General features: G+C 47.6%; 4 protein-coding genes across 5 annotated transcripts; 1 reads left to right on the forward strand and 3 right to left on the reverse strand.

Annotated features, from left to right (window-relative positions):
* Positions 1-23,431: 23,431 nt before the first annotated feature.
* On the reverse strand, positions 23,432-46,652 carry uri1 (URI1 prefoldin like chaperone). The gene is made up of 11 exons (XM_035418859.1): positions 46,265-46,652; positions 38,349-38,383; positions 37,215-37,293; positions 36,627-36,762; positions 30,179-30,270; positions 29,724-29,787; positions 27,534-27,744; positions 26,518-26,815; positions 25,663-25,817; positions 24,894-25,134; positions 23,432-24,612 (listed from the first exon to the last, which is right to left on the reverse strand). Exons 1-11 carry the CDS (start codon positions 46,334-46,336, stop codon positions 24,424-24,426), a joined length of 1,572 nt encoding a protein of 523 aa, XP_035274750.1. The 5' UTR covers positions 46,337-46,652; the 3' UTR covers positions 23,432-24,423.
* Positions 46,653-49,975: 3,323 nt separating this feature from the next.
* On the reverse strand, positions 49,976-54,692 carry slc7a6os (solute carrier family 7 member 6 opposite strand). The gene is made up of 5 exons (XM_035417688.1): positions 54,419-54,692; positions 53,115-53,444; positions 52,016-52,222; positions 51,209-51,344; positions 49,976-50,451 (listed from the first exon to the last, which is right to left on the reverse strand). Exons 1-5 carry the CDS (start codon positions 54,620-54,622, stop codon positions 50,330-50,332), a joined length of 999 nt encoding a protein of 332 aa, XP_035273579.1. The 5' UTR covers positions 54,623-54,692; the 3' UTR covers positions 49,976-50,329.
* Positions 54,693-54,848: 156 nt separating this feature from the next.
* zpd (zona pellucida glycoprotein d) lies at positions 54,849-58,124 on the forward strand. 2 transcript variants are annotated; one of them, XM_035417686.1, is made up of 9 exons: positions 54,849-55,087; positions 55,228-55,279; positions 55,426-55,533; positions 55,650-55,858; positions 55,992-56,149; positions 56,239-56,481; positions 57,026-57,188; positions 57,348-57,450; positions 57,985-58,124. In XM_035417686.1, exons 1-9 carry the CDS (start codon positions 55,067-55,069, stop codon positions 58,104-58,106), a joined length of 1,179 nt encoding a protein of 392 aa, XP_035273577.1. In that variant the 5' UTR covers positions 54,849-55,066; the 3' UTR covers positions 58,107-58,124. The 2 variants fall into 2 exon arrangements, with proteins under 2 accessions (XP_035273577.1, XP_035273578.1); XM_035417687.1 differs by having other exon boundaries at positions 54,851-55,087; positions 57,351-57,450.
* On the reverse strand, positions 57,737-69,273 carry LOC118227339 (adhesion G protein-coupled receptor G3-like). Its single transcript, XM_035417685.1, has 12 exons — positions 68,866-69,273; positions 67,965-68,016; positions 67,480-67,585; positions 66,531-66,668; positions 66,118-66,231; positions 65,570-65,621; positions 64,910-65,001; positions 63,743-63,861; positions 62,833-63,122; positions 62,534-62,654; positions 60,541-60,827; positions 57,737-59,187 (listed from the first exon to the last, which is right to left on the reverse strand). The coding sequence occupies exons 1-12, from the start codon at positions 68,924-68,926 to the stop codon at positions 59,075-59,077; spliced, it is 1,545 nt and encodes a 514-aa protein (XP_035273576.1). The 5' UTR covers positions 68,927-69,273; the 3' UTR covers positions 57,737-59,074.
* Positions 69,274-70,697: the final 1,424 nt, after the last annotated feature.

Consider the following 70,697-nt stretch of genomic DNA (forward strand, 5'->3'; position numbering starts at 1 on the left):
AGGGAACAATAATGAAATAGTGTCTTTAATAGCTTGCCATTGATGTCAGCATTAAAAAAAAGAGAGTACTCTTGGAATATTGGAAATTGGGTGCACATACACACACACATACGCACACACACACACACACACACACATACATGCAGTCAGGAGCTGTAAATGATTGCATATTTAAATAGAGCTGACTAAGGAAAGGATGATACAGATATTAGTAATAGGCAGAAAAATTATGCTGACCTTACATAATTTGACAACAAAAAAAAAAAGAAAGAAAATGCTGCTTTCAATTTTTTTTGACGTGGGCTGTCCTTAATGAATAATAAGAAGACTGTGTGGCTGCTGTTGTTGTGTGGATTCGGGCTTTTAATAAAAACACATGGGTGGGAAGGTTGTGTGGGGGGGGAGTGAGGGTGTGTGTGTCGGGGGTGGGGGTGGGGGGGTGGGGGGGGTTGTGGTCAGTGGCGTACGACCGGCAAACGAGCAGGAAAGAATCGATGAGTCGTAAAGGAAATACAGAAACACGAGCCGAGCCGTGACACGCGATGCGCGTTTGACCGAGAGCTGGGCGGGGCCTTGCCCTCGCGCTCGCCCTCGCGATTGCCGGTTGGGGCTACACATTCCGGTAACCCCACGGAACACAATACAGCTCTGTTTCAGATATTGTTTTTTTTTTGTTTTAAGGGATGAGTGTGAACGGCACCACATTCACAGGAAATATCTTTCAGGGGTGTCATTTCCTCCGTGAAAGATTGGTGTAACAGCACACTGCAGTATTTCGGATCATGTTAAACCCAATGGTACAGAACGTCTACGACAGGTAGTTTCCCTTACAACAAAGCTGTCGATGACACCTGTTCACCTGTGGAAGGGCTAATGTACCTGTAACCCAGGGAGACCTGACTGGGCCCCACCCATCTCAATGCCAGCAGAGCAAAGACCTTATACGGGGGACACGCAGTAGTAGTACTGTAGTAGTAGTACTGCTGGTTCTCTTCAGCCTGGTAGTCCACAGTCCAATAATGTCACCGAGTGGCCAGAGATTACACTCACCAGGTGTGTTAGTCCGTGATTGGAGGGGAGAAATGGAAACGAGCAGCACTACTGGCCCCCGAGGGCCAGATTTGAGTATCCCTGCCTAACACTTGGCCTTTAATTTTGCTCATGCATCCATCAAAAACTTTTATGGAGACAGCAGTATTGATGTTTTTAAACACAGACTATCGGCATCCGATTGGAATGCGTACAGCAGGAACAATCAGATAAACCATTAAGATGTGTTCTGATAAATGTCACTGGTGTCCAATTGATAAGGTGTCGGGTCAAAGGGGAGGGGCTATGGGTGGAAGCAACCGGGGGCCTAGGTATTGAGAGACAGCTCTCCTGATTGGCTGAGCCAGATATTCCGAGGGGTTCGAGGGTGTTCACTGCACAGCACCTCCTCTCACGGCAACACATTCATTCATCCGTTACTCCATGTCTCACCTGAAACACCTAAACCTTCCCACCCCCATCCCTTCCCACAATGCCTCACTCATGCACTCACAGACAGCAGCTCCCGGGCTGAAAATGGCCCTACAAGGTCATAGACAGGATCAGGAAAAAAAATTTAAAAAAAAAAATCATGGATACACACACGTCACATGGGTCATAAAATCCGTAATTAAACAGGTCCCATTTTTATGTCCACGATAAACCGGGCGAATGCAATTAAGCGAAGGGAGAATATTCTAGAATATTTATGTAAACAACATGGATGCCGGAGCGTGCGCAAAGCTTTTGGGTCACAGTGTACACAGTGGTCATGCCCCAGACCGCCTGGTCCCTCCAAACTGCTTAAGTGTGCCACCACCATGTTCACATTCTTACTGGTCGGAAAATACGCGGCCATCAACTGATTAAGGCCCCCAGACCTGTACCCGCCCCCCTCCCCACACACCCCTGGATCAGAACCTCCACAGCTCACACTTCTGAAGATCCAGAGTTAAAATAACCGTTTTGATTTAAACTTTTTTTTTTTATTTTTTGCTGCTGCTGTTTTTCCCTATTTGCAGCCTAAAGTCTTTGCGCTGTTTGACATTTGCCTTCATCGGGAAAAACCGACTTAAAGACCCGGTAGATTTCAAACGACGGGATTAGCGACGGCTTCGGCGCCCTGTGTGTTTGAGCTCCAAACGAGGAAATGAGAAACAAACCCGAGAAGCTCCTGAGCGAGGACGAGAGTGAGATTACTCCTCCCGCTCTCTCTCCCACTGCAGGCTAAACTTGGAAACGGCAGAAATTAAATTCAAAAAGTTAAAATGGAATCTGAAATAAGCAATTAACGTTATTCCTCCGTTCAGTCTTTGAATGTCAGAAATGACAAAAACAGAGCCACAGAGTCTCGCTAAATATGACAAAGGAAAAGGGGTGACCTCGTTATGCAATTAACATTTTTCTATAATGGTTTTCCCGGCTCAGCTGCAAAGACAGAACCCATTTAAAATGAGCACAAATTAATGCGACCAAAAAAAAAAAAAAAAAGAACAAAAAAAAAAAATCCCTTTTTAATCGTCTGCAAGCGTTAAAAACACACCTGCTTGAGTAAATTGCTCTACCGTAGAAACTCCATACAGACCAGATCCATGGCTGCTCAAAATAACATTAAGTCTGAAGGACATTTGTTTATTTATTTATGAGAGTAAAAAAACTGAAATGATTGTGATTTTATGAGTGTGTGTGTGTGCGGGCATGTGAGCGTGTGTCTGCAAATGAAAATATTCCACATATCTATGAATATGCTTATAATTTAGCATAACTGCCCACCAATTATGAACCAATGTTGTTATCACAAAGGAAATTTTAATCTCCATTTAGTTTTGTCTCATTGCAGGCAGTATTATTGGTCCGTTGTGTTGACGAGCCAAATGCAAATCATTCCAGTCAAGGGTTGGGAGTGCCCGGCAGACAAAAACAATAAAAGATATTTTGAATTTTAGTTCTTCCTGAAGAGTTCCTGTCTGTGTATCAGTTTCAAAAAATAAAAGTAGCTTTTTGTCCTGGCACTTTAGATTCACTCACCGTGGAATCGTTTATTAATTTTGACCAGTCTGGCTCAGAGGCTGCCAAATCTGAGCTGTGCCTCAGAACTTCCACAACTCACCCTATCACACACCTGTCAAGCCTCAGAACCAGCCACCTGAGCTCAGGCACTGAGAATCAGGAATCTCCCACCGCTGGAGCCAACCTGTGGTTCTGAAGGCCCGGCCCAGAGCAGTCACAGTGCCAAAAAATAAATAAAACATCCAAGCAACCAGGTCAATGAATCCACGGCAGTTAGGCTGCGTCATAAAATTTACTTCGGCCTCCGTTTTGACACGGATGTTGATTGGGGAGTTCAGTAATGAGTTAAAAATAACGAGAACACAACCATTGACGCTTAACAAAACTGAACGGAAGGGAAACTATTTAAAGATGACTCACCAGATAGTCCTCGTTTTACAGACCATTGCATTGTAGGCTTAGCAGATACACACACAAAAAAAAAAACCTGACTCAGAGAAATAACTTGTGTGTATTTCATTACTTTTATATGACTGGGGACCTACTCATGCAAACACGTTGCAGAAGGGGAGAAAAGCTGTGGCAAAGCCAGGATTCAAACCTGTAATCTGCAAGTTTTTGAATCTACCTCTTAGAATCCACACGTTTCCCAGTTAACAGCAGGGCCCACCAGACAGTAATGGTGCTGAAGAGGGAGCTTCTATCAGCGAGCCTCTACTCTCCATTCCGACGCAAGAAAGTATATTCTTGTATCGTCTAAACACACACAGATACACACACACACACACACACACGCATGCACGCACGCACGCATACACACACACACACACACACACACACACACACGCAAACACACACACGCATACACACATGCACGCACACACACACACACACACACATACACACACGCACGCACGCACGCATACTCACACACACACACACGCACGCACACATGCACGCACACACACATGCACACAGACACACACTAGAGCAATGGAAGGAAATGGATGAAAAAAAACACTCCGCATTTCCTGGAGCTGGTCCGACAGACAGTGCTTGATCCAGCTGCAGTTACGTGCCTGATTGGGGGTTAAAATGAAATTGAATCTGAAGTGTAAGAGACCTACGGTGCACGTGCAAAAAAGGTCTAATGCAAAGACGCAGCACAAACGATTCCCCCTGTGATAAGAAAACACTGGCCATGTCTCTTTTCCTTGTTTCTTTTTTTTTTGTTGTGGTTCTTTTCTTTTTTTTTTTTTGCTACACCATCTGGCCAGTTCATCCTCCTGAAAAAAAAAGAATACTAATTTAAGTTCTGAATCATCGGCTTGATAAACAGAGGCGATCCAGGTGCAATGAGTTAAAGAGAGAGAGAGAGAGAGGGGGGGGGGGGGGAGGGAGAGAGGGGGAGAGAGAGAGAGAGGGGGGAGAGGGAGAGAGAGAGAGACAAATAAACAAGGCTTGCTTTTAAAACTCTCTCAGTGACAAGTTCCCCATCCTTTCACAATCCCCATCCTTCACAGCATTGATAATTACATATTTAATTAGGCATTCAAAGCCTCCTCTGACGTAAAAGAGGGGATATAAATAGAGGAGGAGGAGAGATGGAAATGAAGGAGGGAAGGGAAGGGGGGGGAAACGGCTGCCTTTTTTTGTATCGTATGAAGGTCACGGTGCCGTGAGACTGTTCGGTTGAGCGATGGTGAATTACGGTGCCCGGCTTTAAAAGGCACAGCCTCCAGCCTCCAGCCTACAGCCCACAGCCTACAGTCACCAGCCTACAGCCTCCAGCCTACAGCCGACAGCCTACAGCCTACAGCCTCCAGCTTACAGCCCACAGCCTACAGCCACCAGCCTCCAGCCTACAGCCTACAGCCCACAGCCCACAGCCTCCAGCCTCCAGCCTCCAACCTACTGCCTCCAGCCTACAGCCTCCAGCCCACAGCCACCAGCCACCAGCCACCAGCCTCCAGCCTCCAGCCTCCAGCCTATAGCCTACTGCCTCCAGCCTACAGCCTCCAGCCTACAGCCACCAGCCACCAGCCTCCAGCCTACAGCCTACAGCCTACAGCCCACAGCCCACAGCCTCCAGCCCACAGCCCACAGCACACAGCCTCCAGCCTACAGCCTACAGCCTACAGTCTACAGCCTCCAGCCTACAGCCCACAGCCCACAGCCCACAGCCCATAGCCTCCAGCCTCCAGCTTCCAGCCTACAGCCTACAGCCTACAGCCCACAGCCTCCAGCCTACAGCCCACAGCCAATAGGAGGGTCACCGTGTGGAGAGATCGGCGTCGCTCTCTTTAAACCAGCTCTCCACTGAAGAGGATTCAATCACCCTAATGAATCAGAGGCCAGGGTGGCAATCCCCTTCAGAGTCTGAATTCCTGCAAAGGTTATGGAATTTGTAAAATGAACGGGGTTTGGGAAAGAAAGGGTGTGCGTGTATGCACGCGTGTGTGTGTGTGCGCATGTGTGTGTGTGCGTGTGTGTGTGTCTGTGTGCGTGTGTGTGTGTGCGTGTGGCAGGGGAAACAATTATCCCCAGACACACAGCAGTTGTAATATTCAGTGAATATTCAGTGCACACTGTCCACCATCTTCAGGTGGAGGATGCTGGGAAATGTTTGTTTTTGTTTTGTCGCCAACAACAGATGAAGAAGAAGGCAGGGGAAGTGGGGTTTGGTGTATGGGGAGGTTCTTCCTACTACTGCATGTACATGTAGTGTGTGTGTGTGTGTGTGTGCGTGTGTGTGTCAGTGTGTGCATAAGCCTGCTTGTGTGTGTGTGTGTGAGAGAGACAGACTACATGTGTGTGTCTGCGTGTGCAAGGGTGTCCTTGTGTGAGTGTGTGTATGTGTGTGTGTGACAGACTGTGTGTGTGTGTGTGTCTGTGTGTGCGTGCTTGTGTGAGTGTGCGCGTGTCTGTGTGAGTGTGTGCGTGTCTGTGTGTGGGAGTGCATGCTCGTGTGAGTGGTGTGTGTATGTGACAGACTGCGTGTGTGTGTGTGTGTGTGTCTCTGTGTGTGTACATGCACACTTCAGTGAGAGAAAACAACAGTGTGAAAGCAAGACAGGGAGAGAGAGAATTAAACGACAATTTAAAATATCATGGGTGATTAGGTCCAATGCCTCAAAACCCAATAATATCATGCACCATCTCTCCCAAGAAACAGCCCAGCCCTCATCAAATATTAGCTCAGTGTATTTCACACACAGTCAGCACGCACAGTTTTCCAGCCCCCGTTTAGAGGAGGCAGCTCTGGTGAATTGGGTTGGATTCACCACACCGAACAAGTGACGGTAAAGCGTTAGCCAGGAGTGTGTTAGTGACACACCCCCCCCCCCCACCCCCCCACCTCCCCACCTCCACTGTACCTCAGACAAAAAACATCAGCTCCCTCTGCACTTCTCAACGCCAGAATCCATTAGACCCGGATCCTATCAATGTTGTTTGTTTTTTTTTTTTCTCCTACGCGGATCTGATTTCACTTGTTTTGGGTGGGGAGCGGTACAGGAGAAGCGGATAAAAACGCAGCATCCACAAGCGGCTCAGTCCGTAAAGGCCCCCCTGTCCCAGCGCGGGCCGAACCCTGCAGCTCAATCGCTGTCAGAGTTAGCGGAAGTTAGCGGGAGTTAGCAGGACCACGCAGTTAGCCGCGGCCACCGCTGCAAGGCACAACTTGCATCATGGCTCGGGGATGCTGGGATAAGGGTACGGCCAGCCTGAGAGATCCAGGGCACCTTTACATAAGCATCGCCTAGCTAGTCAACCAGTGTCCACAGGTCTGCTGCTGTCTGTCTGTCTGTCTGTCTGTCTGAGAGAGATCGGCCCCCCTCCCCCCCCCCCCCAAACCCAGGCCCCCCACCCCGTCCCCCACCTCCAACCCCCAAACTCATCTGCAGTGACTCTACTGTGTAGCAATCGCCATGGTGACCTGCTGGGCTCCCAGTCACTGCATTGGCTTGCCAGACCTTAGCTAGCGTGGTCGTCAACTGCAAACATGGAAGAAACAGAAAAATGAATTAATTAATTCATATATATAAATGAAATGAAAAAAATGAAATATATATATATATATATATATTTGGTTAATATAATAAATTAATGAATAGGTCTCACAATATTCCCATTTCCGCTTAATAAACCACCAACAACATCAGTCTGGCATCTGCTTAATTATTCAAGAGGACGGCTGACCTCCATTTTCAATGACAATCACCCACAGGCCTGGTTAAAATATGGATCGTGTGATATTCTCGACACACAGATGCGCTCCACTTACTACAGTGCTTCCAGGAAGGGTGAAACTAAAAAAGAGCACAAAAAACACACAAACAGGCGGGTAAATATGACTGCATCAGCACTGTGCATTGGGCCTGGGTATTAAGAGATTAGCCAGCCTAAGTCCATCAGCAATCATCATTTGAATTTTTGATCATTAATTTACCCCGTTAAGTTGATTGCGCGGCTTTGTGGGGAGGTGTGCGGAGGTGTGGGGAGGTGTGCGGAGGTGTGCGGAGGTGTGCGGACGTGTGTTTCATGTGTGGTGTGGAGGAGGGCGGGGTGGGGGCGGACTGGGTGGTGCAAAAGGGGGGTGCCCCTATTGCACCTCATTCCTTCTCACGCTGTGCTAGCCCCAACCTAGCTCCACCAGACTGTCCCACCAGAGGAGGGGGGGGGGGGGCGGCTCAAAGTCTGTTGTGAGTCCTATCCTACTTCTAATCCAATCAGATGCGATTGGGGCATTTCGACAGAGCTGTCATCTGTCCACGGCTGGTGGACCAACCTTCAGCCTCGAAATCAGTTCAAATCAGGAGGAGTAGGAGGGACACCCCCCCCCTCCACCTCCACCCCCACATCCCCCAACCAACCCCTCCCCCCACCCCCACGGCCCACAAGCAGACTGCTTGTGACCGCTTCATAAGAAAGAGGACAGGTTGCTTACATGGCCTTGCGACTCTTCTCTCTTTTCCAGTTCAAAAATGTAGCATTTCTTTAAAAAAACTATTTTAGCGACTTCTTAAAAAAAACACACACACGCACACAATTAAACTACACAACACCAGCTTAAAATAGAGCTTGCAGCTCCAAGGTGCACATGTCATGGAACTAACCTGTAAATGGGGACTGCTGTTTCCTTCTATTTATTTTCCCTGTGTGATGGGATGATGACAGGGGTGTGGCTGATATGGCAGATCAAAAACCCTAGACGTGCGCGGTGGAGAAGTGCGCGTCTCTCTCTCCCCCTCTCTCCTGTGAAAGTAGATTTTTATTTTCAGGCTGATGTGCAGAAAAGTTCTGTAAAAAGAAAAAAAAAAAAAAAAAGTCAGTCAAGAGTATAAGCAGCCCGAAATAGTGCATAAGTACAGCAGAACAATTCAGAGCTGCTACAACAGCAGTCATACTTCAGACTGACTGAGTGACTGACCAACCATCTAACTGACTGACAAACCGTCTGACTGACTGACTAACTGACTGACTGACAAACCGTCTGACTGACTGACTGACTAACTGACTGACTGACAAACCGTCTGACTGACTGACTGACAAACCGTCTGACTGACTGACTGACTAACTGACTGACTGACAAACCGTCTGACTGACTGACTGACCAACTGTTATACCTGATTACGAACCCACAGGTGTCGCGGTAGACGCCCTTTCCATAAGGCACGGATCCACTGGCCCTGCGTCATTCAAGCCACCCGTCAATCACCGTTGCCCAGGACGACGAGCCCAAGCGTTCCCATTCGCGGCTGTTTTAGGGCTGTACCGTGAGCACATCGGTCGTTCGTGAGCTCTGTGAAAATAAGACCTAAGACAAGCGAGACAAATCTGTGCGCACTCGCTGCGTGAATAACACCGATGGCGTCAGCATCCAGGTGATGGGAGTGTTGATCTGATAATGGCTCATTCATGCACTGGAAACAGAGGACACGGGCCTTCTCCAAGAGCTTCAGTAGCACAGGAGCGGCTCCCTGAGCTCATTTTTTATTTGTTTTCTTTTTTTTTTTTTGTCCAGGTGTCGCTCCGCACAGAGCCTCTGGCCAGATTAGCAGGGCTCTGTCGCTAATCTCAGCTTTTACAAACGCGCGGAAACTCGAGCAATCGCCATCGCTGCTCCTCCCCCCACGTGCGTGCGTACATTATTAAAGGCCTTTTCTTTATTATTATTGTTATTTTCAAAATGCCAGGCTTGCCACTCTGCGCGACAGGGCCGGTAAACAGATCCATTATTCCTGATGAATCGCGTAATAACAGCGCTGTAATAATGCATCACCTTCCCAGAATGCTCGGAGGTGCTGAACTGGAGAAAGAGAAAAAAACAGTGTGTGTGTGTGTGTGTGTGTGTGTGTGTGTGCGTGCGTGCGTGCGTGTGTGTGTTTGTGTGTGTGTGAGCTTTGAATAATAAAATTAATAAATAAGCAGAATCGCGGGTGGGAGAAAATAATCAGCACCCTATAATCAGTGCGTTCTGCCTGGGGACCAACAAAAGAGCGACATTTAGCCGCTCGGCTAACGAAACCCTTCCTCAGCGTATCCAACCGCCTCGGGAGCTGTTGCTAGGTGGACTCCTCACCTGTTTGCAGACTCCTCACCTGTTTGTGGACTCCTCACCTGTTTGCAGACTCCTCACCTGTTTGCAGACTCCTCACCTGTTTGCGGACTCCTCACCTGTTTGGGGAGTCCTCACCTGTTTGCAGACTCCTCACCTGTTTGCGGACTCCTCACCTGTTTGGGGAGTCCTCACCTGTTTGCGGACTCCTCACCTGTTTGGGGAGTCCTCACCTGTTTGAATGCGCCCCACCGGCTGGAGGTTTTCTTCTCAGCTCGCCTGTGAACGGACGCACTCTGTGTCACTGCATCTCTCTCTCTCTCGCTCTCTCTCTCTCCCATCTTACCGTGGCCTCTGGAGTAGAACTGAGCCCTGTATAAAAATTAAAAAAAACATTTAAAAAAAAAAAACATCCAAAACAAATTTATTCGGTAATGAAGAGGCAATAACATTAATAGGAGTTACATCACTCGTAAGAGCATGTTCCACTATATGCTGTAGCGCGCGAAACGTCTCTGCTGCTGAGGTGAAGTGCGTGAGTCTTATCTGCAATATGTTCGCTGTTGATGTTCACACGTCAAGTGTGTTGTTGAGATGGTGGAAAAATATGCAGGAGAGTGCGTTTGAAAGCATGCCCTCTCGAGACCTTGCGTTAAAAAAATGCATTTAATTCTGGCGAATTAACCACCAAATTGGCAGGTTGGGATTGCCAAATCATTTCAAGTACATGAACACGGACTCTCGCACATGTACGCACTGAGAAAGACACGTTATCAGTGTACACACACGCACATAGATGCGTACACACACTCAAAATGTCTACACACACGCACATAGATGCGTACACACACTCAAAATGTCACCGCATATGAGCGATGAGTGTTAGATTCCCCACACTGCAGAGCAGCAGTATAACTCTAGTGTAGTAAAACAGTGTAGCGTGTAACTCCAGTGTACAGTAGCAGTGTAGTGTGTAACTCCAGGGGTAGAGTAGCAGTGCAGTGTGTAACTCCAGTGTACAATAGCCGTGTAGTGTGTAACTCCAGAGGTAGAGTAGCAGTGTAATTTAAAACTCCAGTGTTGTGTAGCAGTGTAGTGTGTAACTCTAGTGTAGTCTAGCAGTGTAGTTTATAACTCCAGGGGTAGAGCACCAGCGTAGTGTGTAACTCCAGTGTAGTGTAGCAGCGCAGTGTGTAATTCCAATGTAGTGTAACAGTGTAGTATGTGGCTCCGTAGAGCAACAGTGTAGTGTGTACCTCCGGGGTAGTACAGTAGTGTAGTGTATAACTCCAGTGTAGTGTAGATGTGTAAACATCAATGCAGCTTCTCCAGCTGACAAGCACAACAATCATTACACCTGCAGGAGTCCTGCTTCAAACACAACAGCTCGCACCCCATTGGCCCTCATTCTCACTGACACAACAGCTCACACCCCATTGGCCCTCATTCTCACTGACACAACAGCTCACACCCCATTGGCCCTCATTCTCACTGACACACCAGCTCACACCCCATTGGCCCTCATTCTCACTGACACAGCTCACACCCCATTGGCCCTCATTCTCACTGACACACCAGCTCACACCCCATTGGCCCTCATTCTCACTGACACAGCTCACACCCCATTGGCCCTCATTCTCACTGACACACCAGCTCACACCCCATTGGCCCTCATTTTCACTGACACAACAGCTCACACCCCATTGGCCCTCATTCTCACTGACACACGGCTTGACAGACGTTACATCTTTGATACGGTAACGGAACCAATCACGTGCGAGAATCGGGGATAGTCACTGAACAGTGTCAGATATCGTCACACCCTACATCGTTTCCCTCCGTGGTGGTTTGGGCCCAAGGGCAGGGGGTCTGCGGGTGTGATTTTCCACCCTTGGAGCCTGAAAACCCCCTTTCCTTTATAACTTGTCGCAGCCAATATCGTCTGATGCCGGTAATTAAAATTAATTTGAGGTTGCCCGTGTGCTCGAGCGCCCAGACGTGCGGGAAATGAAAACGCCAATATTCGGATTTTAAATACGCGTGCCACCTTCCCGGAAAAGGGCAAAGCGGCTGTGATTTATGGGTCGGAGGGGAACGCGTCGCCAAACGTCTCAGACATCTGGCTCCCTTCCCCTTCCGTCTTTTTGTTGCCTCCAGAATCATTTCGCCCGTAAGAAATAATGAATAAGAGCAATTATGGCAGCCGGAGGATCGGCAGGACGGCGCGGCGCTCCCCGCCTAAGTTTCCCTCTCCTCCGCGACGCAGGATATAGTATTTAATCACGCCGCGTAAATTATGTAGGTTATCAAAATTCCGAGAGCCTCGTTTTATGTACATTGCGCAAATTGCTTTTTTTTCCCCCTCCTTTTTCCTGGAAGAAGAAGAAGAAGAAGGAGGAGAAGGAGGAGAAGAAGGACTCGTTCTTTGCGGGCACGTACGCGGAGATATTGAGCCCACCCCGCAAATGTGAAATGAGCAAACAGACCGGATGTCTTCTTCAATGGCCTAAATGAGATCTGCACAGAATAATTTAAAAATCGCAATTGGACCATCTATCACGATGGGAAGGGGAAAAAAATAGAACCACGCACGCCCTTTGGCGGTGGCGAGGGATTCGCCATGATGTCACGACGTCGAGCGGCCACGAAGCTCAGGGTTTTTTTTGCCGGCTGGCGGTCATCCTGAAGCAGGGGCGTACGCTTAGCACACCTGCGTAAAAATTACGTATTTGCTTTGAATTCAAACGGTTTTCTGTGCTCCATTGATCTTGCCTGGAGCAACCGAGCATGGCAATAGCACCAGAAGGTGAGGTTTTGGAGTATTTTGTAGGTCTCAATACACCAGACAAACTCAGTAAAGCACAGGAAAGTATTTGAATCCTAAAACGGATGTGTATTTGACCCAGGTCTGAAGCACAGGTGTGGTGCTGTAGGTGTCCGAGCGATCGCCATCTGCAGCATTCCCATCCTGAGCGGAACATTCCAGCACACTTGAGTCACTCATTTCGGGCTAACTGCTAGTCTTTCCACCGTAAGACTTCCCTTAAAATCCAGTGCAGAAACATGTTAGACAACGGCATAGTTATAAAGTATTAACAACATATTAATAGCTGTATTATACATTGTTAAATAAATTTTTTGCCGATAGTCCCTCCAACAGTATTACCTTTTAATAAATGTGTTACTTAAAAGGTTGCCAGGGTGGCGATGAAATCCCGTAGTATTCCAGATTATATCCATACAGGGTGGCCTTGCCTCCTGAATGTCACGTTCACTAACATTAATCAATGTTGAGCTAAAAAAATCAACGCAGTGTTTTTTAAAGGAAGCGTAATGCAGTTATTCATAATTTATTGAGTTGCGACCGGGAGGGACTCTTAAAATATCGCCATCAATTCTTTCTGCCTCCCAGGCACTTTATTCTCTCGGCGTAAGGGATTCACAACTTGAGGCTGCTCTTTAAATTGCCCACATTGCTTCTGTTAGCTTTGCAATGGAGAGGAACTCCAGCAGCACCCCGTTCAGCTGTCTCCATGCCGATACTGGCAACCCATATCCCCCCCATTTTCTGCGGATTCTTCAGTATGACTTAATGGCAAACTGAACGCAGATGTAACCTTCACAACAGTGTCCTCCTACATGCACACTGGGTCTTAAAGGACCACGAGCAACTGGTCTTAATGTTTCGATAAAAAACTTAAAGGACAGTTCCGGTTCACTCGTATATCCCACTCTTACTGTATATTTCTTTTCCTCTGGGGTGGATGATCTTGTCTCCACTCTCCCCCTCAACTGCAGTGCCTTTCCCGCCACAGCCCACACCAGCTGCTCCACATGTAATGCATTACATTACATATATCACATTACACATCCATTACATTATGGCCATTTAGACGATGCTCTTATGCAGTGCGACTTCCACAACCTTTGCTTTTTTTTCCCTTTTAACATAGAATCCATGTATACAGCTGGATACATGCTGAAGCAATTCAGGCTAAGTGCCATCCTCAAAGGGTACAATGGCAGTGACCTACTAAAGTGTGCAGCCTTTTAGTACCAAGCCCAGCTCCCTACTCAACACTGCTGCCTATCCATCCAGAGGTAAGATTAACTTGCTGAGCTAAGGACAGGGTTCATTCATTACATTGAAAATTACGCACAGAAACATCTTAGCAAGCCACATACAGAAGTCAATTTTACACTTTCATCTTACAGCTGCACTAGATGGAGGATTTAAATCAGGGATGCATGAAGGACTACTGTCTAGTTCACCTTGATCCCAGAGCAGAAAGGCATTATGGGAGCTATCGTACGATCACTGATGTCAATCAATTGAATTGTAAGGACGTGGAAAGCAGATTATATAAGATTATATAAGCACAAAAGGTCTGTGATTGGCTGAGATTTCTCAGCGTAGCTCCGCCCACAAAGAGGTTTATAAAACTGGCAAAAGTTGTCAGTGACGTCAGCGAGCATCTGAAGAAGTACTCCCTGCAGTCTTTGCTCACGGGCGCTATTCGCTGCTTCATCACTTCTGTCATCTCGTCCTTTAGCGGGTTAGCGGGGTCCCGTCAGACGGTAAAGTTGTAGCCCACGCGCTGCTATCGCCGCCTTCCCCACCTGTCAATCACCTCTCCCACTACATTAGCTCATACGCTTCTCAGGGTGCTTCTGAAAGGCACCGTCGGATGAGAAAGTTCACTTCGCGTTCCTCACGTTCGAACATCCTACCAAGGAAAAAAGACTGCGCGTTCTGACACGGAAACACTGCCAATTAAAAAATTTTCTTTTTTTTTCTTTTTGCTCCGAGCATCCCATTTTATTTTAAGTGTATGGTGTAGACACCTCTGCTAAATTAAGCCGAATCCTTAAGCGTCTCTTTTACTTTTCTGTCAGGAGCCTCGCAAATCGGGAAGCGCATGTCAGAACAGCACCGCGTGCTATCTAGCGGCGGTGTCCTGGCGGAGGTTAAAATCCTTTACCTTGATTTATAAAGCCGTCGCTCGCCGAATAAAAGCGTTCCCGCGGAGGCCAAGCGCCAGGCCGGCCTGACAGCGCCGGTGTGATGCGAGAGAGCCGTTTCCTGGACCGCTTTCTTTTTCCAAAAAAAAACGAAAAAAAAACCACCTTTCTTTCTGGCCCCGGAGCAGAGCACGAATTCCACAGGTCTGTGATAAAACCCCAAGTCTCATTCCATCACCCGTCCTGCCCTGCAGCAAGACAAAGACATCGTTCAGCAGACGCTGATTAATATTTGAAAAACGCATCAAGTTTTGGTCACAGTTCATCAAAGGACATAAAATTCTCAGTAGCTTAAAAAAAAAAAACACACAGGAAAGGTGACAGGCCCACTCCAGATCTGATGACGAGCAGGGTTGGGAACTGTTTTTTTTTTTTTAATTATTATTCAAAACCGCCCTTGAATTAAAAAAACTGTCAAATATTTTTGACTGGAATCTTCCGGGGGTTTATGCATGTGTGTCAATGTTTATTAATGGAACCAAACAACATTGCAGGAAGTAATATTTGAATTTAATATGAAGCCGCAGAAGTTGCACATGAATGACAGAAAAACATAATTAGGTTGCAGATATTATGTGCATAATTATTTTCCTTTTTGTCCTTTTCAAAGTAAAATATATACAGGAATTTAATACTTTAAATCGTGGTATGTTTTTTTATTTTTATTTTTTGGCAACATTTTCCACTCAAAAGTTTCTCCTTTTAAAATATTAATGGTCTTCCAATCATCTCTCACATTTATTTTTCAGATAAGTTGATACTGGTTTTGCGCAGACAGTCTGCAGTTGGTGGAGTAAGCTTTCTGCAGTAAATGGATATTTGAGATGAGTTCTCTGGGCTGGAAACACATGTCATTTTCCCATTTTGCTCGTATCGATTTTGCTTCCAGACCCTCTTGTCCTTACCAGTCTCAACTCTTTCCCGTTTCTGTTTGTGTCAACCGCCGTTCTCCACTTCTGAAGTTCTCTGTTTGTCTCTCTCTCTCTCTCTCTCTCCATTTCTCTCTCACTCCGTCTCTCTGTCTCTCTCTCGACTTCCCCCATAAGAGCTGTTCACAGTCGCACCTAATTACTAATCAATAGTGAAGGGAACCAATTAGAGAACCACTCATCTCGCCTGTGTCTACCCCCTGCACGCCCCTTACCCATCTATTGTACACACACCGTACACACACACACACACAAACACACACACAGATACACACACACAAACTCACTCAACACACCAAGACCAACAGCAAACAGGCACACATATCCTTACCAATGAAGTCCCGACTGTACACTCACACACCACACACCTGCACACATACACACTCACTCTCACAAACACTTACAAACCACACACATGCACACATACACACTCACTCTCTCACACACACACACACACACACACAGACGCCCTATAGCGATCCTCTAGGGCAGACCGTGTTCAGTGACTGAGCACTGTCTGGGCAGCAGCCCTGGGGGTTAAGCGTCTGCTTAGCTCTCTGGCCCACGCAGGTGTCATATTTTCCTTCTCTACTGCTGCATTTCACGGAATTTGCTAAATGACTGCCCACAAGCCTTCCTTTCTGATGTGTCAGAATTAAACATCCCCACCGTCCCCCGTCCCCCGTCCCCCCCCCCCTTCAGGCCGTCGAAACAACACAGCCTTCTCAGACGCGTGTCCTTTACGCCACTCTCAAAGCTGACAGAAGCGTTTCTGTCTCAGGACGTGTTCTTTCATTACATCTGCACCCCTCCAAAAACCTTCCCACAGTCGCCTGAGCCTAACCCTCAAATTTAGACAACAGTCATTGTGGATGTGACAGACACATTTTTTTCAACCTCAGGGCCCCCCCCCCCCCCAAAACCGTCCCCATCGGACTCTGCCCAATCGGTGCTTCATTTTCATGTGGCGGCCGCATTTCAGATAACAGCTTGTCAATATTTAATGGATGCACCCCAGCGAGAAAAGAATGGTGACGGGGGGGGGGGGGCGAGTGATATTTTACTGTCAGGCAGCCTCTTTTCTCTGCGTTTTATTTTCTCTTTTCATAAAGCTTCTCTGATTCGCCCTCGGTGATTGCTGGGTGAGGACGGGCCGCAGTAATTCTGCCGGAGGCCGGATTCGCTCTCTTTGACGCGGGCGGATACGGAGCTAATGAAAACGAATGGGTTTGTCAGCCGTCAGGCGAACACGTCCAGGCGCTCGTCTGCTGCGCTCTCAGATCTGCGGACGCCTGTCCGTCTCCCCTCAGACAGCCAATCACTGGGGCCCCCACGAAGCCAAAATTGACTGACCTGACAGAACATAACGCTCACTGGGGCCCCCACGGAGCCAAAATGGCCGACCTAACAGAACATAATGCTCACTGGGGCCCCCAAGGAGCCAAAATGGCCGACCTGACAGAACATAACAGTGACGGATGGACGAGTCGTAGAGTGAATACATGCACGACTGAATGACTGAAAGACTGAATGAATGAATGAATGAATGAACGAACGAATGACTGAATGAATGAATGACTACATGAATGAATGAATAAATGAAGGAATGAGGGAGTGAGGGAGTGACTGAATGAGTGGGCACACAGACAGACAGACAGATGTAGATAGATCTATAAAAATGCTCACGGTCATAGATGAGGGGGACATATCTGTGATAAAGAGCGGTTGCAGTGAAACAGGTGCGGATCATTATGCAAAAGGCATAAACAACTCCCCGCTGGGTCTGGTGCTGGATGTCAGTCATGTGCGACTTTTTCCTTTTTTTTTTCTCGTTTTTAGTTTTTAACATAATGTGTTCGGAGGATGAGCCTGGAAATGTCACCAGATGGCTAATGAGAAAGCTCGTTTTAAACGCCGGCCCATCCCACGTACAGCCGTGACATTTCATACAGACCAAGGGCCCAATCGGGTCGCAGAGGGGACTGTGGGAGGCGGGTGTGTGGGAGGGGCTTTCCGTCTGATGTCATCGCATGGTGTCCATCCTGATCAGAGCGGTGGTGTCAGGCGCTGGGCGGTCAGGCAATCGGACCTGACGGCTACAGCGTCTCTGTCGGCGATCGGCATGGCAACGGCAGGAACGCCAGGCAGCTGACGGCGATGGGACAAGGCAGCCGTGATACACAGGTGGGCAGGAGAGACGCACCAGGTACGAAACGCTCATCAGGCAACAACACACACACACACACACACACACAGAAACACGCACACACACACACGCACACACATATACGCACACACACGCACACATACACGCACACGCACGCACACACACACACACACACACACACACACACACACAAACACGCACACACACGCACACACACACAAACACACACACAGAAACACACACACGCACACACAGAAACACGCACACACAGAAACACGCACACACATAGAAACACACGCACACGCACACGCACACGCACACGCACACGCACACGCACACGCACACGCACACACACACACAGAAACACGCACACACATACACACACACACCCACACACACACACAGAAACACACACACACGCACACATACACACGCACACACACACACACACAGAAACACACGCACACACACACACACATACACACACACACATCCAGATAGAGAGGAGAAGAGGAAGGAGAGGAGGCAAGGAGAGAAACAAGAAGCTGAGATGGCAGGAGTCTTACAGGACGGAACTGCAGGTGGATGAACAGAGCAGGAGAGGAGAGAAACTGAGGGGAAAGGAGAGATCAGACCAAACTAGATGAGCAGAACAAGAGAGGAAGAGAAGTGATGAGCATGGAAGAGAAAAAGAAGGAAAGAATTGGAGAGAACAGCAGGAAAAGAAGAGTAAAGCAAGAGGAAGCAGAGTAACAGAAGAGTAAAGGGAGAGCAGAGAGCGGGAACAGCCTTCACATCCGCCTCCTGCACGAGTCAGCGCGCTCCCTCACCCCAAAAACTCCCCGAGGTCCTCCACCTCAAACCACACCCATCCCACATCTCTCTCTGGCGTGAGGTAGCTCCCCACACACACCAAAGCCCCCGAGGCACCCCACCAAAACCCAGACTCCCCGTGCGGCCCAATTCAGAGACAGCAGGTAACCAGCTGAGCGTCCACAACAGAATGTGTGACATCACCCCCAGAGAAGCGAAGAGAAGTGAGGTCATTTCCCTTAGCCGGGACCTTGGTCTTCAGCTCAACAGGCTAATCACATCTCCTGTTATGCACAAAAGCTGACCGCGTTCGGAAACCGTAGCAGAAGACCTACACCTGCTACGCCGGCAGCCAGAACCCTGTCACGCAGGGAAGCGCTGGAGCGCGCCTGCGCACAGACACCATTTCACAGGTGGAGGAGCCGCCTCACCTCTCCGTCACTTCTCTGCCTCCAGCGAGACGTGGCGAAGGAACCGCAGTCTAGACTGACCCCTCCCCGTGTCCCAGTGCCGTTTCTCAAATCCCTCTCATAGCGGGTTACAGACCGCAGCTTTCTGAGGACACGACCACAGCCTCAGGAACAAACTGCAGGCTTAATGACGCCACTTAAAGGCCTCAAATGCATTCATATTAAAAGCCCAACACAGATTTATTTTTAAATAACGCAAAATTCGAAAACAGCAACTAAATCTCAATCTTCAGTGCAACTCTAATCGAGCTTATGTGAATCTACGATGAATGAGAGGTACCCTTTTGGTGTAAAACCTACTCAAAGCATTTCTCATTTATGAGTCAAAGTGGCTGTTTTTGGGTTTTCGCTCAGTCGTTTGTCTCCGCGTGATGACACCGGGATGTTAGCGGCGCTGGCGGGCAGTTCATCACGCCGTTACTGCGGCAACGCCGAAACGTTATAAATCTGAGAGACCTCCTGCCTCGGATGCATCAAGTTTGTACAGATTAATGACAGTGCCCACCGCCCCCACCTCGCTCTTAAAGGGCCAGCGCCCCCCCCCACAAACAAACAAAACCTCCGATGGGGGGGAGGGGAGGGGAGGGTACGGGCGTGTCCCCGCCGGTCACGACATGAGAAGCAGATGGCGTGGTGGAGACGGAGGGAGAGAGGGAGAGAGAGGGAGAGGGAGAGGGAGAGAGGGAGGAAGAGAGGGAGGCAGGGAGATGGGGCCTGCTGGCCCAGGGGGGAGGCCAGACGACAGATGACTGTTTAATTAGAGAGGGGGCACTCCATAATTTCGAGAGAGCGAGCGAAGGAGAGATGGAGCTGGACACAGGACGCTTAAAGGTCGATTCAGGTCGGCAAATTTGGATACAGGACTAAAACACGCACAAACACACACACACACACAAATATGCACACACACAATCACACACACACACAAATATGCACACACACAAACACACACACACAAATATGCACACACACAAACACACACACACAAATATGCACACACACAAACACACACACACAAATATGCACACACACAGACACACACACACAAATATGCACACACACAGACACAAACGCCGCGGTGGTCGTGCGTCAGCACCCGTTTGCTTGCATCCATCTTTGCCACCCCCCCCCGGTGACGGATCAACCAGAAACGTGTCGATCGCTAATCCCGCCCGTGCTAATTGCGCCATGGAGACGGACGGGCGGGCGGGCGGACGGGCGGCCCGATCCCCCAGCTAGCCCCTCGCTCGCTGCTTCCAAATTCCATTGCCAGGGACAGAAACGACGGCAGCCAATGGGAAGGGAAGGAGTTTGGGCGAGACCGCACTCTACTCCTGATCCGTGTGGCGGGCGCCAGGTAGCGGCTGGAGTCGCGCGCGGGCCGCTAGGAGCCCGGCCGGGCCGGTCCGGTCCGCTATTGGTAGATCACGACCGGTTACCACGGCAGCTCGCCGTCGCTTCGCGTGCTGGAGCCTGCGCTTGGGGGGCGAGGCGGAGACGGAAGGAAAGGAGGATCGGAACTCTAGAGTCTTTCCTCTCCTCTGTTTCAAATCTCTCCATTTATTAGCCTCTGAGAGGGAGAAGTAAAGGACGCTCGAGTGCAGGCGGGCTTAGCCTAATGTGCACACTATAGTGCGTTTACCCACAATGCAGCTATTCTTCTTCCCCAAGGTGGAAGCTGGACTGCTGCACTATAAAAAAACAGCGCAGCCCAAAAACCGCTTAAAAGGTGCAAGGCCCCCACACAGAGGCCAGCCTGCTGCCCAGGGGAATTGTGGGAATGTTTCACGGACAGGCGCACAACCCGTCATCACTACGGAACGTTCTACCGATCACGGGGATCCCAGTTCAAACATTCCCTCATCACCCCACCGTCCAATTCCCGCCCTTCCAATAAGCAACAGAGACGAAGCCTCGCGAACCCGAACAACCCTTCGACTGCGATAGAGACGCCATTCAGCACCATTAGGATTTTATTTAAATGGCCGTATCATTGTCAAAAATGATCTATTGGTATAAAGCGGCAGTGCTTTATTAATATCATTATCGTTATCATCAGAGTCAAAAAAAACAAGAAGGGGATAATATACCAGAAAAAAGAAGTCAGAGAAGCCAAAGACGACGAAGAAGAAGAAGGAGCAGAGCGAGATGATGAAGTAGAAGAAGAGATTATTTGTTTTATCTAAATGATGTATAAAAGTTAAAGCGGCGGGGGGTTAAGCCGGAGGGGGGTGGGGGGGCGATGGAGGGGTCAATTGATAAAAGGCTGGGTATGCTTTCATCACAGCTTGCGCCCTCTCCGCATGAGCAGGCCCCATAAAGCCGCGGCTAACCTCGAACCCGGGGCCGCGCGGCAGCCAGCGATGCCAGCGGGGGGGGGGGGGGGGGGGGGGGCGCGGCTCTCGCTATCCAGCGATGTCATGCGTTACAACCCGCTCGCAACGGGGAAGGGGAAGGGGAGGGGGAGGCGGGGGCACTGTTGCCTAGGAAACACTTCATTCCTGATAATTATTACTGCAACTATCTCTGCACTCCCCCCCCCCCCTCATAACAGAAATGGATCATAAATTCTAATCACTGACTGGCAGCTTTCCGTCGGAGCTGCTCCCTGCTGCCATCTTCTGGGCACCTGGACAATTGCAGGCTCTTTTGATTTCTGGCTGTATTTAGTGGCCTTAGCGGACACTTCTCCATCCACTCACTCAATCTCTGACCCAATCCCACTGGGAAAACGTGAGCACATGTTCTCCAAACACATAATAATAATTATTATTGCAGTTGGTTATTATTATGATAAAAATAGGAAGTCCCTTTTAAGTAATAAAATACATATACTTTTTTTTTTTTTAATCACTCGGGGGACAACGTTTTACCGTTCAGTTTATTATGATGGTCCGAAATGTTACCTGCACTTTATTGATTGGAGTAGCCTAGTAAATCATCTGCAAATATCACTGGGCACTAGAACCCCTTGGAGGTAGTAGCCATCACTGAGAAGGGTAGCAGCCCCGTTAAGTTGCTGAATTCTCCACTCGGTGAGAGCTTTAGACCTGTATTACATACTGGCTGCAGACCTACAACCAAAGGCTAGTGGACTTTTACCTCTTTTAACCTTTGAGAAGAAAGGGGTCTTATGAGCGTTTGTGTGTCTTAAGATACCTTTCCACCTATCTTAAGACACACAAGCGCACATAAGCCAACACAGGATGGAATCCATTCACACTGAACCGTTACTTTGCAGGCCGACTTTTTTTTTTTTCTTTCCTTTTGTTTCCCCCCCCCAGATAAAACGTATTTTTGGCTCATTCCGCAAGGTCAAGTAAGGACAAGACAGACTGCGCAGGGAGGTCCAACCCGCCACCGAAAATGTCATTTCCCCTACCTGCGACAAGGCGCTCCTCTCCCCCCGCCTCTTTCCCCCCCTCCTCCTCCTCCTGTCGCCGGATGAACTCCACGGCAGCGTCAGCGTGGCGCGCCGAGCCCTGCCATTGGCTGCGGAGCGGACCCGCGGAGCCCCGACAGGGCCGGTCTCTAACGCAGCGGCGAGACGGAGCCGGCGGAGGTAACCAGCGGCAACCAACCGCGGGGTTTTAGCGGCCGGGCGGGTTCGTCTCCAGCGGAGCGCGGCGGCGCCCAGTCAGGCGAGCGAACGCCGGGTCGTCGGGCGAGCGAACGCCAGGTCGTCGGGCGAGTCGGCGGCGACGGGGACAGGGTCGGAACGGAGTCTGTCTCCGCCGTGTTCTCTCTCAGCCACGTCCGGTGATGACAGCGGGTTTTTCCACAGTCAGCGTGCGTGTCTGTCGGTGACGGTTCGTGTATTAAAGGGTACGCGCAGGGCGATGCTGAGAAATGCGTCTGCAGTTTGCCTAAGAAACTGCTACATTCAAACCGGTGCATCTCAAGGGATTCGTTTTACATTTGAGGCATTTAGCAGACACTCTTATCCAGAGCGACTTACACAACTTTTACGTAGCATTTTACATTGTATCCATTTATACAGCTGGATATATACTGAAGCAATTCCGGTTAAGTACCTTGCTCAAGGGTACAACGGCAGGGTCCTTACCCGGGAATCGAACCTGTGACCTTTCGGTTACAAGCCCAGTTCCTTACCCACTGTGCTACACTCCGTCCTCAATGTCGTTTCCTCAATCGTTTAGTTGTTGAACGCGGTGGAAAATGAACCTCCAAAGCGTTTAGCGGGTTTTATAAAGCACACACTAAATGCTTTTTTACAAGGCTGATATGAGCCCGTTCTATGTCCAATAAACACGTTCGTACGGACTCCCTGTCTGTAAACAAGACAGCAGTTTCTCCAAAAAAAAAAGGTTATTTTGCAACTCACAGAATGTAGGCTAAACAGGCCCTACTTACTAAAGCACGCGACCCAGAAGTGTCGATAGAAAAAAAAGACCAGACGTGCCACGAAAAGTCTTCACAAAAAAAACGTTTATTTTTCTTCCCATTTCAAGTTCACAGCACTTTTTTAAGCACAATATCTTTGCTTGAAACAGGCACATCACTGAAGCAGACACACATCAAAGGAAAAAGCAAGGAAAAGTGGCGAAAGCAAAGATTTTTTTTTTCCCCCCCTTCAAACCGGGGGCTCGGTTAGACTTACCGCGTCCTTAACTTCTTCCCCTCTGACTTACCAAGAGGAAACTGAAACCCAGCATGTGAAGGCATATGCTTGTCTATAGAGCCTAGCGTTCCTCACCCGTTTAAGGATCACCGAGCAGCCAGTCTTTGTAATTAGCAGCGCCCCCCTTATGCTAGTCCGGTGTGCGAAAGGGTGAGGCGAGTGTGGTCAAGCCGACCACAAGCCGACCACAAGCCTACACTTGGGAGGGTTACCAGTAGTCCTGGGCAAAAAAAAAAGGATTCAACACTACAACGAAATGATCACTTTTTGAATACACCAAGGAGGCCTGACCCTGGATCTGCCGGTCATGCTGCAGAAACGGGCGCGGCCAGTAGCGGGCGTGGCTCCTAAGGTAGACTGGCCACCTGTAAAGTAGACCCCTCCCACCTGCTGGCAGACTGGCACAGGTAAAGCTTCTACAGCAAGCGCACCTCCGCAGTGGGATCGCTGAAGATGGATTAGCCCCTATGTTACTGCAGGTGATGTCACCTAACGCCGCTGTCATGACTCCCCTTACCACGGGGGGGGGGGGGGAGAACCGCGAACGACGGGCAGCTAGCTACGGAGCCACAGAGAAACACAAAGCTCGCTGCTACAAGACCACTTAAAAGAAAAGGGTTCGAGTGATGATGAAAGGGAGGAGGAGGGGAAAAAAGAGAGGAGCTAGAGAGAAGAAGGATGGCACCTGCTTAGTGTAAAGTGTATCAGTACAAAATAAAGCTAAAAAGGGTTTGAACCCGGGGGAGGGGGGAGGGGTTTGGGGGGGGCGGGGTTTGAGGGAGTCACATGATCACTTTGGCCCTGGAGGCCTTGAACTTGGAGACCCTTTTGGGGGGCCCCTGGGGGCCCTCCGGGGCCAGGTCCTCACACTTCCTCTCTGGGATGGTGGGCAGCGCGGGCGGGGAGATGGTCAGGTGAGGAATGGACGACGGCAGCCCGGGGTCCTTCTCAACCACCGTCCCTGAAAATGCCTGTTTGAAACGCACGGAAAATAAGACAAGACATTGTATTTATTTTGGGACCCTCTTTTGTCCTTATTGCAGTGAAGGTCAGAGGGAAGCCATTGCTGACCCTGGGTTTCAGCTATACAGGCTGCCATCACTAATAAATGCAAAAGTAGCTTTACCTAAAAGTGGGTGGGTAAGTGAAAGGGGGCGGGGTCAGTAACCTCAAAGTGGGCGGGTAAGTGAAAGGGGGCAGGGTCAGTCACCTCAAAGTGGGCGGGTAAGTGAAAGGGGGCGGGGTCAGTCACCTCAAAGTGGGCAAGTAAGTGCGGGGCCCGGCCCGTGGGACTGTCCTGCTCCGAGACGCCCTCGCTGGTGTCGCTGTGGGCGCCCTCGTCGTGGCTGAGGGCGCGCCCGAACCCGCGGCGCTCCTCGAAGTCGGCGGCGCTGCTCTCGCTGGTGTCGCTGCACACGCTGTTCTCCCGGCTGCGCGACTTCAGGATGGACTTCCGCGGGACCAGCTCGCCGTTCACCACGTCCACGAACACCCTGCGGCCAACAGAGCGGGGGGCGTTAGCGTGCGTGTGCTAGCGCCCCCAGGGGCTAAACTCAGCCGCAGCACCGACACCAGAGGACGAGCAGCAGCATTTAAAACCAGGGGTACCCCCATCTGACCCGAAAAAGGGCCTTTGCAGGTTTTTGTTTTAGCCCAGCGCTAACACAGCTGATTCAACTCCTACACCCTTTTTGGATAAGATTAGACACCCCCTGTTTAAAGCTACCGCCCCAACTGTGAGGGGAGTGGCCTGTTGAGTGAGTGACAGGTGCAAATCACCTGTAGATATCAGCAGGTGATTTGATCTTGGGGAGCTCATGGTGGGAGTGGCCTATATCATGAGTGACAGGTGTGAATCACCTGTAGATGTCAGCCGGTGATTTGATCTTGGGGAGCTCATGGTGGGAGTGGCCTATATCATGAGTGACAGGTGTGAATCACCTGTAGATATCAGCAGGCGATTTGATCTCGGGGAGCTTATGAGGGAGTGGCCTGTAGGATGAGTGACAGGTGTAAATCACCTGTAGATGTCAGCCGGTGATTTGATCCTGGAGAGCTCGTGGTGGGAGTGGCCGTGGCCGTTGCCGTGGTTGCTGCCGTTCTTCTTCTTGCGTTTTGCCTCCTCCTTCCTCTCGCTGAACTTCAGCATGGTGTTCTTCCCCGTGTTGATCCTGACCTGGGGAGGGAGGGAGGGAGAGAGGGAGGAAAAGAGGGGGGGAGGGCCAGGAGGAGAGGAGACAGGGGAAGAGAGGGAGAGAACGAGAGGGGGGAGAGCCAGGAGGAGAGGCAACAGGGGGAGAGAGGGAGGGAGAGAAAGAGAGACAGAGAGAGAAAGAGGGGGAAAGAGCCAGGAGGAGAGGCGATGAGGGGTCAGAGGGAGAGACAGAGAGAAAGAGAGAGAGGGGGCAGACGGGAGGAGAGGCGACAGGGGGAGAGAGTCAGAAAGAGGGTCAGCGGAGAGAAGAACTCGGTCTTTTTTTAGGCCAGATCACACGCCAGGCTTCTCACACCGCATCACTGAATGCACACCGGGGAAGTGAAGTGCTCAGGTTTTAATGATTTCGCCTAATTATCTGGCAACCCTCCTAAGGTAAGCGCTAATTTATTTAAACTGCAACCCTCAGGCAGAGAAGCCTTTTTTCAGAATTAATTCGCTTTTCTTCCCATTTTTCTTCCTTTTCTCCCGCTGAAATTAAACTGAGCTCGATGTCCGCAGGTCAGGTGACTTCTGCACCTGGTTTAGTGCGCTTCCCAGCATGCTCGTGGGTGATGTCAAAAACGGCCCTTAAAACGAATGGAACCTCAGTAGAGGGGGGCGGAGCGGGGATACGGTGAGCGGCCCAGCGGGATTGGCGGTCTGGGGGGGGAGGGCTCACCTTCTTGGGCTCCTTGGTGTGACAGAAGTAGATGGTCGGCACGCCTCCCTCCTCGCCCTCTTCCTCGCCGTCTTCATCCTCCCCCTCCTCCTCCTCTCCCTCCCCGTCCGTGCGCGGCTGACCCGTCCCGTTGCTCTGGGGGGGCAGGGGCCCGGGGTCACCCCGATCCTCCGGGGGCCAGCCCTCGTCGCCGTGGAGCCCGTTGGTCAGGCGCCCCCCTTCGCCGTCCTTCTCTTCCTCGGAGGAAGAGGAGGAGGACGTCGTGTCCTCCCCGTTCATGTCGGCGGTGTCGAACGTTCTGCGGTTTGAGGGAGGAGGAGGAAAAAAAAAAACATTTAAAAACGGTAAAATAACACAGGTGTTTCCAAGCAGAGCGAGGGAGACGGAAATAAAGGGTTAAACAATGATGCAGAGGAGCGGGACAATGACAGAGGAAGAGCTTCCGTAAACACCGACGAGCGGACGGAGCCGGGCTCCGGCATCAAAGAGCAGGCGGGCGAGCTGTAGCCGCGTCGTCCGCGGGCTCGCGGCCTGGGAAACGAACGCGCGGCTCGGCCTGGGAGCGCTAGCACAGAGCCAGGCTTATTTTAGCACAGATTTCCAGCCATTGTTCATCTCTCAGGCAGCCCAACACGGGAGGCGCGCGCGTTCTCCACCGGGCCGAATGAAAAACATGCCTGCTCCATTCCTACCTTCTGCATTCGACGGTCTCGTTACTTAAGGCCTGTGACATCCTCACTGCGTGTGTGTGTGTGTGCGTGCATGTGTGTGTGCGCGTGTGTGTGTGTGTGTGTATGGGTGAGTGTGTGTGCGTGTATGTATATGGATGTGTGGGTGTGTGTATGGGTGAGTGTGCGTGGATGTGTGTGTGTGCATGCGTGGATGTGTATGTGAGTGTGTTCGTACGTGCGTGCCTGCGTGCATGCTTGTATGTTTGTGTGTGCGTGTGTGCGTGCGTGTGTGCGTGCGTGCGTGCATGGATGTGTGTGTGTGTGTGTGTGTGCGTCTCTCTGTACCTGTCCTCCTCATCCAGCTGCTCCTCCTGCGCCTCCAGCTCGTCCAGCCGGGCCCACAGCTCCTCCTCAGACAGAACTCCCCGCCGGCCCCCAGCACCTCCCCCCTGCTCCTGCATCTCCTCCTGCTCCTCCTCCTCCTCCTCCTCCGGCAGCTCCAGCACGTCCTCCACCTTGGGCTTAGAGAAGGGCTTATGGGCCAGCCGCCTCTTCCCTGCAAAGCACACACACAGTGAGTGTTTCCTAGCCACTGTTGTTTTAGGCTTGCTCCTGTGGGGGTCTAGGCCGGGGCTGTCTGTGAAGCGTATTGTGACAATTGCTGTGAAAAACGCTAAATAAATCTAATTTGATTGATTGACTGATTGATTGATTGATACAGTGGGGTCCCCGATCACTGAAACACACATTCTCCGATGCTGTGATCAGTGTTTTGAGTACGAATCAGCCAGAATATACAGGAACCAGCAGGAAATGAAGACAGAAACAGGTCTCTAGACTGGGTATGTGTCTGCATGTGTTTACAGAACAGTCACAGACACACGCACAATCATGCACACACACACACACACACAGAGACACACACACACACAGACAGAGACACACACACACACACACACACACACACAGACAGACAGACAGACAGACAGACACAGAGACACACCCACAAACAGACACGCACACACGCACACGCACACGCACACGCACACGCACACGCACACGCACACGCACACGCACACGCACACGCACACGCACACGCACACGCACACGCACAGACACAGACACAGACACAGACACAGACACAGACACAGACACAGACACAGACACAGACACAGTCTGCTGGGCTCTATGTGTAGAGGGCACTCCAGGGGTGACACGCCTTGTGTGAAAGTCAAGGGTGAGTCCTTGTGAGAGAGGCTCCCTCCCGTTTCTGCGCAGGAAAGGCTGCACTGAGCAGGGCGGCGCGTACGAGAACACAGCGCTGTAAGAGAACACGCCGTGACCGAGCACTTCCTATCGCGTCCACAAATTACGCAAAGATTTATGGGAAATGATTTCATCTTCCTGCTTACACCAGGGCGCACGGCTCAGATTAATTATTGATTAATCGCTTTCGAATTTAAGTTTTACGTTCAATAAAAATATAAAAATTAAACAGCAGACCAGCAATAGTGAACTGTTTGAAAGTTAAATTAATAAAAACATCCAACTACTTTATAAGGGCCACTCATTATCGTGGTATTGGCAACACCCCCTGAGCAATCAGTCCGCCAATGAAAAGGGAGGGGAGGGGGCGGGTCAGAATTTTTCAACCACCAATCACATTGAATCAGAATATCGAGCTGCTGAGTGGAAGGGTGAAGCCACTTCCTCTACACGTCCCTTTTAAACATGATTGACAGCAGAAACAAATCATCTGATCTGACAGGCACAGTGTCACAGGACAGAGCCTTACCAGGGCCCTCCAGCACCCCTCCACTGCATCCCACATCTCATTCTGAATAAACACCTGAACGTTTCGGGAAAAGCTGCACGCATCAGTCCCTCTGAAAACAACACCGTGAGCCGTCCAGGTGAGGATGGGCTCCCCCCAGAGAGACTGGCTGGTTCGTCCTGAGGTTGTGCTCCATTTGCCCACCTACAGAGTTTGGCCACTGTCACCCTAGATTAGCTTAAGGTGGGGGGGGTTAGGCCAGAGCCTTGCTGTAAATTGACAAATGATAGTCGTGAAATGTGCTGTACAAACACGTCGTATTTTATTCTGATTTGACTGCTCAGCTGTGGGTGGCTACCATCAAAGTCACATAAAGGCTGTGGTAAAAATCTGAGAGCTCTGCACTGTTCCCTCTTCAGACTGACTGTAAGGCAACGCTAAATAGTTACAGGTAAAGCTATAGTACAACGTGCTATAGTGTCTGAAAAAAACGATCATGCCGCAACGTTTAATAAAGCGCTTAGCACACTTGCGTGGATATTGAAAACTGACACGCAGAGTTTGAAATCACACAGGACCCGAAGGTAATTAACTCAAATCCGCGCTCTCGGCTTTTACGCTGTTATAAATTTGCGAATCGACTTTTGTCCGTTAATTTCATTTCTGGGCTGGTTATCTGAGCAGCAGTGGGGGGGACGCTGCTGGGGGGGGGGAAGGGGGTGGTTGGGGGGGCAGGCGGGCAGGATGGCGTGCAGCGATACCTTTTGTGAGGGATTCTTCTCCATCTTTCATCTCTTCTCTGATGTCCACATAGTCTCCCTTGTCCTGAAGGAGAGGAACCGCATTATACTCAAGAGAGGTGACATCATACAACTCACTGAAAACATCACACCACTGACTTCAACCTGTAATACATTCAAATGACTAATTATTCACATGTAATTATTCACATAAATCCTTTTCAGACTGGATGGAAGCTGCTCAATTGCTCCTAGCCATAGAAATATTATTATTATTATTATTTATTGAGCAGCCTGCTCTTTCTTCCTACCCTACATAGCAGGAATATAAAGGCTGAGCAGAAAATCCAGCCATTAGCAGAAGATTAGCAGACATGAACAGTGGGGACAGACAGAGGGAGCAGCAGTTAGCTCGAATGGGGGGGGGGGGGGTCAGGGTTGAACATCATTACGGAATTACTGCAGGTGTAACTTACGCCACTTAATTTTTGTAGATCTTCAGTGAATCCAGCACGGGTTTCAAAGTTCTTCACCACTTTGCTCAGGTCATCGAGGGTCTTCCTTACGTCTGCGAGCAGAGAACAGAAAGACACAAAGTGGAGTGAGAGACTGAGAGAGAGAGCAACAGAGATGCACTGACGGAGAGAGAGAGAGAGAGAGAGAGAGAGAGAGAGAGAGAGAGAGAGAGAGAGCAACAGAGAGGCACTGACGGAGAGAGAGAGACAGAGAGAGAGAGAGAGAGACAGAAAGAAATTCTGAGAGAGAAAGGAGAGGAGGGTGTGAGTGACGTAGTCGGGACAGATGGAATTCAGAGGAAATTCATTCTCAAGATCCGGAGGGCAAAAAAGTTAGCCTAAACACACACACACACACACATCTTTACCATCAACCATCAACCTCCCACCACCTCGCTCCCATTCAGCCATGTCAAACACGGCCACGAGGGGGTAAAAGAAATACAAAAATATTCCAAAGTTTGTGGCCTCAAACCGCACAGAGCATTTAGTCTCCCTCTCGCATCGCCTCAGCTGCATCTGTTGCCGGGCAGATTTCGGCTGGACGTGTAATTACAGGCCAGGTACGTGTTCTGCTGACAGGCATAATTTTATTTAAAGATCACTTCACCACCCGCCAACGTGTAGGACGGGACTTCACCTTAAACCGTACGTCACTCCATTCAGGGGTGCCTGTGAGAAACGCTTAAATGCGTTCACAGTCATTTGGTGCACAGCTAACGAATCGTTTGTGCGAGCAGCTGCCGAATCAAAGGCAAAACAAAAATGGACGGTCCGTTCTGCTGAATCTAACTAACAGAGAGAGTCGCACATTCGTACAGATCGATTCGCCTCCGCGGCAGGGACACAACGTCCCCTGGAAACGAAGAATACGTTGCCATGACGTTTGGTAAACACAGCGACGCGGGAAAAGACGGAAGCACCCTTTTACGTTTAAAAAGTTCGCCTCGTCTTCCTTTGAATAATGTTTAAGCTCCAACGGAAATATTTGTTCTGAGATTTTAAGTCTGGCATATGATACTGGGAAATGTTTCATTAGTTCTCACAAACTACATTTTCATAACGAATAAAAAAAATGTATAAAGCAGCTACAAAAAAAAAAAAAAAAAACTAGCAGTTCATTCCAGAATAAAAAATTTCACGTAAACAGACTGAGAATACTAAGAACAGAAAAAACTGTTGGTTCGTATTTGTGAGCGAGCACGTGTAAGTGTGTGTGTGTGCGAGCATGTGCGAGTGTGTGTGTGTGTGTGTGTATGCGTGTGTGTGTGTGTGTGTGTGTGTGTGTGTGTGTGCGCGCGCACGCCCGTGTGTGAGAGCGTGCGTGTTGATATATAAACATAAAAGCTAATTTGTTTTAAATATTTAAATAGAGGCCCAGGGGTGAATCTAATGAATCATGGAGGGAGGAGAAGGGAAGAAAAAAAAACCTAAAAGAAAAATGAAAAAGGAAGCTTGGCTATTCATCATTATAATCTGCGAGAATTCCACTGCCGTCCTGCCAGCATTATGAACAGGCGTACCTACAGCGCTCCACCTACACCTGGGGTACCACACCTCCCCCAATTACACACGGGTACCACACCTTCCCCTTATTACACCCGGGGTACCACACTTCCCCCAATTACAACCGGGGTACCACACCTTCCCCTTATTACACCCGGGGTACCACACCTCCCCCAATTACACCGGGGTACCACACCTCCCCCAATTACACCAGGGTACCACACCTTCCCCTTATTACACCTGGGTACCACACCTCCCCCAATTACACACGGGTACCACACCTTCCCCTTATTACACCTGGGTACCACACCTCCCCCAATTACACACGGGTACCACACCTCCCCTAATTACACCAGGGTACCACACCTCCCCCAATTACACACGGGTACCACACCTCCCCTAATTACACCTGGGTACCACACCTCCCCTAATTACACCTGGGTACCACACCTCCCCTAATTACACCAGGGTACCACACCTTCCCCTTATTACACCCGGGTACCACACCTCCCCTAATTACACACGGGTACCACACCTTCCCCTTATTACACCCGGGTACCACACCTCCCCCAATTACACTCCGGTACCACACCTCCCCCAATTACACTCCGGTACCACACCTCCCCCAATTACACACGGGTACCACACCTTCCCCTTATTACACCCGGGTACCACACCTCCCCCAATTACACCCGGGTACCACACCTTCCCCTTATTACACCTGGGTACCACACCTCCCCTAATTACACTCCGGTACCACACATCCCCCAATTACACACGGGTACCACACCTTCCCCTTATTACAACTGGGTACCTACCACACCTCCCCTAATTACACTCCGGTACCACACCTCCCCCTTATTACACCCAGGGTACCACACCTCCCCCTTATTACACCAGGGTACCACACCTTCCCCTTATTACACCTGGGTACCACACCTCCCCTAATTACACCAGGCTACCACACCTTCCCCTTATTACACCTGGGTACCACACCTTCCCTAATTACACCAGGCTACCACACCTTCCCCTAATTACACCAGGGTACCACACCTTCCCTAATTACACACTGCCAAAGAGCCCAAACCAGCTTCGCTTCTTCAGAAATGTAACAGGACTGTGGGACTGAGGATTCCGAGATCAGCCCGGCCGGCGCTGAAGGGGTTAAGCCCGAGCCGCGTTACAGGAAGAAAAATGACAGCATAAACAGTTCATAAAAACCTGGCAGCCCCCGATGTCTCTCCAGATCATTAAATTTCAGCAACAATTAGACCTTTTTCCCTCACCACGGCGACGGCGGCGAGTCAGGGCCCCCGTTGCCATGGAGAATCTGAGCCCTTAAGTCATACATCTTTGATTGGGGAAAAGGTCATCTGCAGACAGCCTAATAACTGAAGGAGCTGTTTGACAGATCTCATCCGAGCGTGAGCGCGTAACAGGGGGGGAAGAACTAGGGCTGTTTAAAAAGCTGGGGCGTACGTGTGAGCGTGCGTGAGCGTGTGAGTGTGTGTGTGTCAGCATGTGTGTGTGCATGTGTGCGTGTGCAAGTGTGAGCGTCAGCGTGTGTGTGTGTGTGAGCATGTGTGAGTGTGTGTGTGCGTGTGTGCGAGTGTGAGCGCGAGTGTGTGCGAGCGTGTGTGTGCGTGAGCGTGTGTGAGTGTGTGCGTGAGCATGCGTGCATGTGTGAATGTGCGTGAGCGTGTGTGCGAGCGTGTGTGTGTGTGAGCGTGCGTGTGTGCATGTGTGAATACATGTATGAGTGTGTGTGTGCGTCTGCGTGCGCTCTCTTGCGTGCGTCTGCGTGTCAGTGAGAAGGCGAAGGTTAAGGACTGTTTGTGCTGCAGCAGACCCAGGCTGATACAGCCTCCAACCGAGACGACAGCGAAGGGAACATCACTTCACACAAATAATTCCAGCTTTCATCAATGGAGGTTTTTTAAAGAGAAGGTCAAAGTCAAACAAAACAAAACTCAAATTAAAAATACATTCTGGGGAGGGGATGCGGGGGTGGGTGGGGGTGCCATTGTCAATGCAAATGAAGTGTGGAAGAACAGTGGGAGTTTTGCCCATCTCCCGAGACATTTCCCTGGTATTTACACCGAGTTATGACAGCCTTTTGAGCCGAAAATTACATGTAGGCTTTTAAAGAAATTGCCGTTTCAAAAAAATTACAGACGCGCAAGCACTATTCCCCCTAATCGCCAGCGCGTGCTGCGGGAATCCTTTTAAACCGCGCCTCAGCGCGCGAAGCGGACCGCGAAAGGCCGTCAAGCCAGACCCCGCCGCCAAAAAAAACCGCCAAAGAGGAGGGCGGAAATCCTCTCACACTCGACCTACAAGTGACCTTGACCGTCGAGACTCGGGGGGGGGGGGGGGGGCGAGAAGCGGCACCCCGTCTCTCCTCCCAGCCGCGTTTACCCAGAAGCGCCGGCGGCGGCAACGTTATCTCGCCGCGGGGGCTCCTCGGACCGCTCCGCCCGCCATTTCTGTCGCCGTGGTTATTTATTTGTTTGTTTGTTTGCCGGCGGACCCTTATCCGGAGATTCCAGAGCTCGGCATTAGCATATCCTTTCAGCGCCGCTGGATAAATGCCCCAGCGATTCAGGTTGAGCACTCCAGCTCACTGACACTGCTCCACCGGGGGGTTTAACTGCATAAACTTTGGTGGGGGAAAGGGGGGGGGCGGGGGAGGACTCACTAGAGGGCGCTGTAGGCCAGCATCCAGCCTGAAGGTCATTTTTATGATTGACCCAGACCCTGGCGCTGACCTATTGCAGAGATACTTAAACGAAGGATTCGTGAACAGGAGCAGATAAAATGGATGACGGTGCAAAGCCTAGCCTAGTGGCGCTAGCTTAGCATTTTACAATATTCGTAGCACTTCGTGGCATTGCGGCCTAACTCAGATAAAAACGAGATACCGTTTTTTTAGCTGAATAAATATTAGTTGTCGCACCTCACGATTCACCACACATCAAGGAAGACAAGTCCCGGGGGCAGCCTGCAGAGAGCACACAGGACCCGCGCGCTAGGAGGGCCGCCCCAAGGCCTTCCCAAGCCATTATCACAGCGGAGCCCTAACGCTGCGTTTAGTGGCAGACACGGGGCCAGCCTAATACACATACAGAGAACTGGAAACTGACCCCACGGCCCACACCCCCCCCCTCCCACAGACCCCCCCCCCCCCCCCAGTGCGAAGCAGCAGCAGGAGGTTTTGATAAGCAGCTCATCAAACATCTGCGAGGAGAGGGGCAGAGAGGAGAGGAGAGGAGGAGCGTTTCCGCTGAATATTAATGGCGCCCGAGACTTCGATACCCCCCGCTGCTCCATAGCGCTCCCGGCTCTCAGGCCTGATAATTCACTGACGCGGCGTCGCGGCGCCTTTTATAATTAGCGCGCGAGGCTGAGTCATGATCACCTGTCTGCGCCGCGCAGGTCGCTAGCCGCCGTCGCCATTAAGAGGGGTGTGAACCTAAACCCCGTTAAACAGCCTGACACAGCTGCAAGGGGGAGAAAGGGGGAGCCCATCATCTCTCACACACACACACACACACACACACACACACTACGACCCGCGCAGAGGTTATCAAAATAGGGCAAGGGTGTGCAGCAACAGCCCTGGAGGAGGGCCACTGTTTATAGGACTCTGTGCTGAAAGGTGTGTTGTGAGGACTCTGTGCTGAAAGGTGTGTTGTGAGGACTCTGTGCTGAGCTGGAGGTGTGTTGTGAGGACTGTGCTGAGCTGGAGGTGTGTTGTGAGGACAGTGCTGAGCTGGAGGTGTGTTGTGAGGACTCTGAGCTGGAGGCGTGTTGTGAGGACTGTGCTGAGCTGGAGGTGTGTTGTGAGGACTGTGCTGTGCTGGAGGTGTGTTGTGAGGAGTCTGTGCTGGAGGTGTGTTGTGAGGACTCTGTGCAGGAGGTGTGTTGTGAGGACTCTGTGCAGGAGGTGTGTTGTGAGGACTCTGTGCTGGAGATGTGTTGTGAGGACTCTGTGCTGAAAGGTGTGTTGTGAGGACTCTGTGCTGAAAGGTGTGTTGTGATGACTGTGCTGAGCTGGAGGTGTGTTGTGAGAGGTGTGTTGTGCGGGAGGTGTGTTGTGAGGACTCTGTGCTGGTGGTGTGTTGTGAGGACTCTGTGCAGGAGGTGTGTTGTGAGGACTCTGTGCAGGAGGTGTGTTGTGAGGACTCTGTGCTGGAGATGTGTTGTGAGGACTCTGTGCTGAAAGGTGTGTTGTGAGGACTCTGTGCTGAAAGGTGTGTTGTGATGACTGTGCTGAGCTGGAGGTGTGTTGTGAGAGGTGTGTTGTGCGGGAGGTGTGTTGTGAGGACTCTGTGCTGGTGGTGTGTTGTGAGGACTCTGTGCAGGAGGTGTGTTGTGAGGACTGTGCTGAGCTGGAGGTGTGTTGTGATGACTGTGCTGAGCTGGAGGTGTGTTGTGAGGACTGTGCTGAGCTGGAGGTGTGTTGTGAGGACTGTGCTGAGCTGGAGGTGTGTTGTGAGGACTGTGCTGAGCTGGAGGTGTGTTGTGATGACTGTGCTGAGCTGGAGGCGTGTTGTGAGGACTGTGCTGAGCTGGAGGTGTGTTGTGAGGACTGTGCTGAGCTGGAGGTGTGTTGTGATGACTGTGCTGAGCTGGAGGTGTGTTGTGAGGACTCTGTGCTGGAGGTGTGTTGTGATGACTGTGCTGAGCTGGAGGTGTGTTGTGAGGACTGTGCTGAGCTGGAGGCGTGTTGTGAGGACTGTGCTGAGCTGGAGGTGTGTTGTGAGGACTGTGCTGAGCTGGAGGCGTGTTGTGAGGACTGTGCTGAGCTGGAGGTGTGTTGTGAGGACTGTGCTGAGCTGGAGGTGTGTTGTGATGACTGTGCTGAGCTGCAGGTGTGTTCAGGAGGTACGGCAGAACTCACGGCTCTTCCGGTGCTCAGCCAGGTCCGCCGCCTGCTTGGCCGAGCACTTGGCGAACCAGTTATCTCCCAGCAGCACCGTCACCTCGTTGGTGTGGACCAGCTTCCCCGGCATGAAGGCAAGAGGTCCGAAGGGTACCTGACACACGGAGGAGGGAAGAACAGACGAAGAGAGAGAGAGAGAAATGCAGGGAGAAGAGAGGGGGTCACCAGCATGAAATGGGGAAGAGAAAGAGTAAAAAGATGGGTAGCAGAAGGCAGGAAGTGGATGAGAAAAAAGAGGAAAGGGAGAAGGAAAAAGAAGATGGATGATGAAAGATGACGTGGAAAGGAAAAGGGGTGGGGGAAAGCAGAGAAAGAGACAGAGAGAGAGAGACGGAAACAGCAAGAGAGAGAGAACGATTCATTAAGAGCGAAGTACCCATCACAGCTCTTCACACATGGGTCAGTTCTAATGGGGAATGCTCGCAATGTCCTCTCATTTAAAACACACCGCACACTCAAAGGACCCGTGCGCACTCCACACAGGCACGGGGGCGGGACCGTTACCACTCACCACCACGACTCCAATCAGGCGGGGGCGGAACGTACCATGATGTCATAGGACAGCCTATCCGGAAGCGTACCGAGCCTCTCCTGCAGGGAGCTGTAATCCGCCTCCACCTTTTTCCTGCAACCATCGCAGACACAAAGCTGAGCCAAGCAGCGGCCGCACGAAGGGTTTTACACGCAACTCTCACGCAGCATCCGGGTACCATCTCTATAAACGGAGTTTATGTAAAACAAATAAGGCTGGCTAAGATGCTCTGGATAACAGCATCAGATACATGGCAAAAACGCAAATGCACACAAGGGGAAAAACCGTCTAAGCACACTAGATAGCACTACGCTTACGACCAGTTGACCTTTGTCAAAGTTTTTTTTCCCCCCCTTTGTTGCACCAGGACCAATATTTGACTATCGGAGGTGTGAGGTGCTAATTTTTGCTAAAATGCAAATGTAAAAATATACAACTGGGCTAATAACACCTGCCCATGCAAAGCGGCTAAGAGCAACCAAATTTATTTTTCTAGCGAATACGGGGTCAATTTCAGATTTGAACGCAGGGCCACAGGTTATCTAAAGCAAAAAGCAAATGAAGCAGTCACATTGCTCGGTGCTTCACATCCCCGTTAAACGCGAATAAATCCCTTGGTAAATCCCTACGGAACAAAGGCCTAGTCATCAAAACATGCGCGCTGCACACAAACGCAGGCCCTTTTCATAGACCCTTTGTGACGGCTCCACTCGCTAGAGACAATAGTGAAGAGCGTCAATACGACACACCGCGCAGGCCTGCGATACCACCTGCCGAAGCCTGCAAGGCCATCGCTGACAGAAGAGCGCTCAGGCACAGCGAACGCGCTTCCGCTCCACCTCTGATCTCACGAGCTCTTCGCTGAATGAGAGAGGAGGAGCTGAGACCGTTACAGAACCAAGAGAAAGTGCAAGCAGGTAGGCCGCTCTTTTCACCGCCTCCATCCCGGTCTCGTCAAAGCCTTTTCAGCCACCGTTAGTCCGACGCGGTCAGGTTTCGACCTTTAAAGGCATTCGCCATGAGAACAGCTGCTAAGAAAAAGCCGCCTTTTATTGATTTTTTTTTTTTTGGGGGGAAATTGAGACGCCAATCAGATCATCTAAGCCAATCGGATAACGGGAAAGGAGAATGAGGTGGGCGGTACTCACCAGTGTTGGATCTGCTCCTCACAGCCAGTGACCACCTGTCATTGAGATATCGAAACAAACAGCTGTTAATAAGTCGTTCACACGCACAGGGCATGCCCGAATACAGACTCCGTCCTTCGGAATGTCCCGGAACAATCACCGAACCGTCCCATCATGCTGCACTTCCGAACTGCAGGCTGGGCGGAACCACTGCAGCCTCGCATTAAAACGCAAGCGCTTCCTGACATTAAAATTCCACAACTGCGAAAATTATAACTTCCTAATATCCGCTAAATGTGGGAACCCAGCACAATAACCAATGACATCCCTCGAGCCATTTTCTGAGACATTCAAGGCCAAACTCATTTTCCATCATTATTTTCCGCTCGCAAACTGTGTTTGTTTGGCGTAATTGTATTTACCACTGGGGGTAACGTCATTAGGGTAACAGCATCTCAAATTTAAAAGAGAAGGAATAAAGGAATGCAGCCAATGGCCTGAGAGCTCACGCCCGAGGTGCTCATGAGATCACAAGGTGTTCGGCTGACTGAAGAAGACTGCTAATCCATCAGATGTAATCGAATCAGAGCAGCATTTGGGAGCGTTACTGGGCTTCTTAAATGGCTTGTGCGTGCCTGCCTGATACCCAGGCAACGTAGAAGCTTCTGGAAACACCTATGGACTCCATCACGCAGACCAGGACACTCTAAAGGAGCTCACAGGTCAGCGGAACCTGCCAGACATGCAACTTCATGCAAACTAGAGGTGCAGCACAATGCACTGGTGGTGGCAGCTAAAAGCATTAACAATTACAATATTTTTACTCAGCAATAATAATTGGCTATATTGAGATGCGTCGTGTCCTCTGGTTGACACCCTTTCCAAGTTGATCCTCTGCCATCCGTTCCTGGAATTTCCAACCTTTTGTGATGTCACGGGCCAAAAAATGAAAAGGAACAGCTCAAAAAAAAAAAAAAAAGTGCTCAAATCAGGAAAATAGGAGGAAAATGCTGAAGAGCCACAACCTCTCTATCCAGATTATAACAGTCCCTGTGTTGTTATCTTTTTATTTTCTTTTTTGGTTTTTACAGATAGGCCCCCCCCTTGCCAACCCCCCGTGTAGTCTACTTTATAGTGTAGCGGTTGTTTGCCCTCTCTCAAGATCTGTCAAAAGACAATGCTGAGAGAGAGACAGAGGATCACTCTTGGCGTGGAAATTTCCATAATTCCACACAGCACCCACCCTCTCCTGTTTGACAGGCCTATTTCTCAGCATTAATAATTTACAGCACATTACACGAGTCATTCACAATATATCAGAATGGCAGCCTGTGTACAATTAAAAAGGCACACAGACACACGGGGGGACAGGCAGCATTAGTCAGTCAGTGGGCTACAGGACACCTTGAAGTGCGGTGGCAGAGGAAAAAAATAAAACAAAGAGAAAAGTAGATGTGTAATAAAGCTGAAAATAAACTTCTCGCATTGTCAAGAAGCCCAGGCTTTTCCACACGTTTAAAGCCATACATCAACAGTGACAAAATGTCTCATACATAAAAGACAGACACACACACACACACACACACACGCACGCACACCCAAACACATACACATGCACACACACACACGCGCACGCGCACACACGCACACCCAAACACATACACATGCACCCACCCACACACATACACACATACACACAAACACACACAGCACCACATGACACTGCAAAGACTGGGGGGGGACGTGAGGATCATCTCATCCATAACTGGGGGTAAGCCGTGGGTTTCCTGCGATCGTCAGAGCAGCTAACGATACTTTGTTTGCCGCCTTTTTTTTTTTTTTTAGCCGTGCGATCTAAATGCCGCAGCGATATGATCCTGGCTGTCTGCCTTTGAGAAGAAGAAAAAAATGGAATTGATTAAAAATCCAAAGAAGCGATAAGCCTTTCTGCAGGGCTCCTCGTCATTAGAAAACATGGTTACTGACAGCACGCCCAAATCAATCCACTGAAATAAAAAAACCCGTCAGAGAGTCGATCTTCGGAACGGCGATGAGGCACGTCGGTCGGTGGCTGGAAGGTGCTGAGATTTAGGAATACGCATCACACATGTCAATAGGGATTATGCGTCAGCTTTTTATCTTTCTGCTGCACACATACCTTCTACTGCAAAAGAATAATAGTTCACTTATTTAATAATGTTTTTTTTTTTTAAATCACACTACACCGAATGCACTCGTATTGGCACCTACTCAGATCACCTGAGTAGCCAATCGGCAGCAGTGATTGGCCCGTTTAAAAGGGTCCCGCCCGTGAGCCCTCACGTGGGGACTTGTATTCGGCCTTGGCGTCACCGCGAAATGAGGGCTACGGTCGCCAGGATATTTCCCGCTCCCGTCACCTAGGCGACCCTGCAGGTGAACCGCGCACCAGCAGTCCGCCTATGCCAGGTGCGTACGAGGTGCGGAGAGTCCTCCCGCACACCACAGAGGAAGAGAGGCAGCGGGGGATGCCTCACAGGACGGGCACGCTACCCCGCACCTGCCCAACACTGCCCGAGGCAGCGAAGGCACATTCAACATTTACCGATAGAGAAAAATAAATGGCTGTATACAAGCAGCCCGTGGAATGAAAGACACCTACATACACATCTCTAAAACTGCACACACCAGTACATGGGTGAACAGAATGGTGAATAAAGTGTAGGGTCTTGTGACCTACCGTTTGCAGGTTTGATTCTCAGGTAGGACACTACAGTTGTGCCACTGAGCAAGGTACTTAACCTGAATTGCTTCAGTATGCTGGTGTACGGACGGATACTATGTATAAAAAGCAAAAGTTGTCTAGCTTAGATCACTCTGGAAGAGAGTGTCTGCTAAATGCCAGTAATGCAAATGCAACGTAAATGACCAGAACCCCAGTCCAAAAGAAGCATCACTTGCAGGCACAGTTTTTTTTTTTTTGAAACAGGGGCAGTTGAATTGATATAAATGCAGGCAGCAAGCTGTCACTGTCAACGGGCCTGCATTGAAATCAATGATTAATACATTCAGAACACCGCAACAACAAACTCCGAGGGGCTACAAAGGCCGTGCTTCGCTTCCTTGACAACAGCCAATAAGCAGGGTCCTCGTGCCAGCGAGGCGGCCGGCTCAGATGCCTGGTGGAAAGTGGCCGACTCCAGCTGCGTGCCCGTGAATAAAACCGCTTTAATTAAAGGAATTATAACTGGGGGAGGGGAGGGGGATTTGGCGGAGAAACGCGACAGGAAACAGGCCCTGGCGTTTGACACTCGCGCCTTCAAAAAACAAAAGCCATATAGGAACAAAACGCTAATACAGCCCCTTAGCACCAGCTTTCTTCCCCCAACACATGTTTTTTTAAAAATAATAATAAATAAATAAAACAGAGTTGGAACTCTTTCCCGTTTAAATCACAGCTTTGACATTTCAGACCTTTCGAGCACCACTCTTTACATTCAGCAGATGAACAAGCAGCCAGATGTTTCAAACAAAAGGACAACTGGAGCCATATATTATCTATGAAAATATTAGATTCAAATATGCAATTTTATATACAATGCTGCACACGGAACATAATTGTGCGACGCATTTATGCGATCTAAATTAGAGGAAATTCGGCTTGCCATTACAGTATTACCAAGGGCACACAGATGTGTCATCTGAATGCTTTCCTTTTCATTAGTGTTTGTAGTCAGAAGGCATTCTGCCGGTTTGTTTCAATCACACCGTTTAAAGAGACGCACCTTCTAAAATGCATCTGGGAAGAAAAAAAACACACAGCAAATCGATTAAGTGCCACTTGTGAAAGAGACGTTTCAATATTGTAGGTTTGCAGCATTTCCCTCCGACGCGATTAATTCCAGCTGCAATGGCAAAGCCTTCACTTCTTGAATCGTCATTTTAACTTCGACATTATGTTTTAAACAATATTTTCTTTTAAAAACGTCTGCTTTTGGTGTGCAGTGGCGGGCTCTTGAAGGGGAAAAAACGTATCCATCGGCAGTCTATAATCAACCCCGGTGAGAAATCACGAAAACGCAAGCAATTAACCAGCGCATTAATAAGGGTTTACGTCCATTTGTTCGATCGATGCACGAGGTGGGAAAAACTGGCACTTACTCAAAGCGTGAGAAACAGCTCGGGAAACAAAGTGAGCCATGCTATTCCCTCTGCTTACCACAAGAGGGAACCAAGTGCGCAATTATGTAGCGTTACACGCTGCCCTACATGTACTTTTGACCTCCAACCAAGGAGTTGGAGTTCAACTTCAACTTTCCTTACGTTACATGTTGGTTATACGTTTTCGTGTGATATATGGCCATTAAATACTTCATTAAATCAAACCAAAATATCTAACATTTCAACAATGAATGAGCATTCCACTTTTGGCACTGCAGTTAGAACTAGGTTACTGATATACAAAATAACTTCCAGATACCACACTTGACAAAGTGTAAATAGACCTCAGTATGTGGTTGAACAGAGTTATTTTGGCTATAAAGATGTCCAATCTTATCCGAAATGGGCCGGTGTGGGTTCATGCTTTTGTTTTACCCCTGCACTACAACACCCGATTCATCAGATTAACTAATCTGGGTTTCGTTACTCGCGCTGAGCTTTAGAGTACTCATTATCCTTGCCATCTGGGACACTTCAGCAATAGAGGCACCCGAGTCAGATTTTAAGAGTCCACCTGGAACAAAATAGCGTGGAGCTCATAGGAAGCAGGTATCTAATTTCCACTGGCAGTGTGAACTTCCTATATTGCGCTCGCAAAAAAAATACATTACGAGGTAGATATCGCTAACGCACACAGGACGTACTGCCAGACCTAAAGTTGGATGCAACTCCTGGTTGCAGGCAATAGGGGGAGACAAAATAAGCATTCGTCATGGGGAAATTATCATGTGACTTAATGCCAGTTTAGACTGCCCTCTTTAACGCCTTCCTTTTTCAATTATGGGATTATCGCGACTAAAACACGGCTGAAACAAAAACACAAGGACACGGAACAATTGTGTTTTCTCTCAAAATAAATACATTTTTAACAACTACAGTTTTTTTGACTGACACGTTACCGCAGCTAACTTAAGTACTGAGTAAGAGGGGTACTATCCGTTATATTTTAGTAGATTTGGTATATAGGGCGTTATTGTGAACACAGCTTTTCGCAAAATACAAGGCATAAAATAAAACCGAAACTATGCTTCACAGGGGTTCTGCAGCAACCGTTTCTGAGAACCGAGTACTAATCTCATCCAACGGGGGAATAACACGGCTGTCGCCACAATAAACAACATGACGCAAACAAGCTCCCGAGACCGGGGCCAAAGCAGGAGATTAATGCACACTGTTAATGAAGGCCAACTGAACCTCACGTCTCCAGGGAGTTGGGGGGTGGGGGGTGGGGGGTGGGGGGGGACCCAGGGGACATGTTTGGTTGGATATGTGAAGGTTACTTCCATGGGGAGTGTGTGAAGCAATACTGTAATAACATCCCAGGCATAAATTCTCATCTACAGTACTGGTATGGTTTTTGGTGATAAAGAACTTCAAGCACCCTGTAACTACAAAACTGCCCACATTACTATAACTGGGGCCCTGAGCTGTGTCCACTTCAGATCCCCTCTGTAAGCGCTGGCCACACATGGCACAGGGGTAAATGATGCAAAGGGGTATGACATAACTGCAGTCTATACTACTGAGGGTAGGCGAGGGATTACTACACAATACTGGATTGATAGGATTACCCCGTGGCCTAGTTTTGAGTCTTTAACCAATGTGACTGAATTCATAAAATATGGAGAAAAAAAATAACAAGACTGGGTCTAGTTAACTTGCCAATTAAAACATTTTCTGTGCAATGTAGTATGTAGAGAAATTCGCTAGTTTTTTTTTTTTGTTTGTTTTTTTTAAATTTCACTGAAATGTTTAGCAAAGTTGGGGATAAGAAGATTTTTTTAATTATTATTATTTAAAAGTTAACCTAAACCCAGCTACATTTTTAGCACTATGTGCCTGTTATATCTCCACAACAATGCGTGCCCTGGCACAGTATCCAGGATTAATGCTGCCCGGTCTCTCCAGTGACAGCAGTGGCACAGTTTAGCCGTTGGATGAATCACTCTGGATAAGAGCATCCGCCAAACCCCTAAAATGTAAATTAAATGGGAACCGGAGAGCTTAGAACCAGCCTGCAGAGGTAACTCGACACACAAGCCTCTCACTAGAGGTCATGACCTAGACATTAGTCACGTTGAGGTCTGGCCTTCACCCCATGACCCTGTGACCCTGTGCTGACAGGACAGGTCCCATCTGTTTCAATGCCTCAACACTCGACAGAGAGAGAATTAAGAAAACAAGCCCCACGTCTCCTGCCACTGATCAAATCTGATTTGTCAGTGGATGTCAGATTTCAATACATTTCCATATCTGCCTCAGACTCCAAACTATGTTTAAGGTAAATCGTGGTGGGAAATCCCGATATGACAGCATGACTTACTTAAGCCCTTGAACTTCAGAAAAACAGCATTTACAAGATCGCAATATTGGAAGATGGTGATTTATAATAAATATTAAATGCATTAATTTCAGTGCTGAGCAGATTCCATTTTGTGCATACTACACAGACCAACTGAGACGTTGGGATTAGGGAAAGAATGAGCTAACTGGATGATTTATCGTTTAGGGAATCTGTGTGGAATTTGCCGAGCACCGTTCAGGAAAATTAGACTTGAGACTCCAGTATACATCCAAACAAAAGTAGTCTCAGTCCAGCGATAGGTAGGTATAGACCTAGTTACTGTTTTGTGAAACTTCCTCTTCGAACTCACGCTAAATTACGCGACAATTGGAGGGTCCTGAAATAAAACTACGATTTATTTTTTCTCAGTAAACTGAAAAAAAGAAAAATCCGTTCACAAAATTGAGCCAACTCTTCCTGCAGAGTTCCCAAACCATGTTGCGACACTTCAAAACGAACCATACTGTTTGTCCAGGAAATATCTGCGCAGGCTATTTGGTTTTTGAGGCCTATATCATGTTACAAGAGGCCAAAAAACGATGGACCACAAACACTTAGGCTCAGGAAAACACTCTCTATTCTCAATCTCCTATTCGATTATATTACATTCTCGAGTTCTATTGGTTGAAAAATCTCGTTTGAAGTTCTGCCAGCTAACTCCTACGATTCGCAAATGAATCCACTAGCCAACTTGCTATCTACTTGGACGTCCGTGAACGAGCACCTGTGCTAGCTATGCTGTCATAATGCGAGAAGTTTTTTGTCATAACTTATGAAAGTCTTCACGTTGACATGGTAATTTATGAAATGCTAATGTGGTTATAAACAAAGAGTCGTCATGACGACCGACCAGTTTAGGAAAAACATGTTTAGCAAACACACTTCTTGCACAAGCTGCCTGACGTTGTAGATACGTAGCCCGAGAAACAGGAGAGGGCACAAACGAAAGCGTGCACGCTGGCTGCCATTGCAAATCAGCTAACTAGCTTAGCTTCAATCCAGTGCATGAAAATGCATATGTACGCAAACACTGCACGGAACCAGACTTCATTCGACTAGCTTCAGTTAGGCAGTTGATACAGGGCAGTAAAACAATGTCCACTGCAATAAACAGATGCAACACGTGATAAGGAAGTTTCTAGAAATACTAGCTAGCAAGCAAACTTTCGTTTCTGCTATTCCTGCAGACACTGCTTCAATCCAATACCCTGTGCATACCTATATTGTTCAGAATACCAGATTGATAGTTTTTCAAGCAGTACACCCAATGCAGACCCTGGCAGTAAATTATGTTTGCATGAAGTAGGTCACGTCGTTTCCTGGGTCCGCGTGGACGTGCAGAATTAAAAACCCAACGGACTGACGTTCTTTAGGGCTTTTTCCGTCTTTTTACCTTTTTGTGTTCTTCGCGAAGTCGACGAACCCCATGCGGGAATTCGTCTTTCCGCACATGTCTTTCGGACATTCTCCCACGTGTTTATAAAATGAAACCTGTGAGTTTTATGAACCACAAAATGAAAACTCAGGGGTTGTGAGTCCTAAAGAAATGTTTATGGATGCAATTGCAAGAATTTTCCAGGTCGTCCGGTCTCCTTTTACTCATCAATGGAGCAGCGGCAATTATCCAAGACTTCGGGAGTGAGACCATTTCACACTCGCATTTTAGGGCTTCAACGTTTTCCAAAAATTTCCTCTTGAATATCGTTTCCCCTGGAGTCTCAGCGTCGCCTCTCAGTCTGCGCCATGTTCCTCTGTCTTTTTCGCAATGTACTCTGGGTAAATCCTCGGAATCATAACAAAGCCGGAATCCTTGCAGATGACGTAGGGAGCATTTTATACAGGAAAAAGTGCATTTGACTGTCCATACCATCGTATTGACCCCCCACAAATAATCTAAATTAGGGGTTTAGGTATTTTTATTTCTAAATTGGTAACCAGTGCAACTTTAAAAAGCTATAATGCTGTTTTTAGATTGATTGCAGATTCATTCAGCATCCAAAAATACCAGATAACACAGTTCGCAGAATACTTTTTAAATTGGGTAAGAAAAAGATGTGTTTGTCTTGCAAAATAGAGCTTTTTCCCCGTAAAATATGTTTTCTAAGACAGCAATACAATAAACTGCAAGCAGGATATGGCTCGGCTCGTGCTTTCTTTCAGTTGTGCCAGCAAGAGCACTCATATATTAATATTTATTTAACTGCGGTCAGTGAAATGCCACAAGGAGAGAGACAAATTCAAATAATGACGTGCAGTTTACTTAAAGGTTGCGTGGAGAACGAGAATAGTCGATTGGGGGGGGGGGGGGGGGGGGGTTGAACATTCCTTGTTTGACAATACTAAAGTGTTGGTTGGCACTGATGTTGGACTTTTATATTTGGCCGTTGTCGTAGGCTCCAGCTTAAGCTACGATGCCCAAGTGCCCAGAGAGTTTCTGTCATTCCATGAAGGGCAGGGTGGATTTAAGTCAGCCAGTGTTCTATTGGGTTGCCACGAGAAATCTGCCAAAAAGTGCGAGGCACCCCACAGGCTATCGGTTGCCATGAGTTCGAGACACACCTCCCCCTCTAATTGGCCCGCCAGCTCTCCTGCACTAATCAGCTGACCGTAGTGAGAAATAGGGTGTGTCCCAATTGTTTTAAAAATCCATGCGCACTTGGGCACTTAATATACACTTGGGCACTATGTGTATAATTTACGTCCCACATCACAATGCTTCACCAAGGCATGTAAGCCAAATGCAGAGAAATAGGACAGTCCAGTAGTCGCTGACAAGAGTTAGGGTGGAGAGGAGGAGTGCACATGCTTCAGATACGGTGCTCCTCACAGCTAGCCGCGATGCTACGGGCAATTCGACTGTGGGAGGAGCAAATTGGATTTGGGGAGCAGGGTGAATCGAAACAATAACTGTACTGAGAAGCCAAAACAGAATGTGAAAGTATACAATGTCATAAACATACTTGCTCACAAATAACTATATAGAACAATATATAACTGCAGCTGCAGTGAAGTGTCCAATCAGCAGGTTTTCGCTACTTTCTGGAGGAGGACAGGAGACCCAGCATGCCCACTGGACTCATCTACCTACTGAAAACCACTGAAACAAACATTTACATCCAGAGAGGGAGACAAAAGTAAGAGACAGTGTGTCAGGATTCTCCTCCCCACCTGAAGGTACCTATACCTGGGTTCCAGAATGCTCAGTTCTACCCTGATCAGGAACAGGTGCAGCTGGCGACAAGAATTTTTGAAAAGTTTATCATCACGAAAGAAACAAAATTCCCACCTCACCCCCCATACAATGGCAGTAGATCAATGTGGAAGAAACAGACATGAGTGCAAAGGAATAGCCTGGGAAAGATAATGATTTTCAGCAGAAGAGGCAACCTTGATTAGCCTTCTTTGCTGCAGGAAGCAAAGTGGATCCATACGTTATGCAAGGCCTCTGCATGGGCTCAATCAAAGAACCAGACCTGCCCAGTTTCCTTTAAACTCTACTGTTGTGATGGCAGATGGGTAGTTTTTTCTCACATGGTACATGCACTACACACTCCTATCCATGTGATCAACCTGCTGGGATCTCCCTCTGTACCTCAAGCATCTGTACATGTACAACACTACCCCTAGTGCTGTAATACACCACAGCGCTTCCATCGCACATTTCTGTTAACTCCCTGTCAGAATTCCGTCACTGCTTGGCAAGTGTAGCTCACTTCCTTTGCCAGGTCACACACTGTCTTTGCATGGCCTTCTAGATGCTAAATGAAATGTTGCATGCCGTCTTGTGCACCCACAGTTAGTTTTCAAGCCAAATGATATGTATTTCGCACAACGTTGAGCATTCCACAGTTGGTTTTATGGCAGCAAGTGTACATTAAGCAATGTATGGCATTCATGGCTGCAGAAGGAAAGCTTAATTCATTTTGTCTTTTGACTTTAGTCTGCTCATTTTTTTTAAAATTCTGAGGTCATTACATAATTTTGCATACAGTATCCTAATCTTCACAATTAAATGTTATGCGTTTATTCTGCTTCTTGTTCATGCGTGCCCTTGTAAACTGATGACTAAAATATTGCTCAGATTGCAAACTACTCCTTTGGATTTTTTCAATGGTTTTACACATTTTAAATTTTGGGTTATTACACGGAAAAGCTTTTCAATCGTGTGTACGTATTTGTATTAATTATTAGTTTTAGTCAAGTTAGTTACAGTTTAGTTTAGTTTTTACTGTCGCCGTGGTAACTGATAAGGAAGAGGGCGCATCGAAGAGGTCGTTAAATTTTTCCTGCGCGTATCTTTTCCATTCGTCGCTTAAAGTCCGCCGCTTTCCACCAGTCTTCCAACACACAGCCTGGTGCAGTTAGGAAACGAGCTCAAGTGGGCGTGAAAAACGGCAATGTCGTTCCCCTTGCGGTCACGTGTGTAAACACTGTCACGCTGCCTTTTAACCACGTGAACTACACCGATGGGAACGCGAGCCCTCTACCGGTAAAAATATAGAATTAGGTATTCATTTTAAGACTAATCACGATTTTACGTCTGATTTTGTCGAACAATTAGAATTGTTTTGCATCACAATTACTTGAAATTTTCACAGTTCATGTATTTCTAAAAAAAAAAAAAAAATACAAAAACAAAATACTTACAGCTATTCATATTAACAATGCTACTACCGTGCAATAATAGCAATAACCATAACTAACCATAATACTATCATTATTACATTATGTAATACTACATTTAAAGTTAACCAAACAATTAGTATTGTTTAAAAAACATTTTAACACCACAATACAGCCAACCTCTTAGCACAACTATACGTACAGTATACAAACACAATTTTCCAAAAAGCAAATCAAAAAAGATGGCTATGATGTCTGTGCAGCCTACAAGATAAGCAGGGTTTCTGCCGTTCTGACTGCAGTGGGAGGCTCATACCAACATAGAACCTTCTAGCACACCAACAAAACTTTCCAAGAGGCCTAGGGTTCCCTGAAGTGGCCTGCCCTTAAAATGCAGCTTGTCTAAACTCATAATTATTACACAATTAACTAATCCTGCCGCCACAGTATTGTTCTTGACATCAGACAATGAGGACAAAAATTCAGTTGCAGAGTACGCTTTTAATTGAAAGCTTTATGTACACATATATATATTTACAGTTTTTAATTTTCCCCTCATCATATCCACCATCATCCACCACACAGCCAATCAGAGCACTTCCCAGGCAGCCTAGCTTTTACGTTTGCATTCAACACGTGACACACACGCACACCAAACGACTCAACTACTACACATACACACACCGAGTCCAACTCACTCCACACAAATGCACGTAACACTTAAGATATACACACACATACAGTCGACACACACTGTAAAATAACCTCACTCCACGCACACACACAGGGGGGCAGGAGTGGTCTGCCGTCGGCATGCCGGCGTCGGCCCGGTCCGTCAGTCCAAATCGGACCCCCCGGTGTCCTCGTCCTCGTCGTCGTAGCCGTACCCGCGCAGGGCTTCCCTCTGGTACCTCTCCCATGTCCTCCGCCCAACCCCCTCTTCGTCTTCCCCGAATCCTGCAACGCAAATCCACTCAGGGGTCAGGGGGGGGCAAGAGCGCGGGAGAGGGGAAACAAGAACATCTGCATCTCCCAGAGTTCATGCTGAATCTGTCCGCTGCTGGCTTGATTGGGCCCATTAGGTGATTAGCCACGCAAGCATGCGGCGCGCACACACACACACACACACACTCCAAAGACGGTGCAGCATCTCAATGCAACAAAAACACTGCTTTTCACCACAACACAAGAGTGCTATTTGATTTACATCATTTACAAATTCTTTAAAGCTTAAAATGTCAAGGCTGAAGCACAAATCCTCAAATTGACATGTTAAACATTAAAGAAGATAAAGCATCAAGTACAGGGGCACAGCAGCAATGACCCTCCAGGGAACTGAACCTGCAACCTCAGAGTTGCTAGCCCAGCTCGCTAACCATCATTGTATGCTGCCAGTCACAGTGTAAGAATGTTAGGAGGCCGAATCACAGAAGGGAATGAGAGTAAACAGCACACCCATGTCCCCAGTAACAAAGACCAACATTAGCACAACACGTGACTGCACTGACACACACAGGCACCACTGGAAAACCTCCACCGATCACACACCGTGCGGTAACGACAAGGGATTATATCAATTTAACATGCGAGGAGTCATCGAGATGACATTCCATGGCAACAAACGCAAGCGAATAGGAAAGGGGCATCGCACGAAGGACTCCGGCGACAGCGCATGCGTAACCCAGGTTACCACGCCGGCCCCCGGCACACGTACCCGCGTAGCGTTCCTCGAAGTCGCTGCCGTCCTCGCTGCCCTCCTCGTCCGGGTAGTCGTTCCGCCAGTTCCCTTCCTCGTTCTCATCATCCTCATCCTCATACTCCTCTTGCTCTCGGGGGTCCTCCTCTGGAACCTGAAAACACGGCCCCGCCCCCCCCAGGTGAGCTCGCCTCACAGGTCAGCGTCGTCACACACACGCCTTGCGTATCGGAAGGTCGTCCTGGCAACGCTCCTACCACACGTACAGCATCGGTGATCAGGACTAGAAGGTTCTCTGTTCCAAAAGCCGACCAAAAAATGCCGCTGGCGTGTCATTAAAGCAGAAATCTTTACTCCACAGGGTGCGGTGGTTTCTCTTCTCTTCTTACTCAGCACTTAATTCAATTAAAAAAATGTTAATTCAATTCCCTGACCTGGTTTATACTAGGTCTAAATTTGTTGCCGATTTTCAAGGTCAATATAAAACCCCAGCAGACCCTACAGTTCTTACAAGACCAGGGCTGCAGACCCCTGTGGTAACGTGCAGGCGAGAGGGAGAGCAATACCAATGCTATGTTGTGTGCTACACACTGGCAGAGAACAATCTCCTGCAAAAGATGACTTTTTAACCCTTTACAGTGTAAGATCACAAATGTGTGATCAGAATGTTCTTAACTGAACATTCTAATGCTGATGTAACAATCACTGCTGGTGACTGAAATCAACGGAGTTCTAGAACACACCTAGAATTGGAAAAATAATCTTTTTTTTTTTTAGCTTCCCCACATAGAGAGCCGGCAACGCTAAGTAGCGTGCTACGCTCACCAGCTCGTTCTCCTGCAGGTAGGGGCGGACGGACAGGATGTCCTGAATCCACCCTGGGGCAAGCGTCTCCTGGTAGTACAGGTCGTACACGTAGTCGTCCTCCTTCTCCCGGTGCTCAGAGCCCACGCCATCCCCCGACACGCTCAGCCTCTCTCTGATCATCTTCACAGAGTTACACAGGATCGTTTCCGGGTCAGAGGTCGCAGGCTGAGCAACACAGAAGAACAGAAGCACACTGAAAAATATGATCCTATAAAATAAGGGCTTCCTTCCAAGACAGATTAAGGTGCAATTATAACACTTTTTTACATGTCACAATTTTGAATACAAGTAGTCCACAGAATAAAATTGTAACAGTCAAGAATCTTGATAAAAATAGAAAAACCAGCTGGTATCACGGTACTAAACCAGTTGCAGCTGGCTTGTGACTGGCAAGACATTACTGCTGAAGAGGGAACTGCAGCTGATTTAAGGACACAGGGGTATACACTATGAGGACACAAATCGGCTCCCAAAAGAAAAGGGAATCAGGTTTTGTTCTGTGAAGCTACACACAGCGAGATACATTGAGCAAACTGTAGGTGATGTACAGTAAGGAGAATCTACACGTGCTTTTGTGGAGATGGGACTGTTGCCCTGTGCAGTAACACACAGTGCCATGGCGTGAACCCTGCAGCAGGAAATACAAACATGCGGCACTGCACACCAACAGCACACCCTGTGTCCCAACTGACCTGGAAGCACGCGAGCAATGTGCACCACATCCGAGGGGCTGGCGGGGTATTTAACGAAGCAGGATTACAGAGTCAGCTGGATAACTGCGCCGAATAAAACCCGAAACGGCTCTTTTTACTTCAGTCCATGTTCCAGATTCAGGAGTCTTCGGGCCTTTTAAACATGGCAAAGTTATCCAGCTTAACAGTAACCCCTGCTTTGTGAAACAGCGCTCTGATTGGACGCCACCGGTGAGGAAAGAGAGGCCATTCCGGAATGTGGCGGACCGAGCAGAATCACAAATTTCACGAGGCAGGACCCCCCAAAATACCCGCGTCCAGCTCTGGACGCAAGTTGGGGTGAGGATGGCGGTCAGTCGATTTACCCGAGCGGGGCCTTTCTCCTCCTCCTCTTCCTGCACGATGTCGAACACCTGCACGTCACAGCGGCCCCATTGGGTGGCGGCGTCTGGCCGTCCGTCCTCCCGGGCCTCGCCCCTCTCTCCGCCCTCCCGCCCCGCGGGCGGAGCGGGGTCGGCGGGGAGTCCCGCCCGGTGGGCGGAGAGGACGCGGTAACGTTCCTCCCGCCGGGTGGCCCACTTGGCGCTGCGCAGATCCCCCACAATCCTCTGGGTGCTGCCGGAGGACGGGCGCAGGGCGTGGACCACCCGTGGACGGGCCAGAGCCGCGCGGACGTGTGCCTGGACCGGAGCATCCTACGCGGAGAGAGACAGGAACGTCAGGACCATGAAGGACTTCCCAGGACCACGAAGGACTTCCGCAACAAAATAAGAGTGCAAACAAATGTGACTGGACAGAGCCATACTAGACGGACGGCCTACAAATTACTATAACATTACCTGAAAATTATTAGCCTATTTTGTAATGGAGAAAGAGCACTGCAAAATAAATAAATAAATAAATAAATAAATAAATAAATAAATAAAAACGATTTCTGGCTTCAGCAACTACCCCCAAATCCGTCTAGAGTTATCAATTAACTGGCCATACTGTAGATGTAGCAAAGTCACTTATTACATAGCAACCATTTCAGACTAGCTTATCCAGAGCATCAGTACATCAGTGTTCCATATCTGAGCAAACAAAAAAGGGATACTCCAGAATAGGAAGGATAACTAACGCCCAGTTGTCTAATTTAACGTCTCGCTGGGGAAAAGAAGCGAAGGTTTGGGGGTTAAGATGCATAAGAAGTGTTCAAACCAGACGACCGTGCTAACTTAACTTGGCTAACAAGAAAGCTACAGTATCGTTATTAAACGCGCCTTAAGTGCTCAATTTTCTGTGGGCTATCTATCGCTAATATTAGTTAATGGAATAAAACACCACTCAAGGGACACTATCCCCAGCGTTAGATAACTTGCTATGCAGCTAACTAACTCGACAACAAGCGTTTATTGTGTAAGCAAATAAAGCAGCGAGCTTGCTAACGTTAGCCAGCTAACAAATTACAATTACGTTTCTAGATTCTAGTGCAAGCGGTTATGTGCAGTAAATGTTACAGTTACTCATTCAGAAACTGCTATAAAGGACTGTTGTCGTTAGACTAAGTACTTATAGTATTTTAGTTCTGCAAACGTTCCCGCGAATATTCCATATCTTCAGTGAATACAATGCTGTCAAGGACGACAACAATACTCAGGCAACACCGAGGCCTGAACGTGGCCCTTACCTGCGATGCCACGGTCGCGACGAGTTTGAAGACAGAATTCTCGATCTCTCCTTCTCCAGGTTCAGGCACCGGATCCCCAGCGGGCTGTACTGTCGGCTCCGGTCGGATCCGCTTACACGCCAGCAAGAGAGCATCGGCAGGGTCCGTACCTCGCTTCCTTTTCACGCGGAGAATAGTAGAGCTCGGCTCCACGCTTCTTTCCATTTTGCCGTGCTGTTGCCAGTCCACTAGCCACTAGCCAGCCAGCTAACTATTCCAGATGGAGGCGGCGCGTCACAATGAGGTGCAAGAAGTTTCTCATCGGACACAACGCGCCTTCTCACCTGATTGGATAAATTACTAAATTCTGTAAACCCATTGGTGTAGACGGAGTGCGCTTACGCTGTTAATAAACCCATGTTGTCTCAATTTAAGTCCAACAGCTGTTTTTCATACAAATTAATCGGCAGACGCACACCTATTTTACCGAGTATTTAATCTAATTACGTGTCTTTTCATACTTAGAACTTGTTGCTATTTGAAGAATACAAAGTAGTTTCAAATCAAATTACAATAAGTTAAAATAAAATTACAATAAAAAATCAATTACTATAAAAACAAATATTACAAGGAAATTTGATAGTGAATTTGAATAAATACGAGGCAAGAATGGTTTCCCAGACCTCTAAGGTGTGTATGAAGATTGTGTAGTTTACCAATGATTTTTTCATTGTAATTTTTAAAGGTTAGTGTAAGGTTCCCTGTAGGTGAGCCAAACTCACGTAATGATGCCATACAATCTGGTCGTGTTTATCTTTTGTAATTTCTAGGCATGCTTGGTCCTGCTACTTGGTCTTTTGTGCGCTTGTGAACGCGCTCGGGGTAAGTAGCTAATTGTGTTCTTACTGTTTTTTTTGTTTTTGTTTTTTTTTGTTTGTCATTTTTACTGAAATTGCAGTTCTGTTATTTGGATAGTGGTTCTCGTTCGTTTGTACTGAATTAATGACGTTGGCCGCGTTTTATTTTAGGAGCTTGCAATATTACTCAGTGTACCGACCCAGACAGGTGTCGGCTGTCCGCTGATAATATCACGTGCAGGTGCACTGCCGAGTACTATGGCGATTTCTGTGACAAAGGTAATGATGTAATCTCAAACTGGTATTTGACAATTCGTTTGATGTTTACTTTTGTACGTTTCTAGTCTCATTTTAAAAGACCCCTATTATAATTTCGCCCTTTCTCCTCTTTGCAGTTGCAACGTTCCAGGTGCTGTGCAGCAAAGATTTCATCACCGTTATGGTAATCGAAGATTTCTTTAATTATTATAATGTGAAGCTGGAGTCCCTGCACCTTGAGAACAAGACCTGTCGCGCACGGCAGGAGACAATAGATGGCGTCTCTTACTACATTGTGCGCACGTCAAAGGAGCAATATGCTAATTGCGGCGGGAACCCTCTTCAAGTAAGTATGACCTCATCGTCGTGGTTACCGGTTGCTATGGTGTGAATGAGTGACACTTCCCCATAACATAAATGCATACGTATATGTAGGTTAGTGTTAAAATTCAATGAATAACTTAATCTCCCACCCCCAGAAAAACATCACTCATGTCGAGTATGGTCTGACGTTGATGTCTGATCCCGAGGTGGAGGGGTACATCATAAGGGACCCTACAATCAGAATAGAATACAAGTGCATCTACCCTTACTTCAGACGTATCAGTCTGCCATTTCCCGTCATCCCTGCCTCGAGGTAAGGCAGATTTTGTGACGTTGCCTCAGAGCTGGTGGTGAGGAGTCAAGCGCGCAAAAAAAAAAAAAACTCTCTTGCCACCGCTGCAGCGAAGCCGTGATGAGGATAAACGAGCTGGACGCCACCGTGGAGATGGTCCTGTACAAGGACAAGACGTACACGGAGGCCCTCGCCAAATCTCCGGTTCTCCAGCTGCGGGACAAGGTGTACGTGGAGATCAAGGTCACCGAACCGGAGGGCTTCTTCCACATTGGCGTCAACGAGTGCTGGGCCACGCAGGCCTCGAGTCCGGGCAAGGCAGAGGGCTCGTTTCACACACTGGTGCTCAACGGGTAAGGAGTCTGGGATTGGCTCGTGCTCTACGACACTGTGATTTAGCCCCTGAGGATTCTGGGATTGGCTCGTGCTGTGAAAACACTGCAATTAGGCCCCTTGGAATTCTGGGTTTAGCTCTTGTAAGATGCTGTGATTTAGCCCACGCCCAAAAAATGACCATATGTTCTTTTTGGTATTCTGGGCTTATTGACCAACAGTCTCATGAAGAGAATGAAGTGACCATAAGAAACTATTAATTAGTCACTCCAACTTTACACTGATTCATGTGACAAATGTGTGAAGACCATATTGTCTGATAATTGCACTTGTCGTCATCTGTCATGTAAACAAATGTGCATTATAAAGTTAACACCCTCGTTGCAAGTATGGCTTCTTGTTTACTTTTGAAACAAGGGATCATTGTTTATCACAATCTGCAACTTCCCTGTCCAAGTCTCATATTTGCATCTGTTGTGGTTCAACATCACTTGCTGTTGAACAGCATTGAAAACAGTCACAAGCAGACCAGATGGAAATTTGAGGGCACTGTCCCCGTTGCAGGTGCGTGGAAGATGAGACCGTCCAGTTCCTGAACGTCACCGATCCAGTGGTGGGAGTCCGGTACACTTTCGACATGTTCCGCTTCGTGTCTCGACCACATGACCTCTACCTGCACTGCACTGTACGGCTTTGTCCGCCAGAGGAGGGCAAACTCTGCATTCCTGTAAGTTCAGCCCTACCCTCAATATGTAACACCCCCCTCACCACCCCTTACAGCTCTAGCCGTTCACCATAAACTTTATTGGCTCGTCCGTGACCGAGAGAAGTCGCCCGCTAATGAGGAAGTACAATGAGGAAGCAGCTTCTTCTTCTTGTACCCAAGCAGGAATGCAGAGCAAAACGGGATGTGGTGCCTGGAGGCTCAGCGGAGGGGCTTCTGACATACGGGCCAATCAGACTCGAAGCTCCAGAGAGACATGAGTCCAGTAAGTTTTTTTTTTTTTTTTTTTTTATCTCCCCCCCCCTTTTCATTTTTATAATGAAATAATAACTGTGACTGCTGTTGTAGATCAAGGTCAGAGGTATCCTATGACGTCTCTGGCTCTAGCAAACTGTGCAGTAAGAGGAACTACATCCTGTTACCTTGCAACCACACACAGCAACACACAATCCAACCAGACTGCACTGGTTGGCAACATAACTGGCTTGTCACCCCGCACCGAAAGAGTAGCTCTGTTTAAATTGAGTCTTTATTCAACATGAATTCCGAGCGTTTTTTTAAAACTTGTTTTTATTTTTACAGATTGTACAACAGTGCTCGCACAGCATGCACTATACCTTGGAATCCTATTGCTATACAAAACATTGCTATACAAAACACTCATCAGAATGTTAATTGGAATTCTAATGTTAAGTTTGAAATCGTCTATTTTGTGTTTGTAGAGAAGTGCGCCCTTTCGGCCTGGTGGTTTGGCAGTATGGCACATTTTCATGGTATTTGGTTCTGTTCATGTCTTCAGATCTGCTGCTGACGCTCATCCTTCCTGTGGGTGGAATCTGGATTGTAGGGCTCTTCCTGTTTAGTCTGATTGCCTTCATCAAGGGGGTCAACAAGAGGCTGCCACAGCTCATGTTTCACTAATAAAATTTACAATAATTATATGGTTAATTTTCCTTAACATCCAGAAAAGATGGGAAGTATAAATATGAATTTCCTCTCCTGGTAACACCATGTGTAAATACAGTTGAAATCCTCCAAGTTTAGGCTGACCTTGACTTTTCAGTCAGTAAAACTTTGTCGGATTTAGGCTGAACTAAAGATGGTGGGCAAAGAAAACTTAAAAAAGAAAAACTTAACACTGGGATAAAGGGGCTGGGAAAATCATACAATGAAGAGTGCACAAATATTTTATCAGGATATAGTGCAAATAATATTTTTTAGGACATAGTGTATAAAGACAAATTGGTGCCCAAGTGCCAGATGCAGTTCATTCCAATCGCTTATTTTATTCATCCCTGTCTCTTCGGTCCTCACCTGATCTGGAAATTGTTCAAGGTCCGCCATCTTCAAGGACAGTCCGACCTGTCAAATGCTCCTTGGAGGAGCTGGGGAGGCTCCCGAAGGATGCTTGAGCAAGGAGACACGAGCGCTTCCCTTGCAGAAGTATTTTTACGGAACGCGTGACACTTAAACGATCGTCACTGCGGATCCACCGCTCCCCATGGCCGTCTGCTACGTCTGCAATCGACGTGGCTCCTCCATCCTCACTTCTTTTTCTCACTTCCTTTCCTTGCCCTCAATAGGTGGAGCTACGGAGCTGGGGAAAGGAAGTGAGGAATGGATGCAAGGAGGTAAAAAAAAAAAAAAAAGCGATTGGAATGAGACCTATGGCTTTCTATTGTTCAATCTGTATCTAGAATTCTACAATGTCTGAAAGCCAGTCCAAGGTTAATGACTATTTATTTACAGTAAAGGGAAAGGTTGGTTAGAAGTGGATTGGATAGATGGGAAGTGGATTCCAGAATGCCTCAAGGAAGTCGATGGATGTGATGCGGGGAGTCCCTGATTAAGTTGTGTATTATGACCTCTAAGCACGGAGGAGCTGATGTTCAGTTATTGAAGCTGGTCTCCATCTTTTGTGTGGATGGGTCATTCGCTTCAGAGCTGCTGTCCTTGCATGGCTGCCAGGTGGTGGCCAGGAACCAGAGGAACATGAAGACACCTGCAGGATGGTGCGCAAAAGGAGGGTTTAGTGACCTCTTTGCTTCTGTTTCCTGTTTCACCCTGTTTTAAAGACACACTGCTCAGGTGGGAGTTACGGTAGTTGAATTCAGTAGCTTGTTTCTTCATTTCATTTTCAAACTTAAAATAAAAAAAATAACATCTTTTTTTAGAAATTTGGTGGCCAATTTGGGTCTGAACCGGGGGGTGGGGGTAGGGGGTGGGGGGAGGGAGGTGTTATGAGAGGGAAATGAAACACGGACCCCTAGCTTGACTGAGCCTTCCCATTCCCCCGGGCAGTGCAATCGCATACGTGCAGCTGCAGGCCACACTTGTAGGGTCCAGATTGGATCGGAGACCGTGGGGCTCATCCGTGCCCCACCGCATGGTGCCTTAACCGACTGAGCCACCCAGACGTCCCATTTCAGGTCATCCTAACGTGTCGGTAATATTTTAAACTGGCTAGACTAGACGGCTTTATCGACCACAGAAAAGAGGAATTAATCACCCCTGAGAACAGAGAATGAACAAAATCGAAAATCAAGAATACTGTGGTGGGAGAGAGGGGGAGAGGAAGTGGGGGAATTCACATTAACATGCAACTTGGCAACTTCTGCACTGACTGATGTTGCAAGTTCAGCCTGAACCCGTGTGACCACGTTCAAAACGACAAACGAATGCTAATTTATAGATTCAAACTGACCATTTCACAAGTTACACAAGCACCAGTTAGGTCTGTGGTCAACTAGAAACCCTGATTCTCACTTCTGATATCCTGTTCTACATTTTAAAATAAATTGTTCTTGCAGACAGCGGTGAGTAGAATATGGGACAGGGGTGGTAGCACCACTGCGTGACAGCTTTCATGGAGGAAGAAAAGGTCAACAGCTGCGCTTTAGTAGAATGTTTCTTAGCTTTTCACCAAACAATAAACCCTTTAGTAAAAACCTGTATGACTATACCGTAACCATGTTTTTTTTTTTTTTTTTTTAACTCCAATATAATTAATTCATATAATTATTCTTCACAACTTCAGGGGGTTATTTCATGAAGCAGGATTGAAAATGAAAATGAGAAAAAAGGAGGAGGGAGGCATAGTCAGAAAACAGGAGCGGAAGATAAATTGTTCTTTCTCTTTCTCTCTCTGTCTCTATGTGTCTGTAGTGCAGTCCGTAAGTATTTGGAGAGCGACACCACTTTTGTTGTTCTGGCTCTGTATTCCAGCATGTCGGATTTGAAATGAAAGAATGAATACTACTGGCTTTAATCTGAGGGTATCTACATCGAATTTACACCCACGTTGAAATTACAGCCCCATTTACAGTCACAAATTGACGCTATTCGAGTCACTGACCTTGGAGCCCATTGAGTATGGTGAAGAGGTAGAGGCCTGGAAGAGACAGAGGGCCATAGGTGACGAAAGCAAGGCCCCAGGGGATCCCCAAAATGCAGCCCATCCCGAGGAGGGTCAGGCAGTCCCTCCACAGCCTCCTCTTGTGCTCCTGATAGGCCGCGCTCTTCGTCCTCATCCTCCGGAGCTTGGCCACCATCACGCCCAGCATGACCGCGCCGAAGAGGAAGACCAGGCCCAGGTAGCCGGTAACTGTGATGTAGCTCACGTCCTTTCTCCTTATCCAGCACCTGCAGAAGGGACGTAGCAGAAAGTGGGCGCAATTTGACGTGTGTGAATTCCGTGTGCTTACATCATGAGGTCAGAAGGTACAGAAGTGAATGTTTTTTTAAGGGCTGAGAGTCTGTGGTAAATGGTAAATGGACTGCATTTATATAGCGCTTTTATCCAAAGCGCTTTACAACTGTTGCCTCGCATTCACCAGAGCAGTTAGGGGTTAGGTGTCTTGCTCAGGGACACTACGACATGCCCAGGACTATGTCACCCTGTGGTCATTGTGGTTATTTCTTTAGGAAACCCTGAAAGGTGCCAAACTCTCGGTGCTGTATAGATATGGGGCATGCCCCCCCCCCCCCCCCCCCACCAAGCCATAACTTGGCGGATGGCATACCTGCCATCCCATACCAGTGCCGCTTGGATCACATGACCACAGCAGTACCTGGCCACTGAGGGCCAACCAGGAGCGAAAGTAGCCGTAAGATCACATTGGCACCAGATTTGTTGAATTACTGTGGTCACGTTAAACATCAAAATACAAATTATACACTGTAAATTAGTATTTACAAATCCAGAGCAATTCAGGGGAAAATTCAAGCAAAAGGCCCTGGGAATTCTTAAAAAATTCCTGCATAATTGACAGTGGTTCCTGAGACACCCTTTGCAAAATGGTGCCAAACAACACCTATCCTGAATCATTGGCCGGTCAATGGGGCGGGAAGGAAATGCGCAGATGCAGAAATATCGCACACACAAGCTGACCAAGCTTCTCAAGTGTTACAGTGTAATATTTTATGTATCGATAATTAAAAACTGGTTCAATGGGTCCTTGTGACAGCAGCAAAGAGTGAAACGAAGAGGTTGGGATAGACAACAGCTAGAAGAAGGAGGAGGCGATGAATGGAGGACAATGATATTGTGATATTGACTAAAGGTGAGGGGGGTTGCAGCCAGTGAATCTTCTCACCGGCGCCATATTGTGACATCATCACATTTGAATTCTGAGCCAGTGCAGAGAGCCTACTGGTTCCGGACTGACACCCTAACACTTCTGGTGGCGGGAAAGAGGAAGTGAGAAGGTTGAGAAAGAAGTAAAGGGGCAGTGAAGGGACAGTGAAGTCTGGAAAATTTCCACCAGCTGGTGATTAGTTCAGAGCCTTGTGACTGGAGATGGGTGCTGAGAAGGAAGCAAAAAAGGAAAGGGGAAATGAGACAGGAGAGGAAGATGATAGAGGAGAATTATTGTACATATTCTCTCTCTCTCTCTCTCTATGTCAAATTATGAGTATATAGGTCATACAAAGGTCAGCCAGCAAGCTAGCTGGGTAAATTCATACAAAGCATGAAAACAATGTGACTGTGTCACCCCAATGAGACGGACTGGACATGGAAACACTATGTGAATCTATATGTGTGTGTGTGTGTGTGTGTTTGTTCAGGTGGTTGCGGGATCTGCTGCCTGGTGGTGCTCAGGGGTCTGCAAGCCTGTGCCCTCTCTTTGTGCTCAGGTGTCAGCGGGCCATGTGATCTGTGTTCAGGTATCTCTGGGTACACCTGCCTCTCGCCCCAATGCACCCTGGGATAGGCCCTGAACCGGATAAGGGTGGGTATAGATAATGGATGGATGGATGGATGGTGTTCAGGTGAGATTATGCCCTCTCCGCGGGCCCACGATCTCTCTGTGTTCAGTTGTGGAGAGAAGGGCAGAAAGGTGACTCACATGTCTGCTTTCACTTCTGCTTCTGTGCCTGTGCTGGCTCCTCTGTTCCTCTCCCTCTGTAGGCTGAACCTGCCGTAGGTCTGATTGAGGGCACAGGCAATGACTGTTACCATGGGAACACCTGAAGAACACAGGAGGGGGGAGGGGGAGGAGGTGAGGTTGAGGGGGTTTCACTTGCCAGAGTAGAGAAAGCAAGCTGGTATCTCCTGGTGTAGGTACAGAAGAGAGAACTCACCCCAGCCCATCAGAACCAGGGTGAGCAGGTATCTCCAGGTGTAGGTGCTGAATAGAGAACTCACCCCAGCCCACCAGGCCCAGCTTCAGCAGGTATTTCGCGACGTAGATGTTGAAGACGCGGACCAGCAGCATGTACAGGTGGAAACTCTCGATGGCCATCCAGGTAAAGGTGGCCAGGAGGGCGTAGTGGAGGAGAAGCCCCAGGGCCTGGCAGGCCACCCCGCCCCCATCCGCGCCCAGTCCCAGGCCTGGCCCCGCCCATAGCGCGCTCACCAGGAAGAACAGGTGCAGGAAGAACAGTGCCCCCGTCAGGTTTAGGTGCACAGCCATCGAATGGTCAGTCCGCCCCTTTCTGCGAAACCCCCCGCCCCCCGGAAAGGAAAAGATGACGACCACATTTTGTTATGTCTCACACTGTTCTAACCGCAGCGTGTGTCAGCTTCAGGAAACCAAGCCACAAGAGCTGTTTGCGCAATCAGCACTGCTATAAGACAAAGTGCTGTCAGTTATCGCTAACATAGGCATGACAACGGTCATTACAAATACGCATTGCATTGTTACATGCAAAATGTGTTGGTATGTTTGCAAGCATGTGACACCTAGGAAATTCCACACTAATCTCAAATTAAATGCTTGTGAAGTCAAATCATGAAACTCCATTCTGTCCATCAATGGTGCCATGCAATCCTTCAAAAAGCAGGAATTGTCCAAAAAAGCAAATCATATTTCTTTTTTACAATTTTACCAACAAAACCTTATGTGGCTATGTTTTGTTTTATTATTTTAACATACACACTTTGCAAATGGTACTGGCGATCAGGTTTAGTTGTTGAGATTAACAGAACTCTATCCACATCAGAGGCATTATGAAGGACTGCGAAACAATTTATCATACTCATTTTAGATACAGGGGTTAGATTAAGAGAGAAAATGCATATTTGATTATGTATTTTTTTCAAGGAAGATAAGTACCTCAGACACAAATGCATGAGTATGGTTAGGGTTGTGAAAAATACGGACAGGCCACAGCCGATGTAGCTGATGTAGGACAGGGTGAGAGCATTGGCAGGGTCTATGGACACCTCTGTGTTCTTCGGAAAAGAAATCAGACAGAACCAAAAACACAAAAAAACAAGACACATGTTACAAACCATAAAACGCAGCAATACTGTCTATAGCCTTAATTATGACCCCATCTGATGAAACAAAAGATGACTCACACTCGTTAACCCTTCAAGGTGTGATTAGAATGAACGTGCTACTGCTGATGTCACAATCACTACTGGTAACTGAAAGCAACGGAGTTCTAGAACACATGCTTCCAGTAAACCTACTCTTCAGGGGGTCACAGGAAAACACAGTAACACATTTTTGGATTGTTGAAGGTCAGTTTGCCCGCCCATCTAAGTGGCGAGAACTGGTTCATATGTGGGTGATTCACACAGGCAGACCGAGATTTCTGGCACAGTAATTATCACTTATGACCTGTACACTCTGGAATGGGGGCCCTCATCCTCAGTGACAAAGTTATCAATATATCAGGTGTGATCTTTAATTCCAGTGTAATTATTCATTAGGCACTCATTCTAAGTGCAGTTATGCAGCCCACCGTCCAGTCAGTTCAATTCAATTCATCCATCCTTCCATCCATCCATCCATCATCTACACCCGCTTATTTCTGGTCAAGCATGCACTGGGCAAGAGGCAGGAATCGATTCAATTCAATTCAATTCAATTCCATTCAATTTGTATAGCGCTTTTTTCAGAGACCCTGTACAGATAAAAGAGAAAAGGGAAAATTTGGCAGAAACCTAGCCTAAACTCCCAAAAAAACAAGCGCGGTAAAAAAAAAAATACAAATCAATCCTGACCATGTGCACACCCGGGTTGGTAGGTCTACACGTCAGACGAAAGCAGATGAAAGCTCAATCAAAACTAGCCCAGCATTCACCACAAAGCTGCATACGTCGTCAGGGTTAATACGTCATTAGCCAGGGAGCTTCGTCACTTCCAAGAAACTTCGTGCTCCACTCCTTCAGACACATCGCTGCACTAAAAATGAAGGCCTCATCCAAACAATCGACCAATGAATGTCGTGGATTATGCGTTCATGATCTCGAGCGTGTTTCGTTCACTCACCACCAGCACAGCGAAGAAACTCAAGTGACTGCAGCTGCAGACGAATGTCGTGTTGGTCCTGGAGACTACACAACCCTCGGTGCTCCACCGACCTGCAGTGTCGATAAAGTTTTTTTTTAAATTTTCTTTACATTTTCTTTTCTTCTTTTTTCTTTTATTGACTGAAATAGTATTGTGCATGCACATCCATAAATAAAAAATAGCTCTTTTTTTCTACCAGAGTGTCCTGCTATCGGATAATATCAACAGATGGTGTTATTGGTTGAGGTTTTGGCTAAAGTAGATACGGACCAACAGGGTCAATGTCGCCAGGACTAGGGCATTTCTTATTATGGTTAAAGAGCTGGTCTTGTAACCGAAAGCTCACATGTTCGATTCCCTGGTAGGACACTGCCATTGTACCCTTGAGCAAGGTACTTAACCTGCATTGCTTCAGTATATATATATATATATATATATATATACACATATATATATATATATCCAGCTGTATGCATGGATGCAATTAAAATGCTATGCAAATGCTATTCTATGTATAAGAGTGTCTGCTAAATGTCTGTAATGTAATGTAATGTATGCTCTGGATGCTGAGGTGACAGGTGTCAGTCAAAGTGATTGGCAGGAAATGGACTAAGGGACATGGGTCAGCTTTGTCATAACCTGTGCCGTTGGCATCGTCCAGCACCTCATAGTACACACATCGTCCTCCTGTCTGGATTTCAAACAGAACGTTTGATTCAGTTTTGGCCAGGTACAAATCACTGATAAGACGTTTGTTACATGTAGAGCTAAAGCAACTATATCCAACCAGCAACTACATATAACTATATCCAAATAACACCAGAGTTTTCCAAAGAAGCTAAAGAGGGGCTGAGTCCACAGTTAAAGACTGCTGGGTAAAATGCACTCCAAAACCTAAAGCTTTGGACTGCTCCAGTTACAATCACTGTTAAATGCTTTATGACAGTCCACCATTATGAAAGCACAGTTGAATAACAGTCTGTAAAAACATAATTATTATTGTTGTTATTATTATTATTATTGTAACTGTTATTATTATTAATATATCAGCTTTTTAATCGCCTTCATGTGGGTTTCTTGTTTAAAACTAATGAAAAAGAGTCAAGAAATAGTTCAGAGGTCAGAGGTCAACTGCAGCATCGTAATGATGCCCTAATGAGCCATAGTGGTGAATTGTTGGTGTTTACCTCGTTGGCGTGCGTGAAGGAGATCCTCACTGGCTGGCTGAGGTCCCTCACAGCCAGCTTTCCCACCTTCACACTCAGCACTTTGCCTCCAAGAATGGTCTCATTTTCACCGACCTAAACGGGAAGTGTTCACAACGTGTGTGTGTGTGCGTAACATATTTGTGTATTTGCATGCCACACAAACAGTAAACTAATGCATTTCGTTACACTACAGTTGGACATATGAACTCTGTCAAAGCACACACAATTAATTAGAAAAGGCTAAAAGAAGAGTAATGGCTAAATATTAAATTACCACATGACTGATTGTCTGATTGATTGATTGACTGATTGATTGATTGATTGATTGAATCCCACTGCACAACACTACAATTAAAGTAGCCCTGAAATCACTGAGTAATGGACAGGCATACATCAACCATGAAAAGACTGCTGTTGAACAGTGTCAGGGCCATGGTGGTGCTGCCATCCAGACTGCGTAGGCGTGTGCTTCTCCTCAGTGCCTCTGGGGGGAGGTAGAGAGCATATCCTGCTTCAGTCACGTGCTCAAACTGCGAAAACGAGAGAGAGAGAGCAGAAAGGACTTTAACTTCATTGATGGCCAATCTAGTAGCCAGAACCAGTAGTTCTCTTGCTGTTACTTTAAAAGCATATTACGCAGGATTTTTTTTTAACCTTAAAAATACCATAAAATAACCGTGCTCAGCCATGTCTATGAAGCCCTGGCTGTCCCTGTCTTTGCCCACAATTGCCAAATGCATGCTCCACTGCCTGTGTTTCTTCTTCTAAGATGTGTTTGGGACATCCCTGGGCATGACGCTCTTTTCTGTGCGGGGAGGGGTGGGTGTGGCCACAGAGCCTGCGGGGTGGGATTAGGGTTCAGTGGAGCATTTGTAGATAGCTAGCTACTGCAATGGCAGAGGTGAAGAAGAACCAGAAGCCTGTGAAGTGAAACGAAAAGCTGTCAAAAACTGGAGTCATCTGTGGAATCGCCTTTCCTGATTGGCGACATCTGAAGCTGACTAAAGACATGGAAAGCGACGCACAGTTGGACGTGTTTCCTGGTGGACCTGTACGTAAGGATACCCCTAGCTACCGACCTTTCCAGCTACGCTGCACTAAAGGGTGTTTCCTGGCCTCAACTGAAGTGAGTGGGCAGGACTGAGGATGGAGGAGGAGACCTTGATCGTAAACGCAGGACCAGCCCTGCATAGTATGCCTTTAAAAAGAGCCATTCACTATCAACCGGGCTTACAGGAAGAGTGAACGAGTGCAAACACACAAGCGTGTGAGCAAGTAATGCATGACTGGGGGAGTGGCAGTCAATTAACTGATTGGTATTACCACAGGTAGCAGACTTACGTCGGTGTTCGTATCTACATCAGTCTTGAAGAAATCAAAAACACCTTCAATGGGTCCCGTGCCAGATCGTCCGCTGATGCACAGAGTTATGTTTTCCTCATAACACCTGTTGAAACAAATTTTTTTGTTTTATTTTCTTGACACTGTTTTCAGGGATATGTTTCTATAATCAGGAATCAAACTAGCTGGTAATTAAATAATAACATCTGTTTAAATTGTTAAATGTATACAAGGTCAGCAGGTAGACATATACCATTCAAACAAAATTGAGGCTATCAAATGCAGTCAAACGCACAGTTCTGTGGGTACAAGCTCGTATATCTCAGAGATTGTGTGCCCCCTTTCCAAAAATGTCTCCAATGCCAGTTGTATATTTGTTTTGATCAGTTTCATTCAAAACAGTATGCTGAGCCAAGTATCAAACACAACAACGGAACTTAATCACTTAATAGTCAAATTATGCATTTTTAAAGTTTGCACTTTACCTTTGCCAGGCCGGAGTACTCTTCTTACATGCATTTAGAACACCGCCACATGCTGAAAAAACAGGGGAAACGAATGGATCTGCTACTTTACTGTGTTTATATCACTCAGCAGTTCGTACATGCATATTATGCTTCTTTTATTTATCGAGTGTATTAATTTATGAATTAGTTATTATTTTCACGAGCTCGTGTCTGGCTGACAACATTACACTTGGTGCTGGGGACCCCTGTGTATGCTGGTTTTTGTTCCAGCCACAACGGAAATACCAGACTGTTGACAAACTTTTTATTTTATTTTTTTTACTCTCTTACTTAAACCGTATTATGTCAGAAAATAGCGACGCATGCCATGCAGAATAAAAGTCCCGTTTTCACAATGCGCCTGCCTATTCCAAACAATTACACAAAGAGCAGTGGAAGTGAAGAAACATGGACACTAAAACTAACTATTTGGTAGTTACAAATAATTCAAAGACAAAGCAAATGATAACGGGCCAAACCTGCATTATGTCCAAGTTTAAGGGAAAAAAATATGAAAGAACTTAAACATGTGTTAATCATGCAATCTTAATTGAGCAAGAGATTGACTGGGACAAATACCAGCATACTTCCGAGTAAAATGTCCAGCGTTAATTTAACTCGAACAGTGTTGATTCAACACTCTACAGATAACGTTTGCCCCCAGTCTAAAGCGTGGGACCAAATGTTATCTGTTAAGAGTTGAATTAACACAGTTAAATCTGAATTAACACTGGACATTGTACTGTGTAGTGGTCCCCCGGGACCGATTTTGGGAACCACTGCTGTAAATGGGTGAGCGGTTTTCACCAGAACAAATTCTCAGATTATGTCAACAAACACACACCAGAAATAATAATAATAACCAATAAAATAAACTTACGTCCCTGGCTCGTAATACTGGCCACCTGCAGGAGAAGAAGGAAGTGTTGTAGGTTAATCATCTCGCAAACTTCGTGGACGACTATTTTTAAAAAACTGTTACGCTCCGCTATCTGTTTTCGTCCTTTGGTTATTTCCAGTGACTCACGCCGATCATTCTAAACCGTCCCCCGCTCAACCACATTTCGGAGAGGGGGTTGAATAATTTTGTGGCAGATGGCGGCCGCCAGTGGCCGCTGTCGGGTGGTGGCTAATCGTTGGCGGGTGCTCTGGCTCTGGCGACTGATCCTTGGGGGGTGCTCTTGCTCTAGCGGCTGATCCTTGGCTGGTGCACTGACTCTGGCGGCTCCTGTCAGATATTTTGTGGCGGCTATGGTCGCTGTCTGGTTTTCCTGCCAGATATTGTAGTGGGCGCTGACGGGAGCTACAGACAGCTTCGTGAAAAATCTGAACAGTAAGTTGTGAACAATCTGAACGTGTGATGAAATATGTTAAATTGATTCGACAATTCCTATAATTTAGCTACTATTATTTTAACCATGTAAAACGGTTCATAATTTAGAAGAAATGTAGGCTACACAGGAAAAGATGTCTAATAATTAACATTATAGTTAGGACTAGCGTACTGTAACGTTACCGTGTTTGTGGGATCAGGACATGAAATGCATTTATTCAACAGAACCAGAATGACAACTGTCGATAATTGGATGTGTTTTCAGTGGTCATTACATGGTCGTGTTAGTTAGCCCATTCAACTAGGCTACATCCGACAACATCATCTTGTGATTGTCTGGTGGTTAAACTGAAACATTAATAGAGTGTGAATTCCTCATTCCTCTGAATATAGGCTACACGAGAACAAAGAACAAAGCGGCGTTGGGAGGGGTCCAAGCATTGGCACTATGGCACCCCCTATGGAGCGATTTTTAACCCTCCTATTATGTTCAAATTAACTAACAACTTTTAGGTTTGGGGTCAATTTGAACCCAGCAATATAAACCTGCAGAAAATAATTGTAACAATAAGTGTTACCAAAGTTTCTCTCTCAGCTACTTTAGGCCTTCCTGTTGACCATCTTAATACCCCAGTAAATAAAACATGACTCCCCCCATCCTCCCCTTATACATCAAGTATTGATTTTATATGACTATTGCAAAATATGCAAATGACTGTAAAATCTCATTCATTGACCTAAAATGGAAAACACAGTATGTTTGCAGGGCTTAATGTTGGTATTAAGTGCTCGTTAAAAAATAAAAATAACATTTGGAAAGAAACACACCTTTTATTATCAAGCGTAGTAACATTTTATGTTCGGGGTCAATTTGACCCCAGGAAAAAATATTAAAAATGTCAAACATTTCAAATGTTTAGGTTCAGAAAACACTTCAGAACATCAATAAGTAACATATGACAGTTATTCAATAATGTAGAAACACCAATAAAAAGTCAATTAATCACCAGAATTGAATTTTGATTTAAAAAAATGAACATAACAGCTGAACTAGGTACCCGTGGGCATCAATTCTTCATTCAGACGAGATAGGTGCAAGCTTGTCACGCTCCTGTCCACCCTGCCTTGTTTCCGTGTCATCAAAGCGTATAATGTGGGAGAAAACATGAAATGTCTCCAGAGACATTGTGGCTGGAAAAATTGCCCTACCAGTGTCAGCATTCCAAAGGCTTGCTGTTGCTTCACCTTTTGACTTGTACACTTCTGCCAAAATAAGCAACCCAATATAGGATTGCTAGTGGGTCACATCCAGCTCTTTCCAATTGTCACTATACACACGCCTCCCCTCTAAGTTTGTCATCTCAAGAATATCCTTTTGC

Source organism: Anguilla anguilla, chromosome 5 (assembly GCF_013347855.1).
Source record: "Anguilla anguilla isolate fAngAng1 chromosome 5, fAngAng1.pri, whole genome shotgun sequence".
In the NCBI taxonomy this organism is placed as follows: Eukaryota; Metazoa; Chordata; class Actinopteri; order Anguilliformes; family Anguillidae; genus Anguilla; species Anguilla anguilla.

Bases quoted from the DNA above. Each gene is read 5' to 3' on its own strand.
- uri1 (XM_035418859.1), bottom strand. From the start codon at position 46,336: ATGTCCGAAAGACATGTGCGGAAAGACGAATTCCCGCATGGGGTTCGT. The intron at 38,384-46,264 runs GTAAAAAGACGG...TCTCAATGACAG, and splicing joins TTCGCGAAGAACACAAAAAG to GTGGTCACTGGCTGTGAGGA. The intron at 30,271-36,626 runs GTGAGTTCTGCC...CTCTGCTCGCAG, and splicing joins GGCTGAGCACCGGAAGAGCC to ACGTAAGGAAGACCCTCGAT.
- slc7a6os (XM_035417688.1), bottom strand. From the start codon at position 54,622: ATGGAAAGAAGCGTGGAGCCGAGCTCTACTATTCTCCGCGTGAAAAGG. The intron at 52,223-53,114 runs GTAAATCGACTG...TGTGTTGCTCAG, and splicing joins AGGAGAAAGGCCCCGCTCGG to CCTGCGACCTCTGACCCGGA. The intron at 50,452-51,208 runs GTACGTGTGCCG...TTTGCGTTGCAG, and splicing joins CTTCGAGGAACGCTACGCGG to GATTCGGGGAAGACGAAGAG.
- zpd (XM_035417686.1), top strand. From the start codon at position 55,067: ATGGTTTCCCAGACCTCTAAG. The intron at 55,280-55,425 runs GTAAGTAGCTAA...GTTTTATTTTAG, and splicing joins CGCTTGTGAACGCGCTCGGG to GAGCTTGCAATATTACTCAG. The intron at 57,451-57,984 runs GTAAGTTTTTTT...TCATGTCTTCAG, and splicing joins TCCAGAGAGACATGAGTCCA to ATCTGCTGCTGACGCTCATC.
- LOC118227339 (XM_035417685.1), bottom strand. From the start codon at position 68,926: ATGATTAACCTACAACACTTCCTTCTTCTCCTGCAGGTGGCCAGTATT. The intron at 65,002-65,569 runs GTTATGACAAAG...TCGACACTGCAG, and splicing joins GGACGATGCCAACGGCACAG to GTCGGTGGAGCACCGAGGGT. The intron at 60,828-62,533 runs GTGAGTCACCTT...TCCCTTCTGCAG, and splicing joins GCAGAAGTGAAAGCAGACAT to GTGCTGGATAAGGAGAAAGG.